Here is a 72,089-nt window from a genome sequence, read left to right on the forward strand (position 1 = left end):
CGTGTGAGCCAGTAAGGCATTAATAGAAGCAAAACAAGCTTGTTTATCAAGGAAAAACAGAAGTTGTGGAGCTCTCTGCTTTAACCAACAACAGTGTCGTTGATCAGGTGAATCCACAATGCTGTCGTGAAGTATGACGGCGCATATGGAGCTGAGTCAGCTGTTGTGTATAAATGATCATCCTCAGGTTAACATGGATGTAGTAAGCAGGACTATCTGCAATGTTGCTTTTAAGTACATTCATTAACTCAAACCGTAGTTTGGCTCATTCTGAGACTTCTGTTTGTGTTTTTGTTTTATTTGCTTGCAGTATTTTACAGTTTCATAGACAGGTGATCCTAAAGGGACAGAGAGACATGACAGTCACCCATCCTGCAGTACAGATATAACAAACACGCCATATAAAAAAGATCTGTTTCTGGGTCGCTCAAACGTTGTTTTGTCATGTTTAAAATAACTTTTCTCTTGTTTTATGTCCTTTATCTGCACATTAGATCCATAAAGTTGCAACAACACAAGTTTCTTGCTGGATCTAGAGATCTCTGTGTGTTTACAGCTAAATTAGCAGTGCAGTTAAAAGAAAACAACTGTTAAGTACATCTGAGCTGTTTCCCTGATCTTTGACAAAATGTTCGCTATTATAAACTAACTGTAACTAAATATTCTTTCTTAGTATGAGTGCAGTAAGTGGCAGATAATGAAAGTTGTGCACCCCAGGTCCCCTAACTCGCATGTTCGTGCGAACAGGAATTGAGGTTATGTTTGTGAAAAAAGAAGGAATGTTATATCATGTTTCTTTAATTGGTTCTTTTCTCAGATAATTTATAATTTAATCAAAACAATAACTAAAAGTCTGTTGAAAGAAATGTGATTGCAAGTTGTTCCAACAGTTTTTCCAAGTTTTACTCATCGTACAACATCTCACCGTAAATCTGTGACTATGATTAGTTTTTTTAAATTGAGTTCAGATGAATTCATGAATTTTACTTCTCAATTTATGTAATCAGCGTTTGTGTTTACAGCCTTCTACCTTTATTTTAGTTGGTGTGATGCAACACACACCCTGATGCGATCGCCTTACTCCTGTACTGGCTTCCCTTCACTGGCTCCCAGTTGCTTTTAGAGTCCAATTTAAGATTTTTATTCATTCATTCATTATCCGTATCGCTTAGTCCGATTAAGGGAAACTGGATTTTATTAATTATTTTTAAATGTATGCACTTCATGGCTCCACTTGATGTAACTGAGCTTCTGCAGCCTTAAGCTTGTTCCATCCTCCACGAGAAGCAAGAACTGAGTTCTTGCTTCTCGTGGAGGATGGAACAAGCTGCAAGAACAAGAAAAAATGATTTTTGTCAGGTCCATCCATCCTCCATGAGAAGCAGGTCTGCAGCGGGGAGGGGTCACTGCAGGGGGACGATGTCTGCTTTTATGTGCGATGAACCCGGTTGTTACCTCCACCAAGGAGGTGATGTTTTCCCCGGCGTCTTTGTGCTCAAGATAACTCAAAAGGTTACGGACGGATTTTTATAAAAGTTTCAAGAGTTGTTGGAAATGTGAAAATGAAGAACTGATTAAATTCTGGTGGTGATTTGGATCACCGTTTGGATCCAGGAATGTTTTAAAACGATTCTTTCAGGTTGTGATGTGTGGAGGTTTCCGCTCTCCGAGTGCTTTTCTAGTTTCATATTTAACAAGCAACTTCGTCCGCGGCAGGGCGGGTCGTGCACTCGGCTGGGTCCGAGTGTTTTAGTGCCACATGTAAAAATGTTCGTACTTCCTCACCACCTCGATCAGCTGTTTTATCAAAACAATCCGTTTTACCTACAACAGCAAAAAACGCGGAAGCAGCAACTCCGCTTCATGTTTTCTCCGTGTTAACCACGCCCACCTAAAATGTCCGACCAATCACACAATACTTCTCGGAGCCCCACAAGAAAAAAGTTCTGCCTGTCCGATGTGTCGAGAACTGTCTTCAAACGCGTCCGCGAGAACAAAATGACGTCATTTTATTCTCGGAGCCTCGAGAACAAGAAAAAAGTTCTCGCTTCTCTTGGAGGATGGAACAGGTTTTATGCTCTGTCAAGATCCCCGTTGGCGGAGCCTAAAACCAGGCTCAGAACTGGAGATCGTCTTTTTAGTGGCAGCCCCCAGACTGTGGAACAGCATTCCTCAGCAGGGCCTCACACTACCTGGACCAGTTTAAGTTCAGTCTGAAAACTCATTACGGCATTTAAAAGCCAGCTTAGCAGGATATCTTGGTTGTTTTTATTTATATGCTTTTAGATTTTTTTTTAAATTTGTTTTTTATTGTGTGCCTGCTGTCACCATAACGCTTCCTCTCATAGACTAACCTAAGATTGTACTTATTGATATTATTAGTATATTAACTTTTAATTTGACTAACTTTGTTCAGGACTTTGGTCAACCGAGGTTGTGTTAAATGTGCTATTTAAATAAAATTTGAATTGAACCCTTTAACCATATGCTATTAAGGTACAAATATGCTCATATTAAAGTGTCCATCTTCTCCATCAAAGACAAAACATTTCTATTACTCGGAGAGATTTCTGATCTTCAGCAAGGATGGACTGCAAAAACCTACGGAAGCCGTTGCTCCTCACTGCTGTACGTGTCGCCTGGTTGCAAAAGTGTAAAAATCAAACAAAGTAAAAGAAAAAAGGAGTAAAACTAGAACAAAGTGAAGCCTCAAACAGAACTCATGCGAACAGAGAGCAGTAATTCCATCCCGGAGCACGGTTTCCTGGATGCACCTTTTGTGCCGCATGCTGAAAGTTACAAGCCAGATCTCTTCCCCTCCTACAACCATCCGTCAACAACCGTCTCTGCCCTCCTCCAGGAGGTGAGGTCAGGGTGCTACGACTGAGGTTGGGGCTGCCCCTGAGCACTGCGCTCAGGCCAGCTTCTTCTCCTCTTGCTGCCTTAAAGGTTTGAGTCAGGGTTAGAGGGGGAAGCTGCTGACAGCTGCTGGCGAGAGCATTGCCCACCTCCGAAGGCATTTCAACCCACCAGACACCTCCACAGTCAGACACCGGGGCAGGAAGTGCACATGCCGGGCCAGCATTAGCATCCTGCTGCTAAGCAGGAAGTAGGACGAGAAAAGGTCTCAAAAACTTCCTAAAACTGACAACAAAGGAGGCAGATATTGCCCCCAACCACTCATGAGAGGTCAGCTCTTCTTCTTCTTTATTTCCGCCCTCCCTTCCTCCGAGTGGCGGAGGTTACACTGTGGAAGGGTGAGCCGATCCTGTGCTGGTGAGGGCAGCTGCTACCTCAAGCATCAGGCTAACACGAGCAACCAGCAGCTCCGGCGCGGCCAGGATGAAAAGCAGCTGGAGTGGAGCGAACTGCACCAGGCTCGGCGGTATTGATGTCAGAGAAAATGAACTTACTCCCCCATCGATCTGCAGTGAGAAAATGTAGAAATAGAAATGGTAAATCTGGCTCTCTTGACTAACAGCTTAATGGTGGCCATCATTTTTTTCCCCCTGCCTTTCTACCTTCCTTTGCTCTTTTCTGTAAACTGGGCCAATATTCCCGCATTGATATTTTATAGAGAGCAGTAAAGCATTTGAAAGCTATATTGGCTTGTTTTGTTCTCATGTAAACGAAAGATGCTGCGTTTTCACGATCAATAGAGCAGACCTGAATTACTGCTCAAGATGCCATTATTAGGGACAGCAGAGCAGTCATACAGGTCCGGCATCTGTAGCTATTATCTCTGCAGACATCTTGGGTCGGGACTGAGACTCGGTCCAGCAGCCGCAACCATGGCAACATATGGGGAGACGAATTATATCAAATACGCGTGATGCCTCCGTATGTTTCTTATTGTGTTTCAGGGATTATTTGAACGAGAAGAAGGCAGTAAAACGGTGACCTCTGCTTGATGAGTAAACACAGCTGTGAAGGGAGCAAGCTGGATATGTGAACCAACACATTTGGGGTCATCCTTGACATGACTTGAGGTGTAAAGCTTCAGGTTCCATATATGGAGGTTTCTATTGGTGAGAAGATCATGTGATACGATTAATGGTTTTAAGAATTCATCTTTCATTGGATCATTAACAACCTACGTGTGCTTTTGCATATAAATGACAAATGATGCAGTTTTAGAGATGCAGCCGAGACGTGATTAGTCCCTGAAAAGCCGCTCATCGTCTCCACTAACAGTTGGATTTCTGATCCATTTTGCAACTTTAATTCCCAAAACGTTTGGAAGCTGTATAAAATGTAAAGATAAACAAGACTAATGTTTTATTCTTGGTAAAATATAGGCTAAAAAAATCTTGAAAGTGACATATTTTAGTTTTTGCATAAAAAATATCATCTCATCCAAGTCTTACCTGACTGAACACAGAAGAAGACTGAAGCTTCTTCAGGTCCGATGCAAGACTGAAAGATACAGAAGATCATTCCTGCCAGCAGCCATCAGACCTCCTCTAGTTAATTATTATCTACAACAATATTGAATTTCCCTTTGGGGATTAATAAAGTATTTTTCATTCATTTTTCATTTCATTTCATACATTCAAATCTCTGGATTAACTGCTGCATTAAGCCAAATATCTAGCAAACAACCAGTAGGTGCCTTTTATTTGTCATGGAACCGTTGTAAGATGGATTTATACGCATAATTCATCAAGCGACTGCTTCTATTTAGTGTCTTTATTTGTAAGAAACAGCTACTATAAGACTTAACAGCCAAAATAAGATTAAATAATAAAAAAGCAAAGGTTAAAATACGTATTGATGAACTTTTTAGAACCTAAAGTCTCCCAACAGAGATGTTGAAAAGAGATGGTGCCAAACTGTGTCAAACTGGACATTTTGGAAACTTTTCCTGAACTTTCTGGAATCAAACCTTTCTGATTTTTTTCTTCTTCACTTCATCAGAGCAGTTCTTTCCACTTTCACACTTTTCCGTTTTTGTTTGGGGTTTTTTTGGTGAAAAACAAATAAAATAGTGTAATTTTCATTGTTCTTCACAACTGTGACACTTTGTGTTGATCTTTCACATAAAATATATTTATGTTTGTGGCGTGTTTTGTGTGAAAATGTGGAAAAGTTTGAGGGTTTGAATACTTGTGCAAGTCGCTGTAGCAAGCCTGAAACGTTTTTCTTTTTCTTCTTTAAAGGTTCTGTTTTTGTCAGCATTTAACAGTCTGTCTGTTAGCAACTCTATGCAAAAACTACTGGAAGGATTTTTATGAATTTTTCCCCTGAGAATGGGTCTTGGTCTGACTTAGATTCCACTGACAATAAACGTTCAGGATGTTTGACCAAAACATAAAGAATTCCTAAACAAAACATACTCATTATGTTTTGTTTTTTTTTCATTATGTGTTTTTTTTCCTGTCTGTAAAGCGTCTTGAGATGGCATTGCCGTGATTTGACGCTACATAAATAAAGTTGAATTGAATTGAATAGAAGTTCCCGACAGGTCTTACTAGATAGATCTGGATCTCGGCAAAATTCTGGCTACTGCAATCCAGACCAGGAAAAAATAGGAAATCTCTGGAATCTTCCTCACTGCAAGAGAACAAATGAAGACATAAACATGCAACAAACACCACAATGAAGCCAATCTAGGAATCTAACAGTGTATAAAATGAGTGTAAGACTCGAACGTAGGCTGGAAGTCACCATGTGTGGATATGAGGTGCTTGGTGGAGATCTGCGCTCCTCATCCGAACCTTTCTTTAGTTTGCTATGTCCCAGTTTCAGTCATTCTTCACCAGCAACACATGATGCTGCTATTTACATGTTTACAAATCTCCCTTTGCTACAACTCTAAAGCTATTTGCACAGACCTTGATATGCTAAGACATGTTAACTTCATGATGGATATGGACCTTTAGAGGGCTACATATAGAGCTCAGTGGCACAATGGACACAAGCTGTTTACAAAGATGTAAAAGCTTTTTTAGAAAATATCCCCTCTTATGTTCTCTCAGGACGGCACATATAGACAGGACACAGTAGTAATGCGGTGAAGGAGCTGGTGGATGAGAGAAAACAAAAGCTTAAATTTGGAGGTCCTTACAGGCTAATGGCGGTCACACACCTGAAAAGTTGCTGCTCCTGCTGCTAACATGCACGCACATTTGTTTAAAGTATGCAGGTTTGATGGTTTTAAAAGTCTTTGCTCTCAATATTTTATCACACTGAATGCTAATTAAAGGCGTTTTCATGTGTGTGTGTGTGTGTGAATGCTGACACATGTACAGTCAGTGTGCCTTTAATCGACTCTTATATTCTTATTCTCAGTGATGTTCAAACAGCATGCATGGTCATGCATGAATAGTGACCTCCTCTGTGAAGTTTCGGTGGGGGGGGAGGAGGATGAGGGCAGGGGGTGGAGTGTTTCTGTGTGTGCAGAGAGGGAAATGGCTCTTCGCTTGCTCTCTCCACTAAACAGAAGCATGGGATCATTAGGGAGACAGAAATAAAAAGACAATATGACAGCTGGACTAAAGCAATCAACAACAAATTGATTGACAAGACCCCTGGGTGCCTGATGCCCACGGGAGCACATCTCATTGTTGAAGCGTCGCCTGCTGCAAAGTCATCACCGGCTGCAGTAAACACAACCAACAATCAAACACAATATTATTAATCCAGACCTTTCTTTCAACAGAATGTGTATTTTTTGGGACTTTTAGTCTCAGTTGAGTAAATTCAAAATTATTTTGAAGGATATGACGGTAAATATACATACATATATATATATATATATATATATATATATATATATATATATATATATATATATATATATATATATATATATATATATATATATATATATGTGTGTATATATGTCTAGATTCTTATTTAGGCAGCGATGTGTTCCACTGTGTTTAGGCAGAGGGAAAGAAGCTCCCTCTCATTTTTCTCCTCTGTTACTGTGAGCTTCTTTAGTATTTTCATCTCGCACATCATGCTTTTAATTACGGGACATATTGAGCAGCGTGTCCAATGCACGATGTCTCTGCTGGAATATTCATGTCCAAAGTTGGAGGAAAGTGGAAAGGGGAGGAAAGTGAGATGTAATTGTAATTAGTGAAGGACCTGGTGCTGCCAATTCTCAAGGGAGCTTCTGAGTCACCTGCTGTTTGCATGTGTGTGTGTGTGTGTGTGTGTGTACATCTGTCCTCCTTGGCTTGCCGTATCTGGACACACCAGGGAGTGTGAGCAGCTCTCTTGGCTTAACTAGGAGACATACCTGTCTGTCTTCTTGCTCCGGGCTGAAGTGGCTAGTTAGCATACACGCTGCCATGCGTTTGTGTGTGTGTGTGTGTGTATGTGTGTGTGTGTGTGTGCAGGCACATCTGTGCTTATGCGTTTGTGTTTGTACATGCACGTGCATGAGCGAAGGCCTCATCTCAAGTCTCACCGGAGACTTGTTGTCTAAGATTAATGAAGGTCACCGGAATCCTCCAAAGTATTCTGATAATTAAGGCTTTGTTTATCAAAAACAAGTTATATTAAGAGCAAAAAGATTCATGGTAATTATTCATAATCTTAACAATTCAAGTGTAGCCACCTCATTTGTGCCTTTAATTCTTCTTGTTAATGTTTTGCATAAATCTGCATAATTACTTGAGATGCCTGTTGTATTTTTGACAGCTACTCAGTTCGTGTGCACTAAAGGGTATCGAATGTGCCGCGCGCTGCATACTTAAAAAGAGCTTGTATGGCTGGAGCACCAAAGCATATTTTAGCCATCAAGCCGGCTACGTTGGGCAGTAAATGCATGCAGGGAAATGGGGGGGGGGTGTTTTCTATCAAATGGAGTAAAATGAATGCTTCTGTTCGATTGAGGGCTTTTACAGGTGAGATCCCCCCTTCGCCCCCCAAATCACACCGCAAAATGCGTCCATTGCTGAATAAATCCTTGACAGGTGCTGTTGAGAGTTTGTCTGCATGCACTCATGACATTGTGTGTGTGTGTGTGTGTTTGTGTGTGTGAGTGACCAGCGTCTGCGTCTGATGTGCAGTAATTGCATGCTAATGGCTGCAGCATGCTCTCCTCTGGTTTACATAATCTTGTAATGACCTCTTGTAACGTACACTGTGATATTGGCCCTAATAGATTGTTGTATTCTTTTTTTTTTCTGTTTAACTTATCATTATAATTTTTATTGCATCTTTAGCCTTTTGGAATTACGCAGGCCGGCCTATTAGCATTTTCACACGAGTCTTTTAGTCTCTTTCTCTTTGACTCGCTTCCTTATTTAACATGCAGCGGGCACGGACGGTGAAGTGTGTGTGATTGGGCTGAGCTGGGTGATGATTTTAATAAACACACACTGAAGAGGCCATGGGTCAACAGCATTTGGATTCATCTGTAGCACAGTTAGAAAAGACCTGTAAATGATTCAGGAGCGTAGACATTAATGCACTGGGTCCATTTTAACCACCACTGGTGGGAAAAAAGAGCAAATGATGAAGTTTCTCTCCGTTTCTGTTCATTTGTTTACTGAAATTTGTTCCCAAAATCTGCATTTTACATAAGTGTAGGCTAAGGCATCTGCACCCACTGTGTTTCTGTGTGTGTGTGTGTGTGTGTGTGTGTGTGTGTGTGCTGTCCACTGAATCACACTTGTCTCTTTTGAAGCCCCCCTCCATGCAGACCTTGTGCTCCTGCTCAGAGAAACATGTGGCTCTGATGTTAATTGAAATATGTGTAATGAAGTAAAGTTAAGACAGAGAGAGAGAGAGAGGGAGGAAGCGATGTGGGAGGAAAAGTAGGGAGACAAACGGAGGGTAAGAAAGGAAAGAAGTTTAAAAAAAAACAAAGTCGAAACTTTCTTTAATTATGTTTACCCAACAGGCTTTGCTTCCTCATTTAAATAGCATAAACATCTGGCCGTGGCGCGCCACTAGCATGGCGGCAGTAGTCAAGCAAATCTTGTGGAAAATAATGAAATTAGATCCCTGGTGCTGTGACAGTGGAAGGGCAGAAGACATCCGCTCCATGTTAATAAAATTGCCATGAATGAGTGAATACAATTAGGAAATTGTCAGTGGCGGCGGTGAACTTCTGTAACTCAACGATGTTTGCATCATTCGATTAAGGCAGCAATTTGGACTTGTTTATTTGTGGCTGTTGTGGCTTTTATTAATTGTGACCCAGCAGTGATTGGCCTGCGATTAAACCAGTCACATATGATGTGGCTGAGGGTGAGGGATGGATTGGTGGGCAGGCTGAAAAAGGACAGACTTTTTTAATTGATGTTTATGCCAGTGAAAGCAGGTCTGGGAGTATGGAGGTTGTTTACATGCACACACAGCCAATATTCACAGAGTGTGTGCGTAAAGCTCTGCCTCTAAACTGGGAAGCAATGCCTGCTTTTAATTTTGGCTTGAGAACAAGAAAGAAAGTGTGTCTGACAATATATACTTAACTAAAAATACACACATATAATGTAGTATACATTCACTATCAGGTCCACCTTGCTAGTGATGGGTTTGGCCAACTTTTCATCAGAACGGCAGTAGTTCTTGGTGTGATAGATTGAAGAAGGTGTTGGGAACATTCCTCAGAGATTTTGCTCCATATTGACATGAAGCATGTTATCTTAATGGATCATTTCAACTGGTTAAAATATAGACTATTGTCCTCACTATTCACTTTTATCATGAGCATCTCAGTAGCAAAAACACTGATGACACTTTATAAAACCTTCAGTTCAGTTTAAACATACATGGGTATTGTATGAGGCATGCAGCTGGAAATAACTTTAAATTACCTAAAGCTCAGACTAATGCAGTGAAAAAGAGAGATTTTTACAGAAGAATGTATGAGTGAAATGATTTACTAAATCATGTATCAACAGTAAATGGTATTACTGAGTTAAAAAAAAAAAAACCACTAGACAGCATCTGTTTAATAATGGAATGTAATTTGTAAATTTATATAAGAGTATGTCCATGTATCTATGTGCATGTATGTATATGTATATGTGTGTATGTGCTTGCATGTATGTATGTATGTATGTTTGTATATGTGTGTATATGCATATGGATGTGTATATGTGCTATGTAAATAAAGCTGAATTGAATTGAATAGAATATGTGTATGTATGGATGTGCTTTTGTACGTATACAGTATATGTGTGTGTATGTATATGTAAATATGTATGTGAATATAAACATGAATACATGTAAATTTTAACTATATTTAAGAACATTCTGGTAGGTTGTGGTGGTTAAACCACGTCATGTTGGTACTAAAGGCCCCAAAATGGGCCACATCATTGCACCAGCAGCAGCCTGAACTATTGATCCAAAGCAAGATGGATCCATTTTTTAATGATGTTTCCACCAAATTCTGTCCTGACCATCTGAACGTTTAAATGGAGACAATTTTACAACTTCATTGTCCAGTTCTGTTTATCACTTTGACAAAAAAAAAAACAATACAAAAAAACCCCCTCCCCCCCAAGGTATGGTTTATCATTAGCCTTATAGCATACTTGCTTAAGTCATATTTAGGCTAAAGTGTGATATCTGCCCTACTTTAATCTCCTAAAGTTGCTGATTGACTCCTCATCGTTGCTTTTAAACCTTAAATATGACTTAGGCAACATTGCTATGCAGCTAACGATATTTATAATACACAGTGTATCCGTACAGGCTGTGTTGCTTTTGAATAAATCCTTTCGAATGCCCTCTGTCTTTATCATCTTCACTCCTGGGGTCTTGCATTCTCCGTTCTGAGTTGCTTTTGCAAATTTGAATTTGCACGTATCTTGCCTCTTTGGTCTTGCTCTGTGCTTTCTATAGAGAAGACTGTGTTTACTTTTGAGCTTCACACAGGCAAGGGAAAGGATTACATTTGTGGAAATGAGTTGTCATTTCAGGAGGTAATAATGGATTTGGGCCTGAGAGCTCGACAAATACGACACCGGAGAGTGTAAAGGATGACACATGGGAGCCAAGAAAGAGAGCATGTGTGTGCACACTGTGGATTTGAGTGCAAAGGAAGGATGCATCTCACACACACACACATGTACACACGCTGTTTGGCTGGACATGTGTTTAAATGAGAGAGACCACTGAATTATGCTGGAGTGCTGGGTTGGTGGGGGGTGGGATGAAGGGGGTGGATGTCCCACCACAAATTCCTTCAGTCTTCAAAGCTCCACTCTGGTTGGAAGTAATGGTTTCCATCCCTTTTGCCTGATTGGGTTCATTCTGTCAACACTGCTGTATTTACTGACAACCATATTTTATTTTTTGTCTTGGCTGCCCTCAGAACCGCCTTTCTAGCATTTTATGCTGACTTAAAATAGCTCTTTTGTCTTTGGCTGGAGTTCGGAAAGTTCCATTCGCGCCTGCCAAAGGAAACAGACCTTCATCATTTTATCCTCCTCCCAGTAACAGTGACCTCTGGACTGCACACTAGTTTGCCAGTCACATCACAGGTCTTCTTCTTCCATCTCACATCCCACTTGCTGCCATCCACGATGTTTGAGGTAATGAGTGTGGGCCACAAACTGAAAATTTATCCTTAGATGATTTTTCCCACGACCAAGACAGACATAGGATTGTGCTGTCATCAGTTAAACTGTTAAAGACTGTCATGGATATCTTGCAAGTCTCCTGCATTTTAGCAATGAATACCATGAAGAAGATTAAAGCTAAATCAGGATAAAAATACTTCCCACTTAGTCATACTTGGTTGCATTACCAACGTTTGTGATGTCTTTGGAGTAAGATGGTATAGATCCACAGCCAGAAAAAGGACATTTTAATTGCAGTGGACGTGCTATGATCTACCCCTTCCCCAAAGTAAACCCAATTTATGGTTTGACTGTGGAATATGTCATGTCTCGTACTGTATGCTTGTTTAGTCTTTGGCTTGTCTTAAGGGCCATACACAGAAGATGGACATGGGGACAGACAAACCGTTTTGTCGGTCTTCTGCGTTGGTCATGGACATAAATTTTTCAGTTATTGAGGGGCTTAGTTTTCCGTCACTTGATTCAGAAAATGGAAACGCAGAGTCAGTGTTGCTGACATGCAACCAGCAAAAAAGAACAAACCAAAGAAGAAAAAGAAGAAGAGGAAGAGAAAGAAGACGACACAGAAACCGCCAAACGAAAAGCTCCTGAAAAAGATGCCAAAGAAGTTGAAAACAGTAAAAAAAACTTTGCGGTTTTATTCTTCTACTTTTTCTGATGATTTTGGACGGTTGCAGAGATTGTATTTTCGCTATCACTGGTGTCAAAACGTGGAAGTGAACTCTAAACTCAACACTGCCCACTAGTGGATAAACCGCCTTAACAACCATGGCGACGTTAAAGCCGGATGGAAGTATGAGGTTGGTGTTGTATGACAGTGTTTGAAATGGACGCACCCATTTATGTACATAAAGTAACATAAATGGGCTTTTAGTGAGTAGAACACCAGTTTTGGTTCTTTTGGGCAGAACTGTGGAGGTTTTCAGAATCCGGAGACTAGGTACAAGATTTCAGGCCAGTTAGTCATTTTTATTGGTTTTCCTTGACTATGACACATGAATTATCCATTGTCTACAGCCGGACTGTGGCAACTCCGGTCCTCGAGTGCCACAGTCCTGCAAATGTTAGGAGTTTCCCTGCTGCAACACCTGATTCAAATCAATGGCTGATGTGGTCTGATGTGTTCCAGGTCTGTTGCAGCAGGGAAACTCCTAACATTTGCAGGACTGTGGCACTCGAGGACTGGAGTTGCCTACTCCTGGTCTACCTACTTTTCCAAGCAGGTGGACTGTGCTGAGGCTGCCAGTCCATCACAGGGCCAATGGAGTGCACAGCCATACACTGAGAGGATTTAGAAACACATATTGCCAAAACATACATCTTCTTGGATCATGGGTGGTAGTGAGAGTCAAATTCCACACAGACAGCTGAATCAGGAACCTTCTTGATATGAAGCAACTCTGCTAACCACCAAACAACAAAGCAATTCTCTGTGAAATGATGAACTGCAGACCATCTTTACTTTGGCTACATCAGTTAGAGCGTTTGAAGGATAAACCCAGAAGCTTAGGGCTATTATACTGGGACACTGGCAGCAGATCCTTTTAGATCCACCTTGTCTACAGTCTCCGTTTGCTGGATTTGGGCTAAATATACCATGCATTGTGAGATTTCTTGTCTCAATACCAGTGGCTTCTTCTTTATGGCGAAATGAATGCACCAGATCTGATAAGTGGCAGAGCTTACTTACTGACTGGACTTTGTTCTTCTCATGAAGCTGACTCCACAGGACCTGCCTCACACTTTGTCTGCATTTGGCTGCATTCCTTGTGGCCTTTTCATGACTGCCACTTTCATCCCAAAGCTTTTAGCGCTCTCTGTCGCTGTCTATTCAAATCAGATTTCAACCAAAACTCACATGTAATCTTGTTGAAAAGTCATTTTAAAAGTTGTTAAATAACTTAACACATGTTTGCCTTGTTAGATACCAGAAATGATCACTTTATCCCTCACCATCTACAAGCGCTGAGATTCTCATTTTTATTTTTGTTTAATTCAGCAGAGAAATACACCCGGTGGCTGGAAATTTACTATCACATATTTTTTCCTTCTGTGTTAAGAGGGAAGGCTGCTTCACTCAGCTTTTAGTAGGCATGTCACCTTACTGCTACTTACATATGTGTAATGCTCCCTTGTCACCCTTTAACAAAAAAAGCAGGAAAATTTCAGCACATATGTTTTATTGCATGGCATTCATTTTTCAAAGTGTAAATACACCAGAAATATTTCATTACTAGGAAATCTTCCTTAAACTAAATTATTAATTTAAAGGGGTATGAGGGGAAATTTATGATTTCTGGATTGAAGGAATTAAAAAATTGCTATATGAAGAACTAGAGGCTTTATTTTGCCTGGAGTACAGCATGACATCAGACATAGTGTGTCTGTGTGGATCTCAAGCCCCGTGTTTACCAGCGTGTCTGTTTTCATATCGATGTACGTTCATGTGAATTGCCACCTCCTCTCTCCTCTCAGAGCCCTTCAGCCCTTTCTCCATATAAAAGCCTCCAGCAAGTGCACAATGGCGGCATGTATTTTCCAAGCAAAATGGAAAGAAGACAACCAGGATGCAGCTTTGTTGCTAAAGAAACAACCGGATGAACATTGGCCTTGTGCTATCAATGTGGAGACCACTGTCAAAGTTAAAGGGGCTATAGTATAACTTGGAGGTAGCTCTTCTCCTCTAACAGTGTGTTCAGACCAAACACACCGTTTTGAGCGTCAAGAGCGGCAGGTTTCCATGTAAAGTCTATGTGGAGGTGTGGCAAGGGGGCGTCGAGCTACTCACGTCGCATTTTGCACATTTTGGGCATCAAAAGCCAGAGATGGGCAAAGCTAAACTTTTGTCGCTTGACGCGGGGCGTCAACCAATCAGAGCGATCAGCTCGCAGCTCCTGGAGGATTCCTGTGGTGAACCCAGACACGGGCTGAGACGCCATTACTCCGTGCAATATTTAGGATCACCATTCCTTTCTAAAATGCTGAATGTTACTGATTTGGCAACGTAGCAGGATACGCTCTCTGCTGAGTGCGGCTCTTGTTGCATTAACAGTGACTATCACTGCCCTACGACGACGTCCTCGAGCTTTATTTATTAAATAACACCATGCCATCGCTCTACTGAATCCGCCATCATTCAGACTGACCCGAAGAAAAGCTCCGCCTTTTGCCCTCTCTTTTCCGCCGTGTTTGCCGCTCGCTCCAAACAAGCGGCAGACGCAGCAGGAGCGTTGGGAGCGTTTTGGGCATCCGACACAAAAGTGGCAGTTTAGTGACCAGCGTCGAGCGTTCAGCGTTTTGAGCGTTTTTGACGCTTAAAACACGTTTGGTTCGAACACACTGGAAGTGTTGCACTACTGAATAGGAGCGACTGATAAAAAAGAAAAAGAAAAAATAGATGTAACTATAGAGACCAGACAACTTTTACTCGAGTGAGGAAACAGTAGCTGCGTTTCCATTACTTCAAAATAGAAGCAATATTTGTAAGTTTTGACAAACAAAATTTGCAATTTGCAGGTGTTTTATTGAACTGTGTTTGGCTCATAAGCCTTAGTTCTTGTAAAGACTTTTTGATGAGATTTTATGAGAACTGAGTCTTATGCAAGAAAACCATGTAGCGTTATTTTGGAGTTCTCTACTTGCTAATTGGCTACTTGAGAATTGGCTACAGCTTTTCAAAGCCTTTCTCCCTGATTTTCATTTCTAAAACTCTGAAATTTGCTGTTGTTTGTTCCACACCATCTTCACCAGAAATGAACTGGTCATTACCCCTCACGTCACATCTGGGGACACGTAAGTGCAAAAAAAGTGGTATCATGACACTTTTGTGATATATTTCTATATCAAATGATTGAAAAACCACGTCATGAGAGCGTAAAAACTTTTTAGCGATATTTGACACTTTTGTCAAAAGGTAGGTGTTCCCTTTAGCATTTTTATGCTGCAATATTTAGTTTTTGTCCAATTTTAGGTGTAATGGAAACGCAGCTAGTGTAAAATTGTATGTTAGCATATGTGGACAAACAATCGATTCCAGATTAGCGTATTGATGCTGTACGACAGAGCACAGAAAACATGATATAAACACTCTACTGGATACCAGCTGGATGTTTTACCCCTTTCAAAACCAGTGTTTATTATCAGTGATTTTTTTTCTCCAAGTCTCAAGCACCAAGTCTCATGATGTTATTAAAAGGAAAAATAATACATCAGTAGAAAACACTGAATTAATAAAACATGGGTCACAAACCTACGATAAGAAGACCGTGTGTTCCAGACTTTGCATGCATTGCACTTCATGGTAATAGTGCAACCATATGTTTGAACCTTTTATAATTTTTCTGCCTTGATGTGTGTAAAATGATCATTCCAGGGTGTGCAGAGGTGATGGTAAAAGGGTTTTGTTAAATAAAAACCACATACTAGATAAGACATTTCACCATATGCAGCTGTGAAGCAAAGAAATCACAGGCTTTTTGTTATTAATGGCACACAAGGTATGAAAAGCCAGGGGACTTATAATTGCTGCACATTTCATTGAGAATATCATTAGCCTGAGATTGTGGTGATTTTCTGGAAGTGAGATGGTGAGGTGGTGGGATGTGTTGTGTATGTGCATGAAGCTGTGTGTAAGCATTTACATCTGTGAGGAGAAGGGAATTGCGTACAAGTATCTGTTTGTGCATTTTGGTGTGTTTTGCAGAGAAACGTGTGTGCACATGTGTTTGTGTGTCCTAAGACAGATGGGTAATGGCCCCTGTGCAGAGAGCGGGGCCCTGTGTAACGTGCAGCCCTGATTGCGGACCTGATTACCTGCCATATGCTAGCTGAAGGGTTGAGGGTCGGACCAAATGAGAACAGTATGCAAACGTTAAAGTAGCGTTTTTATAGCACAGTCATTATATCCCTGCTCTGGCAAATGAAAATGAGTGTGGCAGGAAGGGAAAATAATGAAGTCATAAAAAAATGGACGGGTCACGGTGCGTGGTCGCAACCACAGCCACCATCTCCCAGCTGTAATCCAATTGGATAGTGAGGAAAAAGAAAGGTCCCCTGCTAAGACACTGGTAAAGCGTTGCTTAGACCACGGGATGGCTCTCTTCAGTTAAAAGTTTCCAGCAAGGGTAGATCGCAATTAAAGTTCAAACCAAACCTCCTCCTGAATACGTTTACCTCAAGTTCAAGAATGAGAGGAAAAACACGTGTGTTGTGTATCGTGCCAGTGTGAGGTGTGATTATGCTCCTATTAGCCTTTGTGCTATTCATTATGCATGCAGCAAACAGGGCTAAACTGACCTTGTAAGATGATCATTGACTCTCCTTGGAAAACACTTGTTATCCCAGGATTAACACACACACCAATTACTGTACGCCACAAATGCCCAGACAGAAAAAAGTGTTACATTTGGGGAGCTACTGATTTCTCACACACTCATAGTTTGACATATTTATATGCAAATAATGTAAATTTATTTAAAAAAAAAGAAAAAAGAAAAAAAGTAGTCATTCACAAAGTGTTTTATTTTCCATTAATGTTCCTCACTTTTAATTCAAATGTTCCTGTGAAAGTGACAGACAGACTAAAACCGTGTGTAGTATATATGAGAGAATCACATAAAAATTGACAGTATAAAAAACTGTATAATTGTCCATAGATTTACAGTCTTCCTGACAACCACACTGTCATATGGCCTTCATAATACATACTAGCATGTCAAAATATCAGCAGCAGATTCGATTTGGTTCGTTCCACTTGTACAGTTTTAATCCATGAAAATCTTAAAGCACTTTTAAAGGTACAGTTCAACTCAGTCCAGTTTACTGTCATCCAATTTCTAATTCAGTTAAAACAAATCTACTTTATGTCCCCTTTAAACCACTTTATCACAAACGAGCTCATATAAGGGACTTCATAAAAAGTAAAAAAAAAAAACTGCTAAAGACATCAGTGGATTGCATCAAATCCTCACTTCAATACAGTCCCCCATCCTGCAGGTGGCAGGTGATAAAGAAAAAACTTCCCCTTTTAGATGAAAGAAAAACCTCAGATGCAAACAGAACCAGAAAGACTGGTCATCTGCTTGAACTGGTTTAGGTGCTGCGGACAGAAAACAAGAGGGTGACGGCTCGTTTGTGCTTGACGCAGAAGACGGTTATGCAGACAGACTAACAGTTTCGTCTGTCTCCTACGTCCATTCCTCACATAATACTCATTTAAATCAATGTGTATTTAGTAGACGTGTGCAGAGCTTGTCTGAGTCTGAGTCAGGTGTGTTCCAGCAGAGACAGGGCCTTCAGTGGGAAATTTTCTTGCAACACAAGGCAAATCCTGTTCATGTGAACCGGAATGGAAATCTTTGGGTGACGGGAACTTCTTTCATGTCAGACCCTGTTTAACCCGCTAAACCTGGGTGTGCACTGCAACACATTGTTTCTTGTTCTATTTGCATTCTGCCCTGCATGAGGAGAGCATTTACACCAGGGGTCACCAACTCCAGTCCTTGGGGGCTACCATCCTGCAGGTTTTTGTGTTTCCCTTGTACAACACATTTGATCCAAGTGAAAAGGTTCTCCAAGAACTTTTTGTCATCTTCTGCACCTGCCTGTTAATGAGCCATTGGTTTGGGTCAGGTGTGTTGTACCTGGAAAACAATAAAACCTGCAGGATGGTAGCCCTTCAGGACCGGAGTTGGTGACCCCTGATTTACACTGTTGTGTAAATGCATTATCTTTGCATTGATAGAAAAGAGTTTTGCATTTTGCATGGAAATGTTGTGGTGTAAATTCCACTAGCTTTATAGTAGAGAAGGACAGTATTCAATAAACTTTAAGATGATTGCAGAAAAACCTTGGCAGTGGTATGTGAGACTTCTAAATGAACCACTGTCTTGTCCTTGAAACGTTCTATGATTTTTACCTGTCGACTGCGTGAGCTTACATATGGTGAAATTGGTCCCCACACCACCCCAGCTGGTTACTTGTGTTACATCTTGCAAATATGCTGTGTTAAGTTCTGAGGATGCTCACAAATGATGATTCAGGCCAATCCAAAATACAGACAACTATACAGTTGTGTAGTTGAATTATGTCAGGCAGACGTATTCCATTAGACATTGTTTCAGTATATAAGGGTTCATACTGAAACTCATCATAGAGGCATGTGGTAGATTACCTCTTATTCGCATTAACTACTTTGTAGTTGGTTTAATATTCTTTCTTCTTACAGTACAGTTAATGCAGTTAATCCTGGCCAATACTTGGAAAACATTGCAATTTGTTGGTGTGCTCTTGATGTCATTTCTTACCAAATCCAGACCTCTTGGTCAAGTGTCCTGCCTGTTATCTGGGCTTCCCAGCTGCAACTGGGACTCAAATTGATAAGTCATTGTGCAGAACCTTTTAGGCTGTTGGAGCCATTTAATTCAAGTCAAGGGTTTTTAATCAGGGTCACATTAAAAACCTGCAGGATTCTGGTCTAAGAGATTCGGATTTAGTGATCCCTGCTCTAGATCTTCACATAGGTTTGGTGTAGGAGAGCTCTGAGAGAGAGGACACCTTTTTGGTAATGTATGGCATTAAGCCATTCTGTTTCATGCTCTTACATTTCCATTCTAGTTATGTTCTAATTTGGTCCAAGTACCATGTATGTCAGTTGTGTGTTCTGCTGGGAAAAGAAAATTGACTCCCATGTAACAAGCTGGGACTCCCACCTTACTGCAAATCCGTTAGGAGTGTGTCTTAGGAATAAGTGTTGTTGCCAGGGGCTCCCCATCACTTTCCTCGTTTTCCTCCATCAGGAGAAAAGGGGAACTTGTGCATAATCCTAAAGCCCATTGTGGCCTACTTAGTGGGAAGGGAACATGCCTTTCCGACTGGTCGTGCCTTTGTATGTGGGTCAGCTTCATTCAAATTCTCTTTCATTCCAGCTCTTCTTCCGACACTGTGGCCCATCATTAGCTGTAATATAGGTCACCCCAGGCTTTGTGAGGTTCCAGCCCCATTTGCATTCTTGATTCAGATGTAGCAGCCGTGGAGTGACTGTAGGTAAGGAGGTGAGAAGCTGGGGTAGAGGGGGTTGGCATCAGAAGTAAAGGCGAAGCTTTTATCACTTTTGATGAAAGGATGGGGTCAGTCTGAATGCGTGCTTAAAAGGATCAGGGTGTTTTCCCAGAGGTGGGCAGACGAAACTTCTATAGATTCAGGTTGAACGGTACAGAGGGTTCTCTGCCTTTCCTTCTCCTCCTGCTGGAAAAACCAGAAAAGAAGAGGAACTAATTCAAAACAACATCTAAAGTTGGTGAAATTTGAAGAAATAGTAGAGGTGGAAATGATCATGCAGTTGGAAAGTAGACTTCCAGCAGAGCACACATGCTTGCAGTTGATTAGGTTTAACAAATGCAATGACTGCTGCAGTCCTGCAGTCAGTTCAACTCCTGGCTGAGTTTTTACCGGTGGGACAGAGACGATGGGTACGGTTACATAAGGTTTCTTTTATTTGGAATCAATGATTCAGAATTAAATTATTTTGTATTAACAGTATTCTCCAATGAGTTTACATGGTAAAACAATCTCGAATGAAGGTTTACATAAAAAAAAAGATCGGTGGGTTGGAAATGGTTCTGATTGGACAGAGGGCGGGCCAAACATACTTATTTCTACTGGAAAGTTCACTTCCTGCTTGTCGACTTTTCGGTCGTTATATGGAAAACTACATAATGAGTATCAGTTTCACAGTTACTCTGATTATTATTTTGAAGTACCAGCTCGACATGAGCATACTACTTCACTTTTTACAGCAGCAGGGGAGGAGAAGGGAGATGAAGTACCAGAGATGGGAGGGAGAAGACCGCGAGGAATATGTGCGCCATTGCGGTGGGACAAGGTAACAAGCATGCGCAGAACATCCATTCCATCCATTCCATCCATCCATTATCCTAACCACTTAATCCAATTCAGGGTCGCGGGGAAGCTGGAGCCTATCCCAGCAGTCTTTGGGCGAAAGGCAGGGTCCACCCTGGACAGCTCGCCAGTCCATCGCAGGGCCACACAGAACAAACGGAATCAATTTACAGTGGAGTTAATATTCACTTGATAAAGGAATTAATCCGTTTGGATTAAAATGGGAATAAACCAGCCGCTTAATCCGGCTTCATGTTTAATTCCAAATTGTCATTTTCTTTAAGAATTAGGAGTTTACATGGTCATTTTACATCTGTTTTGGAATTAATGAGGAATTAAACTTGTAATGTAAACATGACTATTCTGTATACATCTGGGAGCAGATGAGACCAGTTGCAGCCGGGAGTTACTAGCGCAACAATCCTAGACATGTTTAGTTGAACCGTAATCAAAGTTATGCAGCAAATGTTTTGAAACTTGGTCTCTAATCTTGCAGAAGGGTTCGGACCAAAGGTAGACCTGTCTTGGTGTGTTCAGACCAAACGTGTTTTGAGCGTCAAGAGCGGCAGGTTTCCTTGTAAAGTCTATGTAGAGGCGTGTCAAGGGGGCGTCGAGCTTTCACGCGTCGCGTTTCGAGCGTTTTGGGCGTCGGCGTTCCGCATGTCAAAAGCCAGAGATGGACAAAGCTGAACTTTGAACTTTGAACGTTGATGGGGCGTCAACCAATCAGAGCAATCAGCTCGCAGCTCCTGGAGGATTCCTGTGGTGAACCCAGACACGGGGCTGAGATGCGACGCGGTGCAATATTTAGGATAACCATCCTTTGCTAAAAAGCTGAATGTCACTGATCGGGCAACGTAGCAGGATACGTTGCCTAGCAACGCTTTGTTTTGGGGGCGGTGGCGGCTCTCTGCTGAGTGCGCCTCTTATTGCATTAACAGTGACTACCACTGCCCTACGACAACGTTCTCTAGCTTTATTTATTAAATAACACCATGCCACCACTCTACTGAATCCGCCATCATTCAAACTGACCGGAAGTAAAGCGTCGCCTCTCTCCTCTTTTTTCCGCCGCGTTTGCCGTTCACTCCAGACACACAAGCAGCAGAAGCGGCAGGACTGTTGGGAGCGTTTTGGGCTTCGGACACAAAAGTGACAGTTTAGTGACCAGCGTCGAGCGTTCAGCGTTTTGAGCGTCGAAAACACTCAAAACGTGTTTGGCCTGAACACACCGTCTGACCTGCTGGACCTTTTTACAACAAATTCACACTGTTGGGATAGATGTGCTTGTTTTGGATTGTCCTGTTGATATATTCAAAGCCTTTACGGAAGAAGATGATGGCTACGGTTACATGATTTTTTTTTATTTGAAATGAATGATTTGGAATTAAATTATTTGGAATTAATGTATTCCCCTACAAGTTTACATGAAAATAATAATTCCGAATGAATGTTTGTTTACATGAAACACGTCCTCACTTAATTCCTCTTTAGAGCGGCGGGTTGGGAAGGGTTCTGATTGGACAGAGGGTGCACGTGACGTATGACGTATACCAAAAATAAACAAAGTTGGCTCCTTGCTTCTCGTCTTCTCAGTCGTAACTTGTAAAAACTACATAATAAGTACCAGTTTATTTTTATTATAAATGTGAAGTACCAGCTTAACATGAGCATACTACTTTACTTTTCGTGTCATTGGGACAGGACAAGGTAACGAGTGTGCGCAGAACGACCAGAATTAACTGAGCTGAATGAAGGTTTACGTGAAAGAGGAATTTAATAGTTTGGAATTAAAATGCGAATAAACCAGACACTTACATCGGAGTTAAGTTTAATTCTGAAAAAAAATTTGCATCAGAAATGAAGTGTTTACATGGTCATTTTTCATCAGTTTAAAGTGGAATTAACTTTTATTTGGAATTAAAACTCCTGTGTAAACGCACGGATTATCTGGAGGGGAGCAGAAGTTTCTCTGAAAAAGGCTTGTCTTAAAACAGTCCTCGTGGACCTGCAGATTTTCAATGTGTCACTGCTACAACACACCTGACTCCAATGAAATGGATCCAAAAACCTATGAAGTTCTTCAGGATGACTCATTCATTTGAGTCAGGTGTGTTGGAACAAGGACACACTGAAAACCTGCAGGATTGTTGGAGCTGCACACCTCTGATCCAAAACCTGTAAATGTCTTTCAGCTCTGTCTTGAATTAAATGAGGATGGATTAAAATGTGAGCTTCCACCATCAAAGAACTAAAATATATATTATTAACATCTGCAAGAACATCTGCATCTACACCAACACATGTACACATCCACGCATACCCCTGTATACACACAGCCAGATGAAAACATACAAATAAATGTGAAGATTTCTGCCCAGAGCTCTTTCCTGCTGTAAAAAGCATCAGCACAGTGACTTGAAAGCAGCATTGTGAAGTCCCTGCCAAGGAGCAGCTCCAGCCTTTGTTTTTTTGAGCAAAGGCAACGGAGCCAATTGACGGCCTTTTTTTTTTTCCTCCTTGGCAAATTACATGTTTCCACCTTAATTGTTATTGGAGATGTTATCAAGAAACGAATGCAGCCTTCCTCCCTGAACCTGCTACAGCCTGACAGTGGTGTGAAGGAGGGCATTAGGAGAGTTATGCAAAATAAGGCCTATGTATAATTAATAGCCTCTCTTTCCTCCTGCCTTTCTATCCCTTGCACATAACCCCTCCATCCTCTTTAGGAAGGACAGCTGGCGCCGGGGTGTCTTTTTGACCTCCAAGGGTTGCCGTGTTAAATGGAGACAGTAAGGGTGGGGAGGGAATGGAAATGGCAGATGCTGAAGATAAACGTACACGCGCTAAAAAACCACAAACACACAGAAGTAAATTAATACATGTATTGCTGAAGCTATTATGTTCGTGACATCTTGAAAACAAAGACATTAGGGTTGCAAAGTAGACGCTCTACTTGACCGCACATTTCACATCCTTTCCTTCAGCTGCATTTTATTTACATTATATACTTGCAAAGAGTGTGCTCAGATTTGTACTCTTACGCCTGGATCGGCTAAAAGTTTATGTGTACTAAAACCTGTGCAAACGCTCCACACACTAAAGTGCACAACAGTCCAGACTGAAGGTTACATCTCTTTAAGGTTCAAATGTCTACATTCAGCTAGAACATTTTCTGCTATCAGTACGCGATATAGGGCGTTTACATGCTGTTTTGTATGTCTTGGGACAAGAAAATGTAAATATTTTAATTTAGTACTTGCAATATGATCTATCAAACCTGAGAGCAACCTTGCTCATAGAAATGGCGGCCATGTTTTACACCTTTCAAAAGGACTTCAGTCAGATTTCTTTGCTCTAGGTCATGCTTTCTGTCCTAACTTGCCATGCTGCAAAACCATCGTTTGAATAGAGAGTCTGCAACACGTTTGCACCTGCCACCCATTTATACAATCACTTTTGGTAAATCACCTGCAAACACTGGTTGAGTCCCACACGCAAAATTCTAGATTGCTAATTACTGCGCGCAAATTATGATCTTAGTAGATCTGGTGCTTAATGTTAATGCTTTATGACTATTAATCATTATTCACTTGATTATTTATTAAAATTTGACATTTACTCCAATATCTGTGTAATCATAGCGAATATATATGAACACGACTAAAAATGATGTTTCAATTAGTAGATAATCACTTTGCCCAAAGGATTATTTTTTTATGATCTTTGAATAAATATTTTTGTCCATCAGACATTGATACAAAAAGATATCGGACCCCATAAAAATAAATCTAGAAGAAGAGCATCGATTAGACGACCAGATCAAACCAGAAATAGGAACAATATAAATCATTCATGTCGTGTAATGAAACAAAAAATAAAGATGATATATTGCAACTGTTTTGCAGCAGGTTGCCATATGACAGAAACTGTGAGTAGAAACACACATATTCCATGACAATGTGTGGTTTTCTAAACATCTTAACCTAACCTACCACTTGTTACTCGAACCCTAACCAGTATCTTTTGGGACTGAAATGCTGCCATGTTTTTACTGAAACTGTAGAAGTAAAACGTCTTGTACATGGAAACATCATCAAAAGTACAGAAGAGTCTGTATTTTTCAGAACTGCTGAAATTATTGAGCATTTTTCTGTGTTACAGTTTGTAAGGGAGTTGTGTTTGTCTAGAAGCTGATGAGGAAGAAAAGGAAAATGTTGTGGATGCTTTTTAGTACAGAGCCTGTCCACTCATCACACCAACTTTTTTCAATCCATGGTTGCAGGCGGCTGCACCTATTCCTGGAGCAAATCCAAAAACAAGAAACTGACTTAACTTTTCTTAAACCAATATCAATAATAAACATGTTTACAAATGGAAGCACTGATTGCTCATTTTCACCTTGACAAGTGGGCCTCCAATACAGATAGAGCTGGTTCTTAGATAGTGGACGGCCTGCATTTCATTGGTTGCTATCTCCAACTTGACCAGTAGGTGTCAGTCTTTGTTCTAAACAAAGACACTTGACAATAATTTATTATACTTGTAGTTATACTGGAAACTGCTCCACATTCTTCTCGAGTTTACTGCAACTTTAGTTTAGTCTATTATGGGCATTTTATTTGCGATAGTACCTTTGAAAAATAAGCTTTAATAAGCTCTAGAAGCTTTTTTTGGATGGAAAAAGAAAGAAATAATTAGAAAGAAATGGTAAGGGTTAATGCAGCTGGACAACTCAGGTGTTTGGAGGTATTTTGTTAATAACTGTGCAAACAGATAGACCTTAATATGACACCAGTGTGCTTGGTTTACATCCATGCAAGGACTGTTCGTCGCCACAAAGGAACGAGTGCACGCAACACACACTCCTGTGCACTCAGCTGACTTTAGTACTCCCTCTTCAGTTCACTAACTGACTCCGCTATCTCTCCATTAATTGATCCAAACAGGCTCGGATTATCTCGGCTTCTATGCAAAGAAGCCAGATTCACTGCAATCTCTTTCAAGATAGCAGGAGGCGAGACAGACAGAACTTTGGCTGAAACTCCTCCAGCGCCTTAATTCCTGAGGTGAGCCTTAATATCGCTCACCCCACCCCACCCTCAAAACCCCACCTCTTATCTCCACCCTGAGCTTCTTTTGATGTCCCAACTCTAATCAACTTGTCCGGGCCGACGGATGTGCGCCTGACACGGGACAATCGTCAGAATCTAAATCGTTACATCTCCCCTGACATTATGGTGGCATTTTTGTCATGGCAGAGGTAAGAAGACTGAGGATCAGTTCAGGGGGACCGTAATTCTTTCTATCGGGAGGTGGGAGGGAGAGGGGGTGGGGGCGGGTGGCATATTCATATTAGTGTGGAATTAGGCCCCTTTTTAGACGTGCTGAAAATCCAGTGTTGGCAAGGAGAGCGCTGGAGTCCACACGTGTCCTTATCAGAAATGGCGGAGGCCCTATTCATACCGACTGCTATCAGCATAATTCTTTTTGACATTTCAGATAAGCATCTTAACAGAAAGCTCCCAACTAGGCAGATGGGGGAGTTGTCAAATAATGAAGGAATCCTACATGTTTACTACTAAAATATCAGCCTTTTAAAAAGGTGTCTGGATTTGACTGTTATCGGCCGATCTGTGAACCCTCGTCCTCCGCTTCCTGTATCTCTCGTGGGGACAGGGGTTAGCGGTGTGTGTATGTGTTGGTGCTGATTTACATTAATGCATGCAGTCACCATATCAGAAGATGGCATAGCACCATACACTAATCCTATCTACTTCTAATCTGCTAATATGTCCTGGAGAATTATCTGAGGATGCTGGTTCATTTGCAAATATAAACACTGTCCATCGGTGAGATTTTCACTCAACTGCTGCAGGTTGAGTGGATTATGCCTTTGCTGTTTGTCTGCTTGTGTTAGGTTGTGGCTGCAAGTAAACAGGAACAAATTTTCCCTGGATTATGGATCGAGCTCTAACTGGTCAACTGGTTTGCTATCAGCAAATGTAAGTATAGCAAACACAGAGACATTGTTTATTAGCAGTATGCAAAAATGTGAACTATGGCATCTTTTTAAAATCATACAATATTCCCCTCTGCATGGAAATTAGAATCAAAGAGAAGCAAAAGTAGTAATTAAACTGATCCAGAGCAGGAATTAGCTGAAATCCTATTCTCTGAAATATCCAGAACAATGTGTAATCTCAGTTTGAGCTTGTTTGTCAACTCAATGAAATCCTGGAAATGTTCAGTATAAATGATAGAGACAACATAACCTGATCATCAGGGTGATTCTATAGATTCACGGAGGCACATTGAGGCAGTTTTTACATCTAATTTAGTGACAAAATATGGTTCTTCATCTGAAAAATCTCATAGCAAACTGGGTCCAGGTCTTTTGACTGGTATTTTATCATGACAACATCACCTATTTTATGTTTAAGTGTAATTTGTGCATATCCTCAGAGATTCCAATTACTCCTCAGAAAATATTGTACAAACTGTGCTGAAAGGGTTAAAAAGCTGAGCGGCCTCAGTTTTCAGAGGCAATCCAGCATTTGCCGCTAACTTCAGCTTAAATATGCTCTCTAGGACCAAAATAAACCATTTCTTCACATCCTCAGAAAGTAACACAATGCATTTGCAAGCTGCAATATGCAAGTAACCAGTGGGAGAAGTGTCGGGACCAGTTTGACCAGATCTACGGTCACAGGGTCGACGGCTTTTAGGACTTGCTGATCATGACTGAAATTACTTGCATCTTCATGATGTGTTATTGCTGCTTGTCACAACGTCTGGTGCTCAGTCAGTACTGTTTAAAAAGGAAATGCAGAAAGAACTGGAAACCAGTCCAAGTCTATGACGTCCATACACACAGGGAGACAGAAGAGAAAGTGCCTTTGGACGATGCTAATGGGGTGTTTTGTCCGTTAGTTATCACCTGATTCTGCTCAGTAATTTTGTCTCCTGACACTGTTTTCATATAGAATAAAGTAAAGTTTTGTTTACACCTCTTTGTTTAAAATTCTACCTGCTCGGAGTTCTCTAAACCGCCTCATAGCGGAAACCTCTGATAACGAACGAAGCGCACGATGTGTGTAGGCGAACATTTAAAGTCACGACTGAGCTGGTTGCCTATTTGGCTTTAAAAATGTCATAAATCACAACCGCAACATGGATTCCCCTCCCCAACCTACAGACCTCATAGGGGTTTATTCCAACCATCCCGGTACCAGACTCTCCTGGAGACCCTGGATGTTTGTCCACTCCTTGACTGGTCCAAGTTTGCTGGGTATCAGGAGGACTGGTGCTGTTAATATTCTGTTTACCAGCCAGTATTAAATACAAACATAACAGTTGCATAACTTTAATCAACTGAAGAACGAACACGAAAAATCTTTTCCTTTCTCAGGCCTCCGGTGCAGCGGCAGGTTTTCTTGGCAGAACAAACAAACGTGTGTGTTCTGAAGAAGTCGTTGTGTTAGGTCGCAGTCAGAAAGGAGGAGTGACTGAAGGAGAATGTCACTAATAGGACAGAAATAATCAACAACGGCGCTGGAAGAAAGCCGCCACACATGCATGTTCACATGTTAGAGGGCTGTGGCCAGTCAGCCACATAATAGAACAATCACTCTGTCACTCATCCTCTCTTATTCCTCTGACTGTTACTCTGCTTATAAAGCAGACACACACACACACACACACTTCCACAGACTAAATCCTGTGTTTTATTCTCTTTTGTCCTTTTTCTCCTCTTGTTATATTCGTCTCACTCTTCTGTCCCGCTTTTTTCTTGTGTTTCTCCCTCATATCTGTCCTTGGTCAATGTCTCCCTTTATTCCTTCATCATGATGCATTGTACATTTTTGGCATCCAACCATTTAAATGTCTTCTTCACTCCCGAGCACATTCTGTCCTGTGAACACCTGCATGAAAAGTATCTGTCAGGATAAATCACGCTGCAGTGATGAAACACGTCTGCTGTTGTGTCTTCCTGAAATCATTTCAGCACATGTGAACAGGTTTTGGTCTCTGGTCCACGAGGCCACAGGTCAGTGTTAAAAGGAAATACTAAAACCGGCAACATGAATGGGTAAACTTTGCTCACAGCAGCTGGCTGGTATTTCGTAGATAAACAGCTTTGTTTGTGTGGTTTCTCCTGGTCGGAGTGGAAGATGATGTACTAAACATCTTAAATCGTGTAAATGATCTGATCTGACATCATGTTGAACATGGTTTATTAATGATTAATAAACTCTTAATCAATGACTATATCTGTAAAGGGCTTTTTATTTACACACATTGAATTTTTTTTTTTTTTTAAAATCTTAATCAAGATTAAAAAAATGATGGTAAATAAAAAGGAAAATGATACAAACATAACATTTCATTCATTTTCTGAAACTGCTTCGTCCAATGAAGGTTTGTGGGGAAGCTGGAGCCTATTCCAGCAGGGTTTGGGTGAAAGGCGGGGTTCACCCTGGACAGGTATGCGGCGTAAGACTTATTATTATTTATTGTAATCTAAATCTCTGTTTTGATTTTTCTATTATTGATGTAAAGTTTAATTTCATTACTGGATGTTCGTATATATAGTATTGTTGGTATTTTAATGGTATTATTATTGTAATTACAATTGTTTTTTTTTCTTTTGGGAGAAATTGATGAAATATAAGAAATATATTCTGAGTAGAAAATTTATTCCAAAAGTATCTAAACTGAGTAATTGTGATATAAAAAGAAGACATTTAACTAAAACAGCCTGAAATCAAAAAGTCAAATCACATTTCCTTTGTTTATTTTAGGTAAATGTGTAATTATTTTTATGTTTTCTTAATTTAACCTCAAACAATCTCCAGTTTATTTCAGAACAGTGTCGACTTTAAATGGTTATTTTAGTGAATTTAATCATTTTCAAGTAGATTGAAGTTATTATGAACAACTAATTCTCCTGAATGATATAACCTCAAATAGGAAAGGATTCAAATTATAAGTAAATAAAACACAAAAATCTTTTCTTTCATGCATATTTCTTTTCTCCATCAGCATGCCTCCTCCTCAGGATGGCGGCATATATTTTCAATCATTATTAGGATGCCGGCAACTCAAGGCCTGCAGGCTTTAACCTCTGCTATGTTTGGTGAGTGATAAAAGGGGAAAGCACTATCAATCTTTATTGTCTGGCCTGTATGCTGTAATTGCATTCAATAGTCCACTGATTCTCTTGTCTGCACTAATGTCGGGGAGCAGAGGGGAGCCAGATGCTCTGACTGCAGCAAACACCCACACACACACACACACACACACACACACATTCAGGTAGACGCACAGGTGTGCAAACCCACAGTCCAAGCTTTAATTGTTGCAGGGATTGGGTGTAGACTGATAAGAGGGGGGCGTTTGAACCAGGAATGTGCACAGTAATGGCAGCGGGGGGCGTGGGGGGGGGGGGGGGGGGCAGCTGTGAGTCCAGTACAGAGAATTTATCATCTGCTCAGATTGTTTATATATAAATGCTGTGTGTCTGTACAGAATACATATGGGTGTGTGTGTGATGGTGATGATGTCACCACTGGACCAGGTCATGTATTATTCAAATTTAAGCAAACCAATGGAGGGAGGGAGGGAGGGAGGGAGGGAGGGAGGGTGAGAGGAGGAGGAGCGGATGTGCTGGAGAAGTGCCAAACACAAGATTGGATCTCAATGAATAGTAAGGAGGCTGACTGAGGCAAAGAGGGTGGAGGAACCTGGAGTGAGACAGACATCATGGGCAAGGTGGCAGGAGACAATAAATAAATATGTGTGTGTGTGTGTGCGCTGAAGCACACTCTAATGAAATCCAGCAGCTGCTTTTTCTTTTTAGTAATTCTTGGTACACTAAAGCCTTCAGATTTTACTGGAGTATGAAGTGTGTTTGGGAGCTTTTCCTCTGTTTCCTCATGAGTCTTTGTGCAACACCCTGAGTGTGTGCGGGCCGTTTGATTCCATATTACCTGTCTTCACCGAGGACCTGCAAGTCAGGCGGTGGTCATATTGCAGAGCCTCGACACTGTGGGCAGCCTTGATAAGACAGACATGCCAGGCTCCAGGTAATAGATCTGGGGCTTGTTGTCATATCCACGCGGAGCGCACAAAGCCTGCAACCCCGAGGATCAAGCCAGATGAAAAGCTGCCCTTTGATATTGCCTATTCCAAAACCACTTCTGCATTATTTTGTTCATTTCTCAACGACACACAACCTGTGTGTCGTATGTGTTACATTTATGGTTCCCTCTCATAGTTTATAAGAAATGACTAACTTTACTGGTTTTTTTTTTCCTTTGGTCATCCTCTCACTTCATCCTGGGCTTAGATCCCACGTGAGGCTCACACACCAACAATCTCTGCACAAATTTGCAGATTTTACTATTAGATTGTGACTGTACCATGTTAGGTCCACTCTTTTCTTTTTTTTTTTAAAGTCGTCTGCTGGCTGTAGCCTCCTCGTGTGTGTGTGTGTGTGTGTGTGCGTGTGTGCGTGCATACATTTGCATGATACCCACATGCACTCTGAGCCAGAGGAACATGCAGCTTGTGCACAACATACAGTAATACATTGCTGAATATCAAAGAAAATTACCCTTCACCTCAGTGCATGGATCTTAGTGAGTTCCTTAACCAGAGGAATGGGCTTTGAACCAGGCAGATTCCCCCAGGGCTCGTATCCCGGCCCCTCCCCGGAACGCCGTGCCGGATAAGGCCCGTAATTCCCACTTTTAGGTTTCCATTAATCTGATCCTGACACAGGGGAGACGGGCTGCTTTGCATATCGCCTTCCCAAGATGGAGGGCTATTTACATGATCGCCTCCAGATTGAATATGATCAGTAGCCCTCCTCCTCCACCGTCCTCTGGAGCTGAAACGCGAAAAAAATGCAGATTTTTTTTTTTTTCCTTTTTTCAGCGGGTATTTGCTGCATTATCACGGATGAAATATTATTCACTCAGGTATATTCACCATAGCATTTCGATGCTTCTCAAGTAAGGCTTGATGGATACATGTTGCGGATATTACAGCTCCCGCACTTGGTTCCCTTGACGAAGGCCAAATTTCTTTTATGAATGTGACAGCAGAGATGGATAGATCGACCCATTTATCATCGCTCACTGATAGCACTAATGTGAAGAGAACTACCCCCCCCCACCCCAACCCTTCTCAACAAATGTGAGGAACACCAGCGAACAGTGCTTCATTTGAAACCATGAAGGCAAACCCCCATGTAAATGTATCTGTAATGAACACCGCGTACAGGAGGTGCATTATTCTCTTTCTGCTACATTTATTCCTGAATATCAAATGAATATGATAAATGTGGAGCGAGGGGGCGGTGGCGGGGGAAGCAAAGTAAGCCGAGGATATGAGATGAGTGATATTGTTATTACACTGCCGCCGACGAGCTGCAGAAGTTGAGACAGTGTGAAACTGTAGCATAGGGGGCTAACACACACACACACACACACACACACACACACACACACAAACAAAATCCTCACCTGCTCTTGTGGTCTTTCTAGTGCAAACACCCCCCACCCACCCCGCCCTCACCATACGTCTTTTATTATCCACCCCTGGAACTACTTTCAGCATGTCAAGCGGAGCCACAATCCTACTCTGATGCGAGTCCCAGTTGTGAGCCGATGCATTGCGAGACAACAACCAGGGATGTTGGGGGGGGGGCAACAAAAACAGAACATCACTGAGCAAACACCGCCGTTGTTTAGTGTGATGAAAGAGAAAAGCCGTGTTCACGCAGTGCTGGTGAAGCGTTGGTGAAGGGGCGGACCACATGTGCACGTCTGCTACTTCAAAGTACCGATCCAAGCAGGAGACTGGAACTAGTGGGCGTCTGGAGTCACACCAAACTCATTTTTAGAAACTTTATTTTCATCTCAACCTCATTTCTGCTGCCTTTTCTAGTGGACATCATGCAGCATGTGAGCTGCAGCAATTTGCATGTTCGTGTCTTTAACTTGCTTGCACGGAGAGATGCGAGATGCGTCCCTCTCTCTCACTTTGACTCGGTTTGTTTCGGGAGCATGGAAGGCATTCGAGCTTCCACTAAGTGTATTTCATGCTTTTAATTGACACCATTGCATGTTAATTCGAAGCATGTCACGGATGTGTCACACCAGTAAGCCGTCAGTGTCCGACCTCATGTAATGTCGAATTACATTCCTGCTGCTCATCGCCGTGACAATAGATAAGCTTCTCCTAGGCAACGCCAAGCGGTTCAAACATACACGTGGAACATAGGTAGCTTCTTTTTTGTCTCTTGCTTTCCAAGCTCTCTCCCAGATTTTCAGTGTGAATGACTTTAAATATTCTTCTTTCAAAGAACTTTTTAGCCACTTATGAGGTTTGAGCGGACACAATGGCGCTTTATCTACTCTTTATATATCTACTACTTTATATAAGGTTAGGACAGTTTGGCATAGATCAAATATTAGTCTTGGGTTGTTCCAAAGAAAAATATCTACAGCCATTACATGGGTATAAGATCAACTGAAAGGTCAGCTCAGTGTTAGATACGAAGCAACACACTGAATATTTCGTATATCTGACCAATATTAGCTGTATTGCATATTCTTTCTACGTTTGAAAGTTGTGGTTGGACCTGCCCATGATTGACCTAAGCAGGTTATGATTTCCAAAATGGGAAAGAGTGAGTAGGAGTATTAAATGAAGAATCCTATAGTTTTCAGAGGTGAAAATGTCAGTAGTGTTGCTGAAATGAGGGCATATTGATGGTTCAACATCCACAAATGGTTCCCAGGAGACCTGAGCATGCCTTGAATCTGGACCAGAGCTTCCTAATCATATAAAGTTTGCACCAAGAAGAAAGCAATGGGAATGCTTCTTGTGTGGTTGGGATGAGTTGAGGAAATAGTAACAGTAGTGAAATGGTCAAAATCTTTAACACCTTTGGCATTACATGCTCAGGGAAGTTTACTTTCACAACTTATCAGTAAAATCTATTAAATCAATAAAAAAATGTGCTTTAATAGAGGTAGAGCTGACTGCTAAATCATAGCACTAAATCATTAGTTTTTACTCTGCTTTTCTTTCTCTTGCTGTCTGTTTAGACTGATAGGTTCGTTCTTGCCTCAGTCTGATACAAATTTTTGGTAAATATACAGAAAATAGTGAAGGCAACTGTTATTTCAACTTATGTGGCAACCTATGTGTCTAACCTGACCACACACTGCATCTGCTACCGCTTCCACTGTTTTAAAGGTGATAGGTCATCACATGACCCCGTCCTTTGCATGTGTCTATCTCAGATACTGAACTAGAAATTGCTCTCCACCTGTGTACTGGTGTGTGAACATGGGCATGAAAAACGAAGAAAACACTGAATGTGTGTAAATGTGTAAAAGTGAAACAATCTTTTTAACCTTGCCAAAGTTCAAGTACTTTGGACCATTTGCCATCTAACTAGCATGCAGGTGTAGCCCTGGCAGCAAAGGGTTAAACATTCAGCTGAATGTGAGCCAATCCGAGCGCTTAATACTTAAGTTGTGTCTGGCCAATCAGAGCGTTCCTTTTATTACACAGGACGCTGTGGCCAATCAGAGCACTTGTATTTGCACGGTAAGGCAGCCATGCTGGAAAAAGACGACAGAGAACCGTCTGGTAACAAGCAGCACTGGAAACGGGACTGCTACTGAGCTGAGCGCATTCGGGTGTGATAAATCTACATCCCGAAAGCTGTTACAAGAGTTTGAACTCCTGAATTGGTGAGTTTTTCTTTCTAAAAAAATGAGTAAATAAGTGTCAGGTTGCGATATAACTCGTAAGTGATCAACCCAAAAATATAACTGAGTTCGCTTCTGTGGCCGAGTGGTAATTAGCTCACTCTCCGTTCTTTATAAAAAGCTGCTCATGGGAAAAAAAAAGACACTTTATATGTTAAAGTAGGGGGATATTTCTTTGTGAATTGTCACTTGTTAAAGTGTTCCTTTATTTTATGCTTACTGTTGCTCCAGGAGTTCATTTATTAATTTTCAGAGCAATGTGATGTACATTTTATTTAATTTTGCTGCTTTGGTGATTTCTAAAGAAACTGATCACTAAAATAAGAGGATATATACTTTTGGAATGTTTTCACTTATACTTTTATGTATTTTGAAATAAGTACTTACCTTAAAAAGGGGAATAGGACATCTCATTCCTGTTTTGATAAATATGATTGTGTAAAGTAATATTTGATTTCTTCTGGCCATGTTAACACGGGCAGGCCAGGTTTATGAGGTTGAGTGGAATTTTGATGGCTAGCCAACCAAGATGCGAATCCCTGATGCTGGATACCTGTGGATGGACTGATCCAGAGTGTGAGCAGTTACCCGCATCCATCCTGTCTTCTGTGGTAGGATAAGAGCATCACAAACTGCTCCAGCCAGAAACGCTCACATCTCAAAGGCATACTACGGGCACAGCGCTCCATCCCAGACTTTGACTATTTCCTACTGACTGACTGACCCTGAAAAACTTTGTTGGCCACTTACACTGCCAATCACACCGCCTGTGCCTGTGTCTGGACTAGAATTACTGTCCTCACATAAACTCATGTTAAATGCTTTTGATGATTTTGATTTTTGGAAACTCGATTTTGTAAAGATCCTTTATTGTTCAAAGGTACTGAGCTGAAGATATTGAATCTGTCTTGCTCCAGAGAATTTTCGACAAGAAACGAGTGCACTCGGGTTAGGGAAATAACCTATATTTCTTGCTCTTCAGGGTTAATAATTGGTTATAGCCTAACTTGAATTTGATTTTGTACTTTTGTGGATACTGTACACTTGTAAGAAAGTGACGGACACTTTTATTTAATCTTTATGTATGTATTTTTGTTTTATAAATTTGTATTATTTTAATACAAGGTACCTGCTAAAAGCTTTCTGTCTCAGGCTCTGTTCCTTGTTATTGCAACTAACCTCTACCTCCCCAGACGAATCAAGCGTCTTCTGATTAAGGCCTAGTAGATATATATGTCTCCTGTTGTGACCTACAGTCAAATTAGTGCATTTATTCCTATATAAGGTATTTGGAGACACAACCGTGTTACACAAGCATATCTGCTGACTTGTCTGGTAAGTAGTATATTTAGGCTAAGAATCTACAGAGTTGACTGAAAAGTCTGGTATTACACAAATATCTATGGTTATGTTGTCAAAGCAGCCTACCCATACCTGGGAAGTGTGCAAAACCCTTTAGCACTGACATAATACCTGCTTGCTGTTATGAATTTAACAAAAGTGAGACGCCAAGCCTTGGTATACTTACATCCAGCACAGAACCTGTTTATTTTTTCTATAGAACAACTGGTAAATATAGCTTTATGTTATTTTGTCCTGTGATTGACCACCAAGCACTCTTTGTTTTTAATTAATATATCCTGTAAGTGCTTCACATACAGTTATGGACAGAGTCTTCTTCATCTTTTGGATCCTTCGTGTGCATATGTCATTCCTTTTCAGATTGCTCATGAATGTGTTGCTAGACAGGAAACAGAGCAGTACCATCAGAAACCACATGGGGCAGCGTTGTGCAGTGTAGCTCACATACAACTAACAGATGCAACAAAGAGGAAGAAGAAGCCACAGTATATTTTATGGTTTCACTCGTATCAAACTCTGGAGTGAACTTTGAACTGTGTGCTTCCTTTTAGTGAATATTTTGCCTGACAAGCAATCCTATGCTAAGGACACATAGGGGAGCATGTGGACAGGGACATTTGACAACATTTGACATGGACATGTCTAATGATTTTCCCTAGATTAACCAGTAAGGATAATACCACCAAGTCCCATCAAAACTCACAGACCATGACAGTAACACCTCCCTCTCAAAGGGCAGCCAGCGGACATCCAAAGGAAGTCCAATCAAAGCCAGGAGGGAAGTGGGGGTTAGAGGGAGGGAACAGCCCTAAACATAAATGAAGAAGTCTTGGAGACTGGGACTCAAAAGCAAGAGAAATCTAGACCTTCCAGGGACCCAGAGAGAATAGGCAACCGGAATATAGAGGGAGGTTGTGATAACAGGAGGCGGATACCTGGAGGGTGGCCCAGAGGTGATGGGGGAGGACACCCCAGAGTGACCAACGAAGGAAAGAGACTGGACACCAGCGCACAGAGGAGCTGGGACCCCTCTAATGAGTGACAGGATGCTTTGAGAACAGCAAACCTCTCAGACACATGAAAAGAAACCAAATAAAGTAATCCCAACAGGACCCACTAGAAGACAGAAACTATCGCCAAAGACAATGAAGGGGCGAATATCCTCTCAGATACGGCAACCAGAGAGGTGATTGAGGAGTCTTGCTCTTCTGAGACCCCCTCAGGAACCAGAGACAGAGTGACTCCTTCGGGGAAAGGAACCAGAGGAGGAGTGACCCTTCAGAAACAAAACTCAGAGGCAGAGGAACATCCTTTTCTAGAAACCCCTCTGGAACAGAGAGAGAGATAGAGGAGCGTCCCTTTCAAAAACCCCTCAGAAACAGGACCCAAAGGAGACAGAGGAGAAGAAGGCTTGGTGAATTATGCAGGACACCACCCAAGAGTAAGAGTAGGGGCAGGACTTGGCCAGAGCGCTGTCAGGAAAGGCTGTAATACTGGCAGAGTGGACCGCTGAAGTGACTACTTTTTAACCTGCCATAAAGTCCACTGAAGAAAGGACTACTGGGTCCTGCTCCATAATCCGCTGTCATAATCCACTGGACCCTGCTGTTGCCAGCTGAATCCGTCATGGAGATGAGCATGAAAAACCCAAATGCAGCATTGACACTCCGAGGCAGATGTTGGTAGTATGAAGATTTAATAAACTAAACACAACTTCAGACATTAAGAAGGTTGACTAAACGGGCTAGGAAGACCAAGGACATAATGAGACCATCTGGCAACTAACTCACACGGACACAATGAACAGGCCACGACTAAAGGAAAACTTGGAGTATTGATACAGAGGGCGGATTGCAAGACAAGAAACAGATGTGGAAGTTAATGACCAGAAGCAGGAAACAGGAGATAAACAATACAGAATAAACAAAGAAAACAACTCCACATAATTTAACAGCAAGTAAAGCAGAACTGAAAACATGACAAAAGACCAGAAAGTAAAGAGATCACAGAACAAAAACTAAAGTCCACCAAAACCCAAAGACCACGACAAAGACATCCAACTTCTCATGTCAGGATTTGTTTTATTTTGTTTTATTTTTTTGTCTTATGATGGTCTCAATTTGATGTTTAAATTTCACTTTGAGTCAAACAATAGAATGACTGTAAATGTGCAAAAAGATCAGAGTTGTGAAAATGGGCTTTGCATTGACAACTTTAGCCTCTTGCTTTTGTCTTACACAGCTGTAGTTGGTCAAAAGAGTGATAGCCCTGGCCCCAAGAATAGCTCCAAATAATTCATAGTAGGGTGTGACAAGCTCAGAATAATTAAGTAGCGTCTGGGTCTGTTGCTGTAGGCCTTAAGGAGAGGCTGAATAAAGCTGTTAGCCAGTAATGCAGATCAGATCAAAGGCTGGAAACCTCTGTATAGACAGTAACCACACAAACGCCTGGTTGCTATACTTAGTCATCAAACCTGAGTCAGTTCAATTTATATACTCCGGGTTCTTCCCATATTTAAATAACATGCATGTTAGGTTAAATGGTTTGAGTCTGCATAGCCATATTTATAGTCCATGTTTGTGTTGGCCATGCGATGCACTGGTGACCTGTGCCAAGTGTACCCCACCTTTTGCCTGACGGTAGCTGGAATAAGTTACAGTTGACTTGGACCAGGCAGGGTGGGAAGAAAATGCATTTATGGATGGATAAAATGCATTTAACTCCAGTTACCTCCAGTTTGGTTAAAACACATGCTGTCAAAGTTTGACTGAAATATTACCCAAATCATTAGAGGCAGTAAGATCACAAATTACACTGGAAAGACAAACTATCTAAAATGATGATGGCTGTTTGTATGTTTCTTATTAATTTAAACACATTTTACAGAAGGAACTCATGATGCTGCAATAGCAACTATCAATGCAAAATGAGCCGATTCTCAGGAATCTGCACGTCTTTGCAATTATGGCCAATTCGCACAACTTCAAAAAGGCTTGGACAATCATAGGATGGCTGGCAGGTGTTGCCGACAACTCTTTTCAACTACTGCGATTTGACATGGACCTGAGGTGAAAGACTTGGGGAAAAAGAGTCTTAACATCTCTGTATACTGATATTCCGAGGTGTAAAATCCAGGGACCATAAAGTAAAAGTCCTGCCATGTTTTTGGATCAACCTGTGCATTTAGAACAGGTGTTTTCACAAACAGGCTCATCTACCTTGCAGTAGATCTGAGCTAATTTAATTCACCTGGTTTAGTGACAGGTTGGAACAGCTGCTGGACAGGACTCCTACTTTATGGTACCTGGATTATACGCCACTGCTGATATTTATACACCTTAACAAATGTCAATTACATACAAGTCCAAAAGTATTTTAATGGACCTTGTAGTTGCAGTAAATACTCATTTCATTATGGGTAGGCAGCTTTAGGGCCAACATCTCAGAAAAGAAGCAAGGGGCTCAAAGGGTTAAACTTCCTTTCTATATTCTTCATGCAGATGGAATGTATATGGATATGACAGATACATAACATCTCTATATAATACAGGAAGCTTGCTTACTTTGTTTAATGCTTTACAGTTTTGCATTCAATTAATCAGCTTTACTTCTCGAAACATGTTGCAGAGGAATTCAAGATACTGCAAATGAGAAGTCAGAGTTCAGGTTGGAGTAACCTGGTATTGTATTAAGAGTGGACAAATTTAGAAAATATTACAGCAAATGAAGGAATTCTTCATATTAGCCTGTCTAGTCTAACTCTGACACCTTGTTGTTGTGCATGCTGATAACGACTATGTTGGCAAGCAAAGAGGCAGTGGGTTATACAGGCACAAATCATCAGGCATTACCATTATCAAGGAATTATGTTGTACACATATCATCCACTTGATTTAAGCTGGTTGTTTAGATTCTTGTTTACTTGCTAAATGTAGAAAGCCTCAAGCATTGTTCTGGCAACATGAATCTTTACATTAGATGAGGAAAAGGTGAAAAAACAGGGTTGGTGTTAAACTATCTTGCCTGTTCTCTGCACACACAATACACACACACGCACACACACACACACACTCTAATACATAACGATTATCCAATCCTGACCCCCAAACCAAGTCTTAACGCTAAAATTGCATTCCTATGTAAAGGTCCCCTTCATTACAGGATGTCCCTATCAAGTATCCTTTCAGGTTTCAGTCAGCACCAAAACTTAGACTACGAACACACACTCATATGACTGATTCCCAGCGGCACACAGCGTTCACTTTTAGCCCTCAGGCATTGCATTTGAGTTTCATTTACTTGATTAAATCGTATTTGCATATGGAAATTGTTTGAACATGGTATTAATTTGTTATATTCAAAGGAGAATTGCTTTCTTATATTAAAGCTAAATCAGAGAAAAGCTGACAGGTGATGGTGTTGAACCTTGCTCAGTGGGACCCTACCTTGCAAACACACACAAAACAGTACAAAATGCACATTTTATGATGACATAAATCAGTATACACCTTCCCACCTCAGGACTTGGGTTGTGTCAAAACCTTCCTCTAAGTTTTCATCTATTCACTTCCTTTCAGTGGAGACAGAGGTCAGTTTCCCAGCAGGTTATTCCTTCGTCTCATGTGCTGTGTCCAGGTGTGTGTGACTGATGGAGCTTCACAAGACATTACCCTGGGATGGATCTCCTCCTGAGCCAACTTAGCTTATCAGGAACATGGACCAAAAGAGAAAAAAAAATCAGGCTAATTAATTAAGAGCAGTATTAGAAGTAATGGGATATTATAATATAAATTGCTACATTCTGGAACCAATTTAATCCAATTACTGGAACCCCTCATGAATATAATACCTCTAAAATCACTCCGTCAGAGTCCAAAGGGAGATGTGTCTGACTACTACGATTGGAAAAAAAGAAAAAAAATCTGCTCCCTTTTAACAGCGAACACCAACAATGATTTAAATGGTTGAAAGGAACTGTTAATTTGAATAATAAACCTAATGATGATTTTTTTCCCCTCTAATTGACATCTCGACCATTTACAACCTGAGTAGGTTTTTGTTTGAGCTCCCTTGTGTTTGATAAAGACGAATGACGATAAAGGCTGATTGGTGCCTGTTCTTTTAATGGCCCTTACCCAATTAAAAAAATGTCTTATAAGAGACAAAGGACCACAATTCCACCCTACTTAAAGTGGAGTGTGATTTGGAGGAGTAGATAAATTGACATTAAGAATGCCAGTAAGTTTAAAGGCACAGAAATCATTTCATGGGGCATAAATCCACACATAAATTGGAAAAATGCGAGAAGAGCGCTGAGATGATTTACGTTAGGTAGGATGGCTGACAGTGATCAGTGAAAATGTCTGGTGTTCACACATGAAGGGGAACATTTTCTGGAGAAAGTCCACATAGTTTGGTCAGGACCTTTTGGTTGATGTCCACATTATCATATCTCTGCTTTCTGCTGGAGATAAGCTCTATTGGCTGGAAATGTGATGGAGGGCGTGCAGGAAGAGCACAAGAGGCAGGATGACACTTCTTTACAAGTTAAATATAGCAAATAAGATTTATCATTGTTGACATGACGACTGTATGCGTGTGGATGTATTTACAACAACAGGTAGAGGGTGGAAAGCGGAAAAAACAAAACCATTTTTGAGGGAGGGAGAACCTTTGCAGAACATCTGAAGCAAATGCTTGACGTTTCCACATCCCACCATTCTAGAAAGAACTCTTGAAAATTTCAAGTTCAGCGCATTTTAAGTGAATAATGGTGATGCTTTATCTTGTATTTGTCAAACAACACTCTAACTTCCTGCACTTGAAATATGCCCTCTAGCTGTCGCACTTTAAACTAGAAAAACACTGAGCCTGCACACTTCTGCCAAGCAGCTCATTCCCAACCATTCTATGATTTTCACCATATTTTATAGTCTCACATTCATTTATAAGGATACATGATTAGCGTCAACACATTGTTAATGAATCCACATCTCGGCTACATTGTTGTCATGTTTGTCTTAATTTGTTCTCTTGCAGTTATAAAAATTTCAAAGATCGGCTATTTTTTTTGTTCTGGATTGTAGTTTTCATGATTTTTTATTCATACGCAGCTGTTGTCTTTGGGTTTCTGCCAACAGTGTGAACAACATTGTTACAAAGAGCTGTGGAATATTGCAAAGTGGCAAACTTAGAACTGTGGTTTAGGTATTAAAATAATTATTTACTATTTCCGAGTAGATAGTAGTAGTAGGTAGTAGAGTAGATAGATCATTTTTTCCCCGCAGGTCTTCCAGATTAAGTGCAGTTGTACATGTTGATCTGTCTTTCCTGTCCTCTCCACCCCAACCAGTCGAGGCAGATGGCTGCCCTCCCTGAGCCGGGTTCTGCCGGAGGTTTTTTTTCCTGTTAAAGGGAGTTTTTTCCTTCCCACTGTCGCCACGTGCAGCTCAGGATGGGGGATTGGATCCAAGTCATGACTCGATGCAATCAGTTGGTTTCTCTATAGGATATGTATGAATTGGCTCGAAATGATGTGTATGTTGATTCGTGTATGTACAGTGCCCTGTGACAACATTGTTGTGAAGTGGCGCTATACAAATAAAGTTGAATTGAATTGGATAGGCAGTGAGCGGGTCCAAATTGACTTGTGAGCTGGTTCTGGCCCAGTTGAATAGCCCTGATATAAACAATATTAACATGTTGAAAATTAATGAGTCAGGGAGCAAGATTTACATACATTTTTTCCTGTTTCATCACAGCGACATAAAAGATCTAACTTTGGTTGAAGTGAGGCATATGGATGTTAGAGTGAAAATTGTGAAGTGTATGAAAACGGAGCAAGTGAATTCCCCGCTGAAGCCCTGAGACAATCTCGCCAACAAACAGAGCTGAATGAATTGAGTTGCTTGTTGTTGAGAAAACACTCACCACTAAAGCCATTATCCCAGACACTGCAAATACAATCATATTTGAGCCTCGGCTGACTCGAGCCTTTTAACATTTAGTGTTGGTTGTCACACATCAAAATTCTCTTTATTCACATCAATAATCAGCAGATGTATTGATACAGGCATTGATAGAGCAGTAGTTTACCATAGTACAACATGTGATGACATTATCCCTCCATCCATCCATTAGGGGAGGATAGGGCCTTTTTCAGTCCCTATCCTCTCCCTTTGGAACGCCACAGCACCACAGACCCAGCCACCCTCAAATCCCACCTAAAATCACCGTTTTCGCTTTGCTTTTATCCCCTAAACGTTTTCTTTTGACCTTTTATGCTTGGTTTACTTGTTACATCCTTGCTTTTTTAAATTAACTGATCTTATTTTAGTCTATAATTCTATTAGTTTATTCTTTTGTTCTCTTATTATTTTTGAAAGCACATAAATAAAATTTATCACTATGATTATTGGTCTAATTCACACTCCTAGGGAGAGTGACCAATTAACCAAACGTGCATGTTTTTGGTTGGAGGGAGGAGGCTGAAGTACCTGGTGAGAACCCACATATACACTGTTGCCAACTCCTTAGTAAAGACAGTAGCTATTGGCTGTTCTAAAAGTCGCTAAATGACGTCATCGCCTAATTTGCACAATTTCCATTTGCATGTAATATATTGGACCTTATAGGAGAGAGGAATAACGTTGTGGGAGAAACAAAAGGTCAGTCAAAACCACCCTAAATATGTTTAGTGCTATGAATAAACTTCTTCTAATTATTATTGTTTTTGATTTTTTGCCACTGAAACAGTCTAATTCCTTTGGAAAAAAACATAATTTTGACTACCATTAAAACCACATTGTATAAATCAGCTTTGTCCTGCTTTATTAAATGATTATCAAATATCAAATTTAACCAAAGGATTGTTTTGTTTTGTGGAACAGCTAGCTGCATGTTCAATCAATCTTTATCTGGGCTTGGGACTGCACAGTGATCCAAAAAAGACACTTTGACAGAGATACATTTATTTTTTTAATTTTTGTAGTTTTCTTACTTTTAGTTTAGTTTTTTTATTTTTTTTATTATTTTATTTTTAGCTTGCTTTGGGTTGAACTATTATAAGGCTTTGCTTTATGGATTTGTTTTTGAGTTGTCATGTATTTTTTTTAATCGCAGAGTTTAGCATAGAGATCAGGATTTGTAATACAGGCAGAATGTCCTCGTATCGTCTCTAATAAATGGCTTCAGCCAGTTTTTAATTCAGAGTTTGATTCCCACTCCTTTCTGTACTTTCTAGAGACATGACAAGCTAGATAAATATGCTTGTGTCTAACACACACAGTGGATAAGGTGAGTAAGTGACAGAGGCTGTGAATGTAATCAAATATAATTAATTATTTTTGCGAAAACTTTGCAATTTACATCCCAGAGCGGGATCAGTGGCGGATTTGGCTGTTCATTGTGACTGTAGGTGGAGTCGTGCAGGTGTCCTCTCTGCTCCTCTGACTGGCTGCAGCTGCAGCCGGAGCGACTGAGTGCTTTAGGACGGGGAGAGACTCTCGTTCGTCAAAATAACTTGACAATATGCGCTTTAAAGTCAGTTGCCAAAACACCAGGAAAGTCTCCAATAACTCCAGTAAAATGCGCTAGATTTGTCGCTAGTCGCTTTTCACAAAAAAAGTCGCCAAGTGGGTTTGGAAAGTCACCAGAGTTAGCGAGAAAGTCGCCAAGTTGGCAACAGTCACCGGGAGAACATGCAAGCCTTACACAGTAAGGATATGTTCGGATTGCTCCCCAACCAAAGCTTGAACCAGTGAACGTCTTGAGGCATGAGGCAGGAGTGCTAACCACACCACCGCACAACTGGTAGTATCCTCATAAGCCCCGTTTCCACCAGCAGGACGGGCTCGACATGGAATGGTAAACCCTGATATCTGTTCCATTTCCACAGCCAGGCACACCATCACCTGGTAGGCGACATTTTGACGGGATAGCGATAGATACATAAGCTTTAACAAAGTGATGTCACAGTGGCAAGTACCTTTGCTTATAATGAAAAAAAATGTGACTTAAAAATGAAGAACGGCACTTTGTGTTCGTTCTTGCTGGCATGTGGATCTAAACAACAACAACAAAAAAAAATCCACCGTAAATATAGAGCTGTTTCTACTTCCATCTTAGTGGTGAGTCATGAAGAAAATGGTGATACTTTCGACCAATCACTGCATTGCAGTATGTCAAACTCCATCCTTCAAAGTCAGAATGGCAGGATTGGGAACCCAACAAAAGTATCACCAAAAAGTAGGATGGTTCGGTTGGATATTCTTTCTGGATTTTTTACAAAAACAAACAAAAAAAAACAAAAAAACAAAACTTTACTGACCGACACCATACCGAACTGGACCTGATGGTGGAACTGGACCAACCTGCGAACTATTCCATGTAAATGCAGATGAGATGAGTTCAACAGCTTTCTGTCATGCATCTCTATCCACAACACTGCTTTTCATTTATGTTGGGGCTCACGTCAATTTCAAACAGAGACAGAACTGAATGTCTGAATAATGACACACACACACACACACACACACACACACACACACAGAAAGGGATTTAAATGGCTTTTACTCTTTTGAACCAATCACTCAAAACAACTGCAGTGCCAGCACATCCATTGCTTCAGTGTCGTATCTTTTTGGGTATCTTAAAAAAAAAGTGTCTAATATAAGAGCAGCATACTGCAAAGTCTGTGGTATTAAAATCCAGGAACCATGACATCGACCTTAAAACACACCTGGATAAGTTAGTCAGTGTGATAGAAAAGGTTAGCGTATTTGTCAACAACAAGCTTAGAGCCACAACAGAGTAAATGTTAGCTTGTTGATACCTTTGTACGAAAGTAATGCTAACTCCATCCGAATGGCATTTACTGAACACAGTTTCCATAAACTGCGACTGCCATAATTATGTTACACTGGGACTAACTCGATAAATATAGCACCAAAGTGTTCCTGGTGGGTGGAGCCTATCCCAGTTGCCATGGCCGAAAGGTACTGGTAAATGGAGCTTTGTTAGGGACATCAAGCTTGTCAGTCCATGAGGACCGTCAAACTCGGCCCTGGCGCCATTTTGATACCAGGTTACTGTATCCATCACCAGTCAACTAAACCCATGTGGGTCGCAAGATCACTTTAGAGGGTCGCCAGATATTTGTTAACAATATATCTCCTACAGTTATCAAATAAATGTAGGGTTTGTACTGTACTGAGTAAATATGAGAAATCAGAACTTTTTATTTTTTAACACAGTAACTTATAAACAACAAAGTTTGTAAACATGTGATACTGAAAATCCGAATTTTACATGATCTTCAATAGAGAAGTTGATTTTGGGCATGTCGGTACCTGATGATGAGTTCACTGTACTCCAAACAGCTTCCTGTCAACAGATTTTAGTCTTATACAATGGATAAATCCAACATGGTGGGATAACATAGATGTGCAGCTGACACATCTGCAGCAACCACAGCACATCTTCAGTCATCAACTCCTGAGCCTGCATGGAAGCCCAATTTGCATGGTATATGAGACTGGCCCTCAGAGAACACTTGTGTTCCCATTGGGGACAGCAGCGGAGAGAAACAGGACTTGAACCGACCCTCAAATCACCAGCTGTACCACCTAAGCAACCACCACCCCCGTGCGATGCTATATGCTATATATTACTATATATGCTTTATATTGTGCAATGATATGTCATGGCATTTTAGAACAAACTCTTCTTTTAACACTTCAAGCTGCTGAAGGATTGAAGGAATTGAGGATTTGCATCCTATTCCAGGTGAAATTACAAACCGGCTTAGTGTCGATCTCCTTCTCTTCCACCTTCTGGTCATTTTTTCCAGCCAGCTGTTTGGAGCTGCTAAGTCTCAGAGGCACAGTTACTGCTGGTTGCCACCTACCTGCAGAACACACGTGCAAATATAACCATTTTAAGCCGCAATAGTCTCCTGTGAATCTTTTATTGTTTAGCGACTTTGCAAACCTTCTGAAAGGAACCCTGTAGTTTCATGTGCAAAGACATTAGCAGGAGGTGCTTCAAAGGCAGCTTTAGACTGAGGAACAGCAATAACGGACAGGTTTGGTTCACGTCGGACTCTTTAAGATCAGTCTGCCTGTCGCAGTTATTTCTTCATCCCATGCTGTGTAGAGAAGTTTTACTACCTGTGGAAGAATTTTACTACAAGCTGTTTTTAGATGTTGAAGCTCTACTTTACAGATCATGTAACACGTTTATTTATATCTCTAGTAGTTGCAGTTCATTGCTTCTCCTGTTCTTCATGGAGTCCACCTCAATACTAAGTTACACTAACAACATAAAATACATGTAAAAATGCATGCAAATATTACTACAATAATTTCTATTAGTCAATATAAGCCAACGAAAGCCAACAATAACACTATCAATTCCTAAAATGTATGAATTTCATGTCTGAACTAATATAATAATTGGCTTTCTGTGCGGCCCCGTGATGGACTGGTGACCTGTCCAGGGTGCACCCTGCATTTTGATTGCTGGGATAGTCTCCAGATTCCTTGCAACCTTGATTTGGACAAAGCGATTAGGCAAATGGATAAATAATAATAATAATCCCATTACATATGTCACCACTTATCACCTAAAATTATTTTTATGTGAAATGAAAGGCTACTCCTTAAAGAGAAAAAAATTAAATGATGTAGAAAACTGTAATATTTCATCTTTCTATTTTTGATGTGTAAGATCTGTTCAGTTTGACTCAACCTAAGTCGACCTTATATCTTTGTCAGTGGAACAATAAAGTTAAATATAATCATGCATTTACTTTGATGGGGGGTTGTAGTGAGGAATCTGATTGGTCCTGATGTGCAGAATCTAAAATCTTTTCTCAAATAAAGTGCTGAGATGTTTGAAAGCATCGCAGTCAGTCCGCTTGGAACAGCTTATTACCGACTCATTTATATTTTATGCTGTACACATCAAAGGTACAACATGGTAAGAGCAGGTAAGCTTGGGATCCTATTGAAAACAAACAAACAATCCACTAGCTGGTGTTGGGTGGGATTCATTCAGAGTTTGTAGAGTAATCACACTAGCACATATTGTTGTGGAGGTCAGATTCATTGAAATAATGTTACATGAATCTCCATCAGAGTTATTAATTTCTGTTGGCTTAAATCTTGGCTTATCTCTGACCTGTCTGTCACCCCCTCACATCATCTGTCATCCTGTTCTCATCACTTAATCACACATTTCTCTAAAGCTTTTAGGAGCAGTGAGGTTTCTATCTTGGTGTCTGACCTGTTTGTGTTTTGTCACATTATTTCTTGGCTGCTCAACAGCTAACTCTGCTCTTTGTATTGTTATTGTGTGGGTGTGTGTGGGAGCGCGAGGGGACACACACACACACACACACACACAAAAGTCAATAACATAATATTTTTCTGTGGCAGCTATGAACCACAGTGCAGTAGAAACTCTATCGGTTAATCTGGATTTACAGCATGTTGGGGCTGAGAGTATCCCATAGATGGACAGGTTAAAAATCAGCGGCAGTAAATGAGCATTGCATAATTTCTCTACGCTTCTGGTCGGGTTCAAATCAAGTGGCAACCTCCAGCGGTTAAAAACGAAGCTGATATGGAAGTGACAAAAAAACTGCAGTTCCCCCTTCATCCACTAGGGGCTCCAAAACAGAGCAAATCCCCATAGACTCCCATGTTAAAAAGACCAACTTCACAGCAGAAATAAAAATGTTTACAGCCTGGTTCAAAAAAACATTTTATATTTAATAAGTCAGGTTTACCTTTATGACAACTGTGGAGGGAGTGATTTTTTTTTTTTTATAAGCACTCTGTTTAGAAGTAGTTTTTAGCTAATTAACACTGTGACTCAGCTTTAGCCTGCCCATCTCTGTTAGCTTGTTAGCTCCTGTTATCTCCTGTTAACTCCGGGTTAGGTCATGGCTACAGATGGGTCAAAGTTTGACAGATGTCAACCGTAACCCTAACCAACCCCCACTTACACATCTTTGGCAATTTTTGTTTGTTTTGTGTGTATGTATGTTACATGAGAGACAACACGCACAATGCTGCCAAGATGGTGATGGTAAAAGCCACCCAATGAGCTTCAATTCAGTTCTTCAGACACATAGGGGTGACGTCACGGAGGCGCCGTCCATCTATCATATACAGTCTATGGTTCAAACATAATCCTGAAGCAGTGATCCCATCAGCCTGTTACGCTTAGTTTGTCAAAATGTGCAAAACTAAGAGACTCACCTCTTTGCTTACTACAAAAATCATTTTATAAGATGAGTAAAAAGTTTGCCAGAGAAAGTAAAAACATTCCCATGAGAGACAAAAATTAGGTTGTTGATGAATGCTATGGCTCATCCTGCAGCTTAAAAACTGAATCTTCATGAGTAAGGAGGATCAAATAGAGTTCACCGCTGTGAAAAGGCTCTTACATGCCCAAAAAAGTCTTATCTGGCCGAGAAAATGCGAAATTAGGATTTGTAATATGACAGGAATAACTTTAATGTGAAAGAAAGATGCATTAATTCCACAGTTTAATATCTTTGAATTGACACATTCATCTTGACAGCCCTAATTAAAACTTAAAGACCTATAAGGAGCGTTCATGTGATTTTACATATTCATAACATGAGAAAATTAATTAACGCTTGCTAATTGTGATATTCGTAAAATCATGATTGCTTCTATAACAATAATCGTACCTAGAAAGTCTGCAATCAAGCATTGCCCCCCCTTAAGCCGTTTCTTTTGTGTCTGCTTTCGAGTCAGACTGAAATAAAGATCATTCGCAACAATTTGGAGGCTCAAAATCTGATGTATGAAATTTCATCCGTCTCGAACAACTCAAGCACAGACCCTATGTTGTTTGTGTATATTTTGCAGTCGTCCATTGCTTCTCTGGAAAAAGGTTGTGGTGTTTTGGTTCTGATGCCAAGCTTCCTAGTCTCTCTGAAACTTTCTGATGTTGTGTAAAGTCTTTTTTTTTTAGCTTTGGCAGAGGACAGGGAGGTGAGTCTCTGCTGGAAGCTGCTGATTCTTGGCCACATTTTTAAGCCAACAGCATTAATCACTTTAGCACAAGCCTTTCATTTTGTGTGTATGTGTATGTGTGTGAGTAGAAGGTATACGTGTCTGTTATGTGTTTAATGATTACTCATGTTCACTCTTAAGCTGACTCTATATATGTAGCTTCACTGACAATAGCAGCAGTGACTGTGTTCACACATATAACTGTGTGTTTAAGTATGGTTTATAAGTGTGATTGTGTGTGTGGGAGTGGATTTGGCCCCCTCACCTTTGTGATTGCGACTTTATTAAAGGTGTTTGTTGTGTCAGATGGCTGAGACACAGAAGAGGCTAAAATGGAAAGCTTATAATCTGCATATTATACATATCATGTGTCAAAATATAGAAGAGTGATTTATGTGACAATCCCCATCCATGACATTCTGATGCTTTATGGTATCAAAACCTGATGATAAAATATAATTTATTATGTGCATGGTATAAAATTACAGCCAGCTTGTAGCCAAATGCTGCTCAATGGCGGATTTGGTTGTTTATCTGTCAGTTCGTTCATGCCAGGGAACATTGTAAAAATACTCGGTTCAACATTGAAGCCAATATGAATGAAGACAGAAGGTAAATGGCCTTATAGATCTTTATAATCTTATTTATAAGAAAATTAAATGATTATTTTACTCTGAAGTTACTTCACAAAAGTGTACAAAACAGTAAAATTTCATTTGAAGTTGAAAAGTTTTCCATCATACACGAAATAAAAGTATTTATCTGTCTATCTAAATATATCTACACTTTATCTTTAGTTTTATTGTAACCTCCATTCAATAAAATTGTTTAATTTATTTATTCTGTCAGAACATTTTTCTTATCGCCTTTATTGACCAAATTAAAAAAGATAAAAGTAAAATTTGATGTGATACAATTTACACTGAAAAAAGTTTGTAGGAGGGCAAAAAGAGATGGAAATGTTTTTACAAGATGATGAATAAATTTAAATTCAGATTTTATTGTAAAACAGAGAAAGCTTTCTTTTAAGCCGTCGAGCCCTGTGCCCATATTTTACTGGCCTGTCTGCAAACATGCACCCCCACGATGAAATGAATACCTTTGCAACGACAAGGTCTGTGTGAAGACTTATTCAGTCATAATAAGAGGATAGTTGTTAAAATGTGTATCAGATGAAGAATAAACTAAGATGGCACACTGCACAAATCTAAAACAGAAGGCTTGCCAAAAAAAAAAAAGCACTTTCGTGGTGAACATGAATGTCTGTTTTGAACAATGCAGCTGTAGTTATAAACGTCAAACTTTAAACTTTATTTATAAAGGACTTTTCATGCTACTGGCAATACAAAGTGGTTTACATAATAAAAACAAAAGAGGATTAAACAGCAATGTCGCGATGAAAGCTTGGCCACAACAAGCCAGTTATTCCAGAGGTAACTTTTTCTGACACTGACCATTACTTACCCTAAACTTTGAACTGTGAATAAAACAGTAGTTAAAAAAATCAAACTATAAAGAACTTAAAGACAAGCTGCAGAAGTTTTGCCGTTTTCCCCGTCACGCTTCCTCCATTGACGGCTAATTCTGCATCCATCTTGCATCCTACCTGACCTGTTAGCTCTCTCCAGCCAGCAAAAGACGGTCTGACAATCACTCTTGTTTTGTCCCTTTTTCTATTTGAATCTTTATGTGTTTCTTTGCTGAATCAGGGTTTGGGTTAGGGTTAGGGTTAGTGACGTCAAAACAGCCAGTTCCTTATTTTACCAAAAAATGAAATGTCACGTCCTGGAGGTAATAGTTGTTTCATGATTTCTCAGCCTGATGGACAGCAACAGCTCTAGAAATGAACACGATGCACTTTGACATTATATCATGTCAAAATTTTGTTCTATTTATTATTCACAAAACTGTCTTTAGCATATGCTTTGTGATTGTTCCATTATTACGCAGGTGGGGAAACCGCAACCACTGCCAGAACCAGTCAAATCAGCATTTTATACGTTATATTTGCATGCATTTATTTATTCAAGAACACCATTATTGTAGAAAATGGTAATGGTGTTTTTTTCATTAATAAGATGTATAAATTCATTTTTATGTGTATATATATCCTGTATCAGCCAGTTTTGGTTGTTGTCAGTATATCATAGTGTTTGCACATTTATCAGCTGCATTTTTCAACTTTTCTTTCATTTACATTTCATACAGGATTACAACTTTTCATGAATTAGGGTTGTTCTGTGCTACCTGGACAAACACAGTCATAACCTGTTTTACTGTAGAATTACTTCCTTATGATTTATTATGGATGTGCTGAAACCACTCTGTCTTTGATTCATCTGGCTAAATCACACTATTCCATTGGTTTTTGCATAAATATTTTTGCTTTCATGGAAAGTAACCATCTTCTAAAGGCCCGAGAAAGCCCTGTAGATTTTCAGATCCTGACATTTCAAAGTAAAGCGAGCAGCAGATGGAAATAAGGACACAAACATTTAAGTCCTAACTTTCAGTGTTGAAAGCTGATGAATCAAATGAACAACATGAAGCCCTCTCCAACATGAAGTCAGTGCTGTAGACATGCTATGGTGGCTTTTCCACGGCTCGTTGCCGTACCTTTCTCAATGGATGCTCAGAAATGATGGCATGTAATTGAGCTGCTGTAATTTGCAGGGATTGACCCAGAGGGCTGGCTATTAGCAATTGTCAGCTGTAATGATAGATCTCTTTAGCATTACAGAGCCAAGGCCGTCCCCAGTGTCCGCAGCAGCTTAACTAGTTATTTATAGATCATGTCAGGCCTGTAATAAACATAAAGCATAAAACTGCAGCTAATGTGCTGCTAATGAAATCTGGACATGAGCAACTTTATGAATTGAAATAATTTACAGGGCTGTTCTGGAGTCAGCGGGTGCCTGTAACTCAGGAAAGGTTAGCTGTGTGTGCTCATTTGCATGGTGGAAAGTCTGAAACAGCAAAGCTACAATGCAGTCAATGGGAATGGAGTGAATATTATTGATTTTTGTTGTTCAGGTGCTTTCAGACAGATAAAACTCAGTACTTTAAGAAACAATGGTTACAATTTATCTTTAAATAGAAAGAAAATGCCATAAAGAATCAGTAATTCTTTCTACAACGGTGCTTTTTGTTGCAGTTTTGTCAAATAAACAGTCATTTGAACTGCTGATAATTGTAAAGTTTGATCTAAAAATGCTACGTTTTTCTGCATTATGCCTTTTTGTTTTTTTTAACAAATAGATGAGATTACAGTTCAGTAGCAATCAGGAAGAAGTCAAATTTAAAATAGTAATGACATAACAAATACTTACTTTTAGCATTACATACTCAAACCAAGAGGTGAATAGCAGGTTTATTTACAAAAGGAAATGAATGGCTCTTAAAGTGATTCCTGTAGATACTATCCAGCTAAATCTCCAGGTGATAAAGGTCTTTCAGTTTTCCCCAAATACTTGAATAAGAATATTTCTACCTCTGCTTCGCGTCAAACGGTTCTACAACGGCGTATTAGGGCCACAATGAGAAAAAAAAATAGTGTTGGATTATTATTTTTTCCTCTGCTTCACTAGAGAATAAAGTCGAAATACGGTTTCAAGAATTAAGTCAAAATGACGAGAACAAAGCTGAAATATTAATATTAAAGTCGAGTTTTCAATATGAATTTGAACAGCTTTAAGACGTGTAACCTACTCACTTTTACATCAAGAAGTTGCATGCACACACGTTGCAGCCTACACGGCATGCGGTCACTCTGTCTTTTTTTAAAAAATTTTTATTCTCATTTCGACTTTATTCTCGACATTTTGACTTAAATCTCGAAACTGTGTTTCTACTTTATTCTTGTCATTTCAACTTTGTTCTTGTCATATAGACTTTATTCTTGTCATTTCGACTTTATTCTCTAGTAAAGCAGAGGAAAAAATAATAATCCGACACTATTGTTTTTTTTCCTCATTGTGGCCCTAATACTCCGTCGTAGACGGTTCACACCTCCATGTCGTCCATTAATTTCTGATAATGGACACCTCGGAGGGCATTATCCCGCTTAGACCATGGTCACTCACAAAGGAAATAATATGAGATCAGTTACTAATGTTGTTTTTACTGTTAAAATAATGTTTTCAACAAGAAGTGGCTGAGCGGACTATTTAATGTCTCTTGTTGTGGCGTTGCCAAGGTAACCACCGTTGGCAGCACCTGCAGCTCATTCGGCAGCAGATACTATTGCACATCACCAATGACGGTGAAATATGATAGTGTTGCGGGATGTGTGTGACTGTATGTTCCAAGGAGCTCAGTGTGTATGAATATGAGTGAGTGTGTATGCACGGCATTCTAACAAGGTATCGAGGCTGAACTATTAGAGTGTTGAACGGAAGTGCCGCCCCCTCCTTTTAACGGATTCCAATGAAAATATGGTGATTTTCTGAAAATGCATATTTCTTCATAATATGAAGGAAATCGGGGAGGACGTGCAATGGTTGGTTTCTATAATAGCAGAAAAAAAATTGTGCTTTGGAATAATCTAAACGCACAGACGTTTTTAATTCTTGAAGATCGCTGTGAAATTGGCGTGACTGCTGGAGCATTAATGCAGAGAAACACACGCATGGTCCGCTGCCCCGCTGCAGGGTGACATCAGAGCCGCTCTGTCCATCTTTGAGAGATCTGCAGATTCATCACATACTAACTGTTGAGGTATTATTTCATACGGTTGAAACAATATGATAGATATTTTATCGGCAGTGACTGATTTCAACTAATGATCCCGGTAGAACATGAACATAATACAGTACTGAGATGGGGAGGGATAGAGAGACTTTTTTTCCTCTCTCCCTTCTCTACTCTGGTTATTGATCAACCGATGGTCTAAATTAATCAGAAAAAATTTCTTAAAAACTGGCCGATCAGCAGCCCATGGTTAGTAACCATGGGCTGCTGTTTGATATAGTCCTTCCAGATATTTTCTGCTTTCTGTTTTGTCTGTTTGTCTCTAACATTTAAGTTGCCATGGTCACCAACTGGCATTTGAGCCAACACAATGATATAAAATTATTTGGGTATTTGACAGAAATTATTTTTTAACTGGTGTCCATTATCACTTTTTAACGGACACCTTGCAACTAATCAGGATCAAGTATTCACTCAGACCATGGTATAATATAATATAATATAATATAATATAATATAAGAAATAATCACATAATAAATTATATTGATCTACTTTTTCTAGACAAAAAACACAAAACATTTTAAGATTCAACGTTAAATATGACTCAGTATAACAATATGATATTATTTTAACATGTTAACAGTGGAACAAAAGAAGAAAAGTGCCAAGACTGGTCTAATACAATACTACTTTTACACGGTACAATAGTACTGTGTAGTATTGGCAAAGCAAAACAATCACCAAGAATGCAACAAACTCCTGAACAGACTGATTATCAGTCACAGCAGAGCTAAAAAGTTTAATCATGTTCAACTTCTTTGTAACATTGATATCAGCAGGTAAAACTGTGGTGCGCCCTATGTTCATTCATAAAAACAAGTTAATAACCTATTAAAGGAAACTAATTTCATTTAAAAAATACCTAATAAAACATATGATTAAGCAAAGTTTTCTCAAAGAGATCAAACTCAAGAGATGAGATGTTCCTATGGCTGTCACTGCAAATAAAATCCCGTGTTTAACTATTCTTGTGTTTGCATTTCATTAGTTACGTATCAGATCAGCATCATCAGGGACAAGAAAAAATCTTGATCTTGGCATCTGTCACTAACATGACCGTTTTCCAGCATTCTTTTAGTCTGTGTTGCTATGCACTGCCTGTGTTTACGCAAGGCAGCGTTTGTGCACACATGAATACAACTGTGTGTCCATGTATGTGTGTGAAAGTGTGTAAATCACCAGCTCACCCCCCCAATCTCATTGCTTTCTTGAGCTTCTCTGGGAGAAATCCTCTTGATTCGCCTGGTCCCCGAGGCTAGAGCCGCGTACACAACAGATGTTCCACTGAAAAGGCCATGAATGTTTAATCATTTGTGTTATTGATGCCGCCTTTTTGTTTGTTAGAAAGTGTGAGCGATGGTTAGAGTCTTATGTGTCTATTTTTTCCATGTTATGTATCCATCTGTGCTTGTGTGGCAAACGGAGAACAAATATCTGCATCTTTAATCCGTTGCATTTAGACAAAAGAAACGTATCTTTGCATGTCCGGATATGAATGAATAGTAAAGTCTGTTAAAAAAGTAAATGTAAAAATGTCCATCCATCCATTCACCTCAAAACAAGATTTTTATCAAATTTTTATTTCTTTTTTGTGGAACAGAAAGTTAAGCCTTACTTTCACCTGACTGTGGACCTACGGACTGGCTCTGTCTCTAAACTGTGATTTGTTGGACTTAAAGCTGCTGTTTTAGTATTTGAGCTGACAGCCAGATTTGATCATAATTAGACAGCATGCCGTGGGCTTTGATTGGCACGGTAATTGGATTGTCATTGGGGCTGAAAAGCTATTATCTTTGGATCATGCCCCATGAAATTTGTTGGAAAAACTTCTGTGGCCATCATTAAGTCAGCCATCTTGGGGGCCTTCACAAATGAGCTTTTCTTTTCTTTTCTTTTTTTTTTTCATGGATACGAACCAACAAGAAGAAGGGAGGTGGAGGAGGGAATAAAACAAAAGGTACCTGTGCACCGCTGGGACCCTTAGATCCTTCAAATCGCAGCAAAGACAATCTCGGCTCTATTGATTAATGATATTAGCATAGCAGGTAGCGCTAAGCCAAAAAGAGGCGTGCTGGTTTATTGCCCATCTTTCTTGCCTCGGCACCACACCAACCCCAAGGGCGACCTGACTTTTCCACTCTCTAACTCCTACCTCCCCCCCCCACCCACCCCAGACAGGGTTGGGTGGGTGGAGGAGGGGGGGGAGTGAAGGAATGGGATAATGAGAGTGAAAACAGTGAGAGGAAGGGAGCGATGAGAGGAAGAGGAGAAACTGCAGGGTGGCTTTTTCATTTGCACTTGTTTATGTAAAGCATCAGGTGCAATACTCATTTCAGAGGAATAAGTAGCAATATGAGGTAATGAAAATGAGAATCCGAGATGTGCAATGTGCCCAGTAGCTTTCTGAAAACTACTGGGGTGATTAAGGAAACTTATACACCTCTGAAACTTGAAAATCCCCAGCAAACACAACCGACTCAGGATCCCCCATCAGAGAGCGGCTGGTGCAAAGCCAACATCTCTGGTTATCTTCCGGTTACTAGTTTATACTGAGCAAACAGAGGCAGCTCGGCTGCGTATGAGTGAATTCAGCATTCCAACAACTATATTTATCCCTAATGGCAATTTAGTTTAGCAGACTCTTTATTAAAAGAGGATTTTAAAAGCACAATAATTAATCCCAAACAGCACATTCAGGCTAGTTAGTGCAACAGATCAGGAATCGCTAATGAACATACATCAGGACAACCAGGAGAAGTTAAATAATTAGCAAAGTACATGTGATGAAGTTGTTTATCTGCTCTGTTTATTTGACTGAACACAACAGGCCAGACGCATAACTGACGTGTGCTGCACGAAAAATGCAATTTGTAACTAAAATTTATAGCAGAAGAATCTAAGCTGCAAACCTTCCTGCAGCACATTTACCCACATTCTGAGGAAGGTAAGCTTCCAGACGTAAAAAGTTAAAGTATGAAAAAAAGTGCTACACGCCAACAAATGACTACGTTTGCTTCTCTTCGTCATGTCAAAAAGAAATATTTCCTAATTTAGCCGTTCTTGCTTATTTTTGTCAGAAACTTTTTTTTTTTTTTTTTTTTTTTTAAGGGTTTTGCTATTTCTTCTTTAAAATCCAACATTTTTCTTCAAAATTCTTCACACTGAACCATAAAATAAATAATTCTGTTACTTAATCTTGCAGTTATATTTTTATATATTTGATAAATTAAGATGTTTTTTTCTTTTTTATATTTAGTGAAACTGCTTTTCTTATTTCCCTTTTTCAACTGTTTAATTGTTATTAACTAGTTGAAACTACTAATCATTACAAAATAATTAAGCTGTTACAATAATAATATTCCAAACAACGCAGAAGGTTTGCAGGTGCACGATTACACGTCAGAGCTCAACTAATAACTTTGCGTCTTTGGTGCTATATTTAGCAAGTCCTCATAACCCTTTGGGATTTTTTTTTTAGACAAAAGCAACTAACTAAAAGTCCAACAACTTTTTCGGGAGTTATTGGAGACTTTTGATGACTGACGTGAAAGCAGGTATCGTTCACTCTTCTCAGAACACACATGCACCTTGGTCCTCATGTAGCACCCAGAGGCAAGCTGCAGTCAGAGCAGGTCATCACCTGTCCTGCATGAACAGACCGAAAGAAAATGTACAAAGTTGCCACTGATTGATCCCGCCCTGATTTACCATCAGACATTCATGCGCATTAATGAGGTGTGTGAATGAGAACATTTTAAAAGTACTGAAACATGTTGGAGACTTCTAATTAGAGATCAGAGATTTTAAACTATTGAAAATGACAGTTTACGGTTTTTTCCAGGATATTTACTATTTTGTTTTCTACTGTTTTATTTAAAACAGTAAAAAATTTTGCAATTAAAAACATGAAAGACAATGCTGTTAAATTGTTGCATGATGTCACACACAGTCTCCCTGTGTTGATCTCCCCGTGTTCACCAGCCGGCGCGGCTGCGTGTTCATGGATGTGCAGGTGAATCGCTCTTTCTTCTCACAGCCCTCGGCCCTCCTCACTATATTATGCTCCAGCAAGCGAGCGGTGACGCTGCATGTTTTAAAAGCAAAATGGGGGAGAAAAAAACAATATGTTCATCACAAGCCAACCAGGATGCAACATTATGGTCACTGGTGACAAAGTTGTTGGATCAGGAAAGAGACAGAACTGGAATAAGTTTGGCCTTGTGTTGGATTGTCGCTATAGACAATCTCAGTGACTCTTTGATTTAAAGAATGGAACCTCAGGAAATTAAGTAAGTAACATCATAAACATTATACATAAACATAAACATTCATGTTCCATAAAGTGGTCATGTTGCTTTTCTCAGTGTCTTTGCATATTGCATGTTAGCAGATGAGGTGATTGTAAGCAGTAGAAGGAGATGTGGCTCATGACACTTTGTTTTGATCTACAGGCGATGCTCCAAAGCAAACCTTGGTGAAACAATTTGCTTTTTGCTCTTTTCTTATTGTTTGATTGTTCATAGTTACATTAATGTTGTGTAAAGTACTGTGTGCTGCTGTGTTGTATGGAATTTGCTGTATAAATACATTTTTGACTGAGTGACTGATTACACTCCCTTAATTGCGTAAATGGGGTCGTCCGTTTCAAATGTTGTCATACGTCGCTGCCCTAAAACTTCCATGAATCCTTTCTGCTACCATAGTTGCTAAGTCAGTTGATCCATTAGAGGGCTGTGTTTGTTGTTTACTTCTTCATTTTGACACCAGCTGGTAGTGGAAACAAAAAGTCGTTGACAGGCGACCGGAAACACCAGAACAAGTAGAAAAATGAAACCACAAAGTCTTTTGCTATTTTCAACTTTTTTCCCTTTTTTTTTGGTGGTTTCTTTGTAGTTTTGTCCTTGTTCCTCGTCTTCTTCTCTGGTTTGTTACTTTTGCCGGTTGCATTTTAGCAATACAACTCAATTCCGCCCCTTGCGACTTACGGTGGTATTGCTCCGTTAGCTTGAAAAAGGACCAAATTAACGTAACAACAGAGGAGACAACTTAAACTTTGTGTCCATCTACATAACTGGGTTCTGCTTCACGTATAAAACAGTATTAACTTTTAGGAAAGCAACCATCACACATACGCTCCCACTTGTTCCGGTTTATAAGGCCATTTTCACTTGCCAAGAAGTCTAAGGTGACTACATGGTGCTCCCATAGAAAAAGACATGACATTGCTGCATTTGAATACAACACTCTGTCATCCAATAGAAGGCAAAGCATTATTCTCCAAATCTGTGTGTGCGTGCTTATGTGCTGCAAGTGTGTTACATCTGGCTTTTGATCCAGGCATATCAGCATATTTTGCATAAGCGAATGCAGGGTTCACACACGATAATAAATATGGCCTTACATCATATCTGAAAGGTGTAATGCAGCAGGAAAATGTTTGTCTTCCTCATGGCAGCCCTCTCTGTTTCCTCTGTGTTTTCATTGTGTTCGGGGGGGTAAAGTTTTCCATGCAGGCACTGTTGATCATGGCCTATCAAGTGTCATCTTATTTGCATTCAGTGGACGCATCATTATTCACAACATTTGATGTCCACAAAAACACATTAGACCTCTGTTTCGGTGCCGAGTGGCGTTGGTCGTGACCGCCCAGACATCATTTGTGCGCCCAAATAGTCAAATGTAAATTGATATGTAAGAAAATGCCCCATTAACTTTTTCATTAATGGTTATAATGCATTCTGAGTGTCATCCGCGGGGCGGTGTGCTTTTGTGAGCATGGCCACGCACACATGTGCTACACACAAACAAGCCAGTCACAAACACACAGGGAAAAAAACAAAAAACAAAACATGCATGCAAATGTGCAAATGAACACTGATAATTTAGACGGGAAAGTTGAAACACAATGAGAGAAACTAAAACTAAGTATGCCTCCGTCTGAAAACTTCTGCCGTTGATCTGAGAAGTGCGTCCTAATGCCTGCACTCCTTCAGCTTTCACAAGGCTTTTGCTTTAATTGGAGCCTTCACAAGTTCATACCAGCAGATGTGCTCGCAGCTGTTTGACTAGACGCTCAAGTTGGCTTTATTTTCTGCAACTTCACACTGATGTTTCAGGCATGTGGCTCCGAGTGTGAAACGACTCACACTTAGTGCATGCTTCCTGCATTGTACTGTGCAGATGGTCAGACGTGTTCACAAGGCAGGCTTTGTGCTTTTCTCACGTTACACACTTAACAATAGCTGCAGGTATCTGCTGCTCAGGTCGGCAGCTGCTCCAGACAACCTTGTATCGATATTTGCTCTCTCAATAACTCACAGCCTTCAGCTTATTTTTTTCTTTTCTGTTCCTTCTTTATTTCTCTCCAAGATGTAAATGTTGTAATCCAGTAATTAAAGTTCCTCAGTAAAGTGTTGGATGTGAGGATCTTTACGCAACATGAAGACTTCTCAATCTACAGCAGCATTTTGACGTTTGTCTCTTTCTATGTGGTAAATTTACAGCACAACGTCTTCAAACCAGTTCAAACACACGGCCTGATGCATCAAGAAGAATTATCATCTGTAGGAAAACGAAAGGAAGAGAACAGTCTAGGAATAAGCACGACATCTTGCGGCCGATAAACTCTTTTAAAAAAAGAGAATAAAAGCCCATTTATGCTCCCTCATGTATGGAACAGGTGCTATAAAATGTCTGTTTCCAACATGTTCATACGTCACCACCCGCGTACTTCTAGTTCATTCACTAGTAGGCAGTGCTGAGTTCAGGGTTCATTTCTGTGTTTTGACGCCGGTTGGAAGCTTGTTGGCTGCTATAAAGTTTTTCAAAAACACAGGAAGAAGTAGAAGAATGAAACCACAAAGTTTTATTGCTCTCCTCCGATCATCTGCGTTTTCTTCAGGTGCTTTTATTTGATTGTTTTAGTTGTTTTCTTCCTGTTCCTCTTCTTCTTCGTTGGTTTCTTCCTTTCACTGGTTGCGTATCAGCTATATAACTCAACACTGCCCCTGCCAGTTCTGGTCGTATTGCTTTGTTTTCTGTGTCAAACGATGGAGCTGAGCCCCTTAAAACAGACCAAGTCGTGCGCATCTTTTATGTGCGTATCCATCAGACATCAGATCATCTTCTGAAGAAAACATGTTTCTGCGTATTATTTTATGTACCATGGCTGTTCTGCACACCTTGTCAATGTTAAGTATGCAGTCAGAAGTAAAAAAGGAATGAAAATACAGACAAAAATGAATAGAAAACATTTAAAATATTCATTTTTCCATTTCCTATAATACTTACTCCAGTTCAGCATCATTTGGAAAGACATTGGAAAAATCACATGTCCTTTGCTTAAACTGATGAAAACGTTTTTAGGTTTGAGTTATATAAAATAGTAAAATGCACTTATCTACTGCATCTACCAAGAAGAGGTCTGGCTCTTTTAAACATTCAGCTGTTTTGTCCGGACTCCTTTGAATGAGTCGACTCTTACAACTCCCCGAAGGCTCCTCATCGTATCACTCAATGAATTACATGTGGGAAAATATTTTTTTTTTACTTTTATCCCCTAAAAGGCTGATATTTAAGCTTTTTTGTTTCATAAAAAGATCAATAACATGCCCTCACTGTTGTTTTACAAATAATTTATTAATGTCTTAATGACCACATATGTCTCTCAGTGCTATGGGGGTTCTGCAATAGTAAACTTCTTGCTGGCAGGATGTAAATTGCAGTGTTTTATTGTTTAGTGGTTTATTGATGTAGCTAATGTAACAGCATTTTACAAAGTTCCTTATAGGGACTATAAAGTGTTTACTTTACCATATTATACTGTATGATAGCATGTACCATTGTGTCATACTGCATCGGACTGCACCGTATCGTAGCGTATTGTTGTCATTCATATGATTTACCAAACTGTGTCACACTGTTTCACAGCGGTTAACCTACATTTAAAGGTTTCATATCTCACAATTAGACAAATAATACAAAGATAACTTTTATTTTTAACACACACACACATGTCATATGGAAAATGTGAACTTTTAATGATTTTGGCGAGAAAAGCAGATTTTTTTGACGACTAATTCGGCATCCATTAAAGACGATTTTACGATGACTCGTTTTTTCTCTTTCTGTCTTTAAACCTTTTGTGTTTCTTTGCTAAATCAGCGATGTTGCATGTTCTAAACAACCTGTGTGTTTTTAAGCGTTAAGTGAAACTCAGCAGCAACGTCACACAGCATTCTGGATGTAAAAGTTCTACAGTGCAGCTTTTCAACCTCAGAACGCTGCTGGGTAGCAGCGGCCACTGTGTCATCGAACAGGTCCGGGATGCAGAGTTTTAAGGTCAGAAAGTTACATAATCTGTCTTTATAGCACCTGTTCCATGTTTATTATTTCATAGTATGTCCTGATTGAAGTGAAAAGTATTATTCCTTTCATCTTTAAATAACGTTTTAAGACTAATTGATGGATTGTTTAAAGTTTTTACATCATAAAGCATCTTTTCATCCAGTGTGTGTGTTTACTTAGTGTTTGCTACATGGCACCCAGCAGCTGCTGCCACACAAAGTGACAACCATCAGTCTCAGTCATGCTTTTTGCCACCTGACAGGAATAAAAATAAAATTTGCTCTTCAGTTTTAAGCTGGACGTCTGCAAGCCAACTGGTTGTTTTGACTACTTTCTGCATAGTTCGCCAGATAGAACTACTATAGCACAAACCTGATGAGGCCAAAACAAAATCAGAAAGAAACTGTGGTTTATTAATAATCCTCTGTCGCTACAAACATGTAAACTGGAAGTCCAGCTTTACATATCACTATTTAAAAACTTCTTCATTTAAAGATAGAGTATGTAAGATTTTCAATATTTAAAAAATGAACTAATAAAATAACTACAATCATAATTAGTTTTTTTTAAACATGTAGGTTCCAGTCTGTCCATATTTGATGCGTTATTAAATTAGTTTAATTAATGACAAATGACAAAAAGCACTTTTTTTTTTTACTGGTAGGCAAACATTTAAAAAGGGTCTTTGTCATGGACAGACTGGAACCTACATGTTTAAAAAAAACTATCTAATTATGATTGTAGTTATTTTTTTAGTTAATTTTTTTTAAAAAATGTTGAAAATCTTACATACTCCACCTTTAATGAAAGAGACTTCAGGATTTTTGTAGCTGGAACCACTGCTGGAAAAAAATCTAAATGCATTTAAAAACAAGAAAATTTTTGACTTTGCAAAGTAAGTAAGTTCTCTTCTTTACCCCTTTCGAAGCTCTTGTACATCCCACCGGTTTCCATTTTTCTGTTTGTCCTCTGCACACATGCTCACATTGTGTACATACAAATACGCCGATACTCCCACCAGCGGCAACTGCCAGTGTTAATATGTCTATTGTTCGGTCAGCACGTCAAGCACTTATCCCTGAGTGCTCGCAGGCTGCTGGTGGGGAAGAATGAAAGGTGAGTGTGTGTGCAAATCCTTCCCCAACACAAACACACACACACACATGCAGGTCGCTAGGCTGCAACACCATGGCAACATTTACAGGATCAAGCCTGAGTGGCAACTGTGAGATTCCAGTTTACGCTGGTGTGAGTGTTGCTGAGCATGTTGAAGCATGGAGACTGTAGATAACTTAGCACAATAACTAAGTTGGCCATGGAGCAGAAGACAGAAAACAGCGCCGCGGGCTTCACTGAAGAGCAGCATCCATGCTTGTTTCACATGTTCCACAAAGTCATTAAAAGCTGTGCGGGGAAACAAAGGTCAGCAAGTACACACTGAGAATTTTACAACAATTTAAAGAGTCTTTCAGCAGCATCACACATTTACATTTTGCTAAAACTTGCATGAAGAAAAAAACTCTAAAATAATCTGACATTTTGTCAGAGTTTTTATTCATTCTTAATACTCAGAAAAAAAATGTCTTTTTATTAGAAGGACAAATTGAAAATATTGTTTTTCTAAAAAGTCCCCAAAACAAAACATAACATTCACTTAACATTTACATTCATACCAGCAGCTCCACTGTGGCTAAAACAACATTTTCTTGTGTACACAGCTGCAAAGTGTCCAGCAGCTGTAATTTATCTAACCTGGAACCTTAAGGTCAGAAATTAGAACCATTCACAACCTTAAACCTCATCACAACCAGAATATTGTAGCATTTGGATATAAAAACTAATTCCTGGCATTTGAATATAATTATATAATATATTATTTTAGGGGGGGTTGTAAGGGGAAATTATTATCCATAGCCTTTTTTTTTTTATATTAACTGTAAGGTAGCCTATTAGATGGAAATAATCAGACATATATGCACTGATCTGTTGTGATTCTGCTGTAATCTATGCACATTTTCCAGAACAGGATGTGCGTTTAAGATGGAAAAGGGTTCCACGAAACTCCATGTGTGTTTTAACGCATCAAACCTTTTACAGTTTTTACTATCAGATTAACTGAAATAAATGTATAAAGTATTTTCTCAATAAAAGTACTTATTTTAAAATAGAAATACATTGTACTATTTTAGCTGTGAGGCGAGGGAAGAAATTACAGGTAAATCTATGTCCATGTACAGAAAAATTATTTTTACCTTGATACAAATGATTTTGCTTTCATGATCATAACACAGTAGTATTTTTATTTAATCTGTACATATAAACACATAAACCACCTTTACCGAAACATGTGACTGGTCATATTATAGAGAGCAGAAGCTACAGCTTTCTGTTCACCCATGAAGACCCAACCCATTGAAAAATTAGGAATATTTACCATTTATTACAATGTAATATGAACATTTTTTATAGTTTAATGTTCTGCTTTCTGGTGTCCATTAAGGGCCGAAGACACAAATCTGCTTTTTTTTTTCACAGAATTTTGAGCAAAATTTGTACAATAAGTCTAAAATGTCCCAGAAACAGTGTGTATCATACATGTCACGCTGGGTTAATATCTTAAGTTGCTGATATAGCATTTACATTCCCTTGATGGAGCCTTAAAAACAGAACAACACACCTCCCAGAAACAGCAGATTTTACATGTAGCAGCCCTCATCAGTGATGACTGTCAGTCTGCACACGTAAACCTCTGCAAGTCTGGCAGCCATGGCGACACCAGATGCGGTTCTGATCCTCCTTCCTTTCTCTTGACATCTGCTTAGAACAGATTAATGAAAAATAAGAAGGCTTTAATATTTTTCCACACACGTTCGCTTATTCCCTTTCAGTGTTCCGGCAAATTTTACTGTTCAGGAGCAGAAATCTTAACGGAAAGGCGCAGCAGATAATGTGGACAATTCATGCGTGAGCTGAGATATAAGAGATGTATCGATGGGGGGGGGGGGGGGGGGGGGGGGTTGTGTTATCAATTAGGACACAATGCCTTGCAGAGATGTTTCGACTATAGCCTGTAACTGTGGGGGGTCTCCCCTCTGACTGATGAGCACCCTAATCTGCTAATGCTAATCTCAACAAACAGGGTGGAGGTGGGTTTGAGCGGGTGGTTTATCTGACGAGCCAAACGGCTCGACTCACCGCTTCCTAACGATGGCCAATAAAATTAAAGAGCCAGTGCGTGCCCGGGTGGCAGAGGAAGACGAGGGAGGAAATTAGAGATAGATAAACAAATAGAATCATAAAAAGGCAGGGCGCTGGCGAAGTGGTAATTCTGTGGGAGTTCATTAGGGGAGAGATGGAGGAATGAGGAGTGGAGGGCTAAACTGTGGATGACATTACCTCTAATGTGGCTCCCCTGCAGAGTTTGTGATAGGGTGGCCGTTCTAGACGAAAATAGGCTTTTTAGCATGGCGCTATGCTCACGAAGACAAACTCTCACTAATGTTTTTTCCCTTTTTTTTTTCCACACGCATTGTACTGTTTTAGCTCTGAGGACGTCTCCAAATGGGGTTTTCAAATGTGTTCAGGCTTACAGCCAAGTTGAGACAGCATGGACAAATGAGTTTTGTAGTGTGGGGAATCTGTACGGTGGTGCTATAGGGTTTGGAGCGGAGAGCCCCCACCCCTCAGGAGCCCGAACATTAAGTGATCAATTAACTGGTCAACTCTTTTAGAACATGCTCTATTCATTTGGATATGTATGTATGCAATGTCTGTGAAAATAATCTCTTAACCCTTTAATACATCAGATTTGATCCACACAGTTTCTGAGAGACTCTGAAAGCAATGTTTATTTATGACAGCTTTTCAGATAAAATCACAAAGTGTTTTGCAGAAGGACCAAAAATACAGAAACGTTAAAGCACAGGCAATAATATGAAACCACTATAACCCTTCTAACTATGACCTATGATGAGATGAAGGCCTGGATAGTTTCTGTAAGGAAACTATGCTCCTCGGTTTCCTGATATCATGGAAAAGGAAGAAGCAGGACTTTGTCAGTGATTTTATAAAAGGCAAATGACCCCAAATGTCTCAGGTTTGGTCAAACTAACTGGTTATGAGGGCCGAAGATTTGGCTTCATCCCATCTGCTGTGTTATGTGGAGCTTCGATCAGGACTTTGGTTTCATCAGGATTCAGCTGAAGGAACTTCTCAGCCATCCAGTGTTTTATTACGTCGATACAGCCGAGGAAACTAATGAGTTCTGATTGCTTTTTTTTCTTGATATTCTGCAAGAAACAAGACTCCAAAAACAAACAAGAAGGTTGTTCTGGTCCAGTCATCGAGTCTGGTCCACGAGGAGCTTCGTCTGCGATGGGGCAGGGCTTCCTGGCAGGGAGGGGTTGTGCATGCAGCGGTATTCTGGTCATTTTTCTCACCACTGCGATCACCGACCTGTTCAACCTGGCGTCAGCTGTAATGTGGAAGTGACGACGTTCTGCTTCATGGTTGTCCATGGAGACCAATGAGAAGGAAGCTCTGCTCGGCTGATGGGCTGAGGACAAGCCCCAAGATATCCCCGACTACGTCTGTGAGAACAAAAGGACGTGTTGTTAGTGGACTCCAGAACGAGGAAAAAGTTGTGTATGTAACAAACTTTATACCACTCTACAGATAAATTCAGTCATTGTTTCCTTCATTTTCATATGAAAGTCAAACTTTACGTGTTAAAAAACATGGAACTGTGACCCTGCAAACCACATGGGCTCCATATGTAACCCCGCAGATCTCACACGCGACTACCAGTAACTGGAATAACAGGATTAAATTAAATGGGGTTACTCTTTCTCAGTTACGGGTAATCGTACAAATGAATCTTTCCATCGTAACGATGCCGTTACCGTTAGCGATGATGAAAATGTGCTGCATTACGATGATTCTGCACACTAAGGCTGTCGTCATCGGGGGCTTCAGCGGTGGAAACTACACATGTCATGATTGTTGAGTGAAATGTCCTGTGGGGAGACTTGGCCAAATGTGTGCAGGCAAACACATATGCACACAGCCACACACACACACACACACGCAGCAACTGTGAGTCCAGAGAAAACAGAGTTTTTAAACTGAAATCACAGACATCAGTTTTCCCTCCTGGCGATGAAAGACAAGGACTTTATGTGACATGTTCATTACGACCAGAGCAAAGTATTCTTCATGTTGGCTTTTCGTACCACATGAAACTTTCCTGAAAAGGAGACAGACCCACAGCGTCCAAGCAGCCTGAGATTACTGTCAGCGATATTTCAACATGCAGATAAATCTTTGCCTCCAGTGAAGGGAACATATTCAAACGAAACAAAAGTAGTGGTAATTATGGGAAAAGAACTGGTAATAAATATGATTTTTTTTTTTTTTAAAGTAATGTGCCCAACACTTATTATTATAAAGATTTTTACATGTGATAATATTGGTTTTACATATTATAAACATAAAAGTGTTCCAAAACCACCTCTTTGTGCAACATATACAAGACACTTCAGTTCCACATATGTCTCAGGCTCTTCCTGTAATACGGGTTTCTTATCCGGCATCGTCCTGCTGGAGGAGGGTGCTGCCATCAGGGAGTGCTGTTGCCATGTGGGGGTGTGCTTCGTCTGCAACAGCGTTTTGGTGATGTGTGAAAGTAACATCTATATGAATGCCAGGACCCTGCAGAGCACTGCGTTGTGATAAGATGATCAGCGTTACTCTCTCCACCTGCCAGCGGCTTTAATAGGCTTTAATAGCGGAGCCGATCAGCGATGGTGGAGTCACTTCCAGAACTGGATCATCTTTAGTGTTGATAGTGTAGAAAATATCGACTCTGTTTACGACCTGTCTTTAATTAGTTTTATTGTGAAAAGCTGGATAATTGAACCTCTTTAAGCCTGTAAAAGATCCTTCTCATTACTTATCTGAAAAGTAGCTGGCTGTTTGGCTGAGCTGCTGCAGTTTTTGGTAGCTCTACAAGCATGGAAATTCCTGATTTTTACTAAAAAAGGAAAAAAGGTACCCGCTGTTTAGTATGCATAAATAAAAGATGAAGCATTGTGTGCATTTGGATCTTGTTTTATGCCTTATAAATAGTTGCCAAAGAGATTACAAGTGAAAGAAGTGTTCCTGGCGGCACAGTTATTATCTGTCTCCATTTTCTGCCGTCTAACTCTGCATGTCTTTGTAAGACGTCACTTTATGGTGAAACAAATTTGTGCTGCCTCTGACTGGTCTGGGGGATTGGTTGTCTGGTGGTGGAGAGTATTTACCGGATGAAACGTGTTGTTGTGACATGCATGATGGAAGACATATGTCGCCAAGGGCTATCCTCCCTGTCTTTCCTATCATGGCTACATAAGCAGCTGATTGTATTTTGCCTTTTCAGAGTGAGTGTATGTTGAATATGGTATCTGTATTTTGTTTTGTGTGTGTGTGTGTGTGTGTGTGTGTGTGTGCTGTTGGTTCCTCATGGTGCTTTCATGTTGCCTGGGGCACTAAGTATATGTTTGTGTGCATGTAAAAAGGAGCTGCTTATTCCTCTCTGTCACTACATTTTTGCCTTCTTAGTTTTTAAAGCTGCCATCTCTTCCTCACTCCTTTCCTCCCCGTATCCTCCACTCTGCTCTTCTTCTCTCTCTGATTATAATCCTGCAATTTAGAGTAGATGTAATTGCTCCAATAGAGCAGCCGGTCGGAGCTCTGTCGATGTAAATGCGGCTTCATGGCAGTGGCTGACTTAATGAACAGCGGGGCTCGCAGCCCCCCTGGCAGCACTTCAACTTTAAAATATCTATTACGGAGGCGTGAGAAATAAAACAAACAAAACAAAAACATAGACTGTCCAGCGCTGACCCTCCTCTCTCCTGCCTGTCCTTTCATGGTTTAGGTGTCACAAAAGCTTCTATTCAACTTTAGCGGATCCTTGTGTCTAATTTTGTGAAATCGAGCTTTTCTGTCATGCTCTGGTATAAATGTCTGCGTACATTTAACGAGTTAATTTCCATCAAATTAACAACATTTTGCCTTCCATTCATTTTCCCCGTCCCGGCCGCCACCAGATGAGAGGGATGGCATATCAGAGATGTTGATGCAGAATCATTAAATAACTATTTGTGTTATCTAAAAGTAGCATTATGTAAGTGATTTTGACTCATTTTGATGGCACAATGACATTATTATGTACATTAAGCTGTTGCCAAGTTTCATCTGAGAAACCATAAATCAGAACTTTTTTTTGTCTGGGATGCTGCGTGACTTTACAGCTGAGTTTTGCATCATGCACAGAACCACATGCCAGCAACTGGATCAGTACAATGGCTGCTTATACCCTGCACCGCGGTTGATTCAGTAAAGAAACACAAGAGGAGATTAATGGGGGAAGAGAAGAAAAGAAAGATAAGAGAATAGAGTCAATTTCAAACAGACTTATACTGGTTGGAGGGATCTCAGTAAACAGACAGGATGCAAGATAGATGCTGATTTAGATTTTGATGGTGCCTAACTGAGGAAATCTGCCAAAGTTCAGTAATGCTTCCTCAAGGACAGCAGGAATCTGGAATGAGAGAGAGCATGCAAACTGCGCAGATTCCTGACAGTTGAACCTGAAATATTGCAGAGCACTGCGTCAGCTCCCAGCCAAAACATGGTACAAGTTGCCAGACTGTAGTCATTCCGGATCTTCGTGCCTCCGTGTATTGTGCCTCGCTGCTGTAGTTTGGCTTCTACCTGCTTTAAGCATCAGCAGGCATCAGTTACGTACGTAGAACTCATGTCACACCAATGCACCTTGTGGGTACAAGGCCATATTCCTACAATGAAGGCCTCTTTAAACTTTAAGTCCATCCACTCATCCATCCATCTGTCCTTCCATCCATGTATCCATCCATCCATCAACTCATTCACCCATTCATTCATCCATCCATCCGTCCTTCCATCCATCCATCCATCTATCCATTCACTCATCCATCCATCCATCCATCTACTCATTCGCTCATCCATCCATCTATTCACTCATCCATCCATCCATCCATCTACTCATTCACTCATCCATCCATCTATTCACTCATCCATCCATCCATCCATCTACTCATTCACTCATCCATCCATCTATTCACTCATCCATCCATCCATCCATCTACTCATTCATCCATCCATCTATCCATCCACTCATCCATCCATCCATCCATCCATCTACTCATTCATCCATTCATCCATCCATCCATCAACTCGTCCTCCATCTCTCCATCCATCCATCCATCCATCCATCCATCCATCTACTCATTCATCCATTCATCCATCCATCCATCAACTCGTCCTCCATCTCTCCATCCATCCATCCATCCATCCATCAACTCCTCCTCCATCCATCCATCCACCCACTCATTCACTAATCCATCCATCCATCTATTCACTCATCCATCCACTCATTCACCCATCCATCCATCCATCCATCCATCTATCCATCAACTCCTCCATCCATCCATCTATCCATCAACTCCTCCATCCATCCATCCATCTACTCATTCACTCATCCATCCATCCATCTATTCACTCATCCATCCACGCATCCATCCATCCATCCATCCATCCATTGTCTCATTCACTCATCCATCCATCTATTCCCTCATCCATCCACTCATCCATCATCCATCCATCCATCCATCCATCTACTCATTCATTCATCCATCCAGCCATCTATTCAGTCATCCATCCATCCATTCATCTACTCTTTCACCCATTCATCCATTTATTTACTCATCCATCCACTCATCCATCCATCCATCCATCCATCAACTCCTCCATCCATCCATCCATCCATCCATCCATCCATCAACTCCTCCATCCATCCATCCATCTATCCATCAATCCACTTTCTGCCACTTATCCCTGATCAGGTCATGATTACAAGGCCTCCATCTTCCCAGACATCTCCTCCAGCTCTCCCTGGAGGTCATGCACCATTCTCAAGCCAACCACTCCTTTGTCCTCCTCTCTATAGAACATATCTGAACTGTCCCTCTGGGAGACATCCAGAAACTATTTTGAGCATATCCTCAAACCACCTCGGCTGGCTACTGTCAATGCATCAGAGCCATGACTCTGCTCCTGGCCCCTCCCAGAGACTCACTGACATTATAGCTGATGTCAAACCAAAAGCCAAAGATGAGTTCATCTTGTCATTCATCTAAAAGAGAAGATATTAAAAATAATTTGGTGTTCAAAAATACTTTGTAGTATTGTAGCATCTGTAGAAGAAGTACTGAAAGCACTAGACCCACATGAAGTCACTGTAACCCTTTGC

Source organism: Telmatherina bonti, assembly GCF_933228915.1.
Source record: "Telmatherina bonti genome assembly, chromosome: 11".
NCBI classification, from domain to species: Eukaryota; Metazoa; Chordata; class Actinopteri; order Atheriniformes; family Telmatherinidae; genus Telmatherina; species Telmatherina bonti.